This window comes from Balaenoptera musculus, chromosome 20 (assembly GCF_009873245.2).
Source record: "Balaenoptera musculus isolate JJ_BM4_2016_0621 chromosome 20, mBalMus1.pri.v3, whole genome shotgun sequence".
In the NCBI taxonomy this organism is placed as follows: Eukaryota; Metazoa; Chordata; class Mammalia; order Artiodactyla; family Balaenopteridae; genus Balaenoptera; species Balaenoptera musculus.
The window spans coordinates 21900403-21971244 of record NC_045804.1 but is presented as its reverse complement, the minus strand read 5'-3'; the positions used below and the strand labels follow the sequence as shown (position 1 = coordinate 21971244).

At 50.3% G+C, this 70842-nt stretch overlaps 1 protein-coding gene across 6 annotated transcripts; it reads left to right on the top strand.

The window, feature by feature from the left end:
• The first annotated feature begins 46986 nt into the window (after positions 1-46986).
• On the top strand, positions 46987-64631 carry MEOX1 (mesenchyme homeobox 1). Of its 6 annotated transcripts, none has more exons than XM_036838444.1 (4): positions 46987-47074; positions 47560-47887; positions 61857-62029; positions 63198-64631. In XM_036838444.1, exons 2-4 carry the CDS (start codon positions 47764-47766, stop codon positions 63318-63320), a joined length of 420 nt encoding a protein of 139 aa, XP_036694339.1. In that variant the 5' UTR covers positions 46987-47074; positions 47560-47763; the 3' UTR covers positions 63321-64631. The 6 variants fall into 6 exon arrangements, with proteins under 6 accessions (XP_036694339.1, XP_036694338.1, XP_036694335.1 ...); XM_036838443.1 differs by having other exon boundaries at positions 46995-47151; XM_036838441.1 differs by having other exon boundaries at positions 47035-47074; positions 47371-47887.
• Positions 64632-70842: the final 6211 nt, after the last annotated feature.

The following is a 70842-nucleotide window of genomic DNA, read 5'->3' as shown; positions in this document are numbered from 1 at the left end:
CCATCCATGTTGTTGCAAATGGCAGGATTTCTTTCTTTTTATTGCCAAATAGTATTCCATTGTGTATATATGTACCACGTTTTCTTTATCCATTCACCCGGCAATGGACACTTAGGTTGTTTCCATGTCTTGTGAATAACTCTGCAATGAACATGGTGGTACAGATATCTCTTCAAGATAGTGACTTCATTTCCTTCAGATATATACCCAGAAGTAGGATTCCTGGATTATATGGTAGCTCTATGTTTAATTTTTTGAGGAACTTCCATACTGTTTTCTGTCACAGCTGTGCCAATTTACATTCCCACCAACAGTTCACGAGGAAACCCTTCTCTCCACATCCTCACCAACACTTGTTATCTCTTGTCTTTTTGAAGAGCACTTTAAATCTTGAGCCATGCCGATTTGGGGCAGGGGGTGTTCCTCTGACTAAAAAGCTGAGTGTCTGGGATTTTTTACATTTTGCTTATTCTGTTGAAAGGAGCTGGTACGAGCCCAGCCAGCCTCTGCTAAGACCACCTGTCAAGGAGCAGCAGAGATGGTGTGGCCAACAGAGCCTGCAGGGGAGAGGGACGGCTGCCTCTGTCTGCAGAGCAATTTCCGGGCCTTGAAATCACCGAAAATACATCCCCTCTCAAGACTAGCTGCAGCCTGAAATGTCTTTAAGAACAAAAGGTGAAACTTCCTCCTAATAATCAGAGAGAGCAATCACAGAGAGGGCTGAAGGTGTTAACTGCTCTGAGAGAGGAGACACAGTGATCTAAATTTTTTCCCACTAGGGTGTAAATGACTGATAGAAGAGTCTTTCCTAAATGCTAGTTTGGTGAGAAGGTAAAAAGAGCTAGAAGAGAGAACCAAATGCTGGAAGGGAGCTCCATGAGGAGGAAAGAGGCACAGAAAGGAAAGTCTTGAGTTATAAAAAAAACCAAAGTTGGCTCAGGATTTCACCTTTAGTCTGGGGGGTGGGCGGGTGTCTGAGTTGTATTGAGATAAAGGAGCATCAGGCCCCGTCCACCTGAAGCTGACACTGGGACCTCTGAGTTGCAGTTTCAAATAGGAAGAGCAGGCAATACCCACTAGGGGCATCAGAAACAGCTAAATTGGGTGTGTAGATATGTGGTCCGTGGCCTGGGTGAGAAAGCGGGTGATAAAGAGGAGTGTTTGATCCCACACACATTTGCTGTGGACTCACTGTGTGCAGGGAGCTGCGCCAGGCCCAGTACAGAGACTTGTTACAAAGCTTCATCAGAGCCCCGAAGCGCACCAGATTTCTGGAAGTCTGTCAACAATGCTTTAATGTGCAGCACCTTGGGCTCAAAGCTGCTTGCTTTGGGGTAATTAAGGAAGGACCATCTTTTTCTAGAAACTTCTAGGATCTGGGAAAGAATCTCTCCATGTCTTTTCCCTAAAGGTGGTCTCACAAAGGCTTTAAGCTGGGGGTGCAGTCCCCTGTGTGCGGGAGAACACCGTGGCAGGGTGTAGCTTACACGTCCTTCTCAGGGTGGCCTCCCTGAACCCCTTATTTTATTTTATTTTAATTAATTAATTAATTAATTTTATTTTTGGCCACGTTGGGTCTTTGTTGCTGTGCGCAGGCTTTCTCTAGTTGCGGCGAGTGGGGGCTACTCTTCTTTGCGGTACACGTGCCTCTCATTGCGGTGGCTTCTCTTGTTGCGGAGCACGGGCTCTAGGCGCGGGCTTCAGTAGTTGTGGCACGCGGGCTCAGTAGTTGTGGCTCATGGGCTCTAGAGCGCAGGCTCAGTAGTTGTGAAGCACGGGTTTAGCTGCTCCGCGGCATGTGGGATCTTCCCGGACCAGGGATCGAACCAGTGTCCCCTGCATTGGCAGGCGGATTCTTAACCACTGTGCCACCAGGGGAGTCCCGGACCCCTTATTTTAAATTGCAACCCCCAGCATTCCTGATCCCCCTGCCCTGCCTTATTTTTCTCAGCACCACTTACCTCCTTCTGACATATGTTTTACCTGTGTGTTTATTGTCTGCTTCCCCTAGTAGAGTGTTTCTCCATAAGAGCAAGGATTTTTTAAAAATCAACTTAATTGAGGTATCATTTACATGTAATAAATGGCGTCCATTTCAAGTGTACAATTCTGAGTCTTGTTGGATGTCTATACTTGTGAAACCACCATCACTATCGAGACACTAAACATTTTTTATCACCCTCAAAAGTTGCAGTCATCCCCCCATTTCCCACCCCACTGCTGCCCCAGGCAACCACTGATCTGCCTTTTGTCACTAGAGGTTAGTTTAATAGCAGAGATTTTTCATCTGTTTTGTTTATTTCTGTGTCCCTAGCACATAAGATGGTGGCTGGCACATAGTAGGCCCTCAATAAACCCCTGTCGAATGACTGAATGAATGCGTTCTCAGAGATGATTACGATCTCCCCTGTCTAAAGCAGACATAGCCCAGTGGAAGAGACAGGTGGAAACAATAGTTAAAACATGCGCATTGTTTTCCAAACTCCACAGTCCTCCTCAGGAAGATCTGGAGGAATGGCAGAAAGTTCAAGGTCTCTGGCTTCAGAGGGATTTGAGCTCAAGAACCAGCTCTACCTCTCTCAACTTTAAGTTTTCCAGCAAGCCCCTAGACTCCACTGTGCCCCTTTTCTCTTCTGCAAATTCTATATATTGATGAGTAGTTTCCACCATACAGTGCTGTTGAAAGGATGAAATGGGGCAACACCTGGCAAGGGGACAGCACAGTGGCGAGCACACGATCAGTGCTCAGCAAACCTTACCTATTAATATTATTAGCCATTCAAGGAACATGAGCTGAGGGTCTGCCCTGTAATATGATGAGTAAGATGAGATTCTTGATTTTGTGCTGGTAAAGCTGGGGAAGAGAGGCAGAGGTTGGAGAGGTCAAGATCAGCTGCTTTATGCTGCAGTCACACATGATTCCAAGGTCCCAGAGGCCTCAAGCATCACGGTCAAGTTCATTTCTCTCTCACACTTCATGCGTGTCATGAGTCAGTTCCCGGCTCCCTGGACACTTTACTCCAGTGCCAGGCTGGCAGCATGGTTTCTGGCCGGAGCATTGCCAATCCTTTGCAGCAGAGGGAAAAGAGAGCACGGTGAACCATACTTGGCTTTGGAAGCTTCTGGTCCTCACTGACTCATGAGTCCCACTTAACAGGCCAGTGCAAGTCACGTGGCCAAGCCTGAGTGAGGCCAGTGAGTCAGGGAAGTAGTTTCCTTCTCCAGGGAGGAGGACGGAATATCTGTGAACAACGGACAGTGGAGCCCAGGCCAGCAAGCAAATAATTATAGGCTGGGAGAAGTAGCATATACTTCTGCAGAGTGCTAGCAAGGGAAAGGGGCTGACTCTGCCTGCAGGGCAAGGAAAGCTTCCTGGAGGAGGTGACATATGAGTTGGATCTTGAAGAATGTGTAAGAGTTCACCAGACAGAGAAAACAGGAAACAGGCAGAGTGAAAAGGCAAATGACAAGGCATGGAACTGTGAAAAAGACTGGTGTGGTTGGGGGGGCGGGGAGTTTATTGCACAGGTGAACTGGGCCAGGACAGGGGTGCCCTTTGACCATCAGGCTAGGGATTTGGAACTTTTCTCTAAGGTTGATAGAGAGGTACTGAGCAAGGAGATACGATTTTGAACCCTGGGGTGGCTGGATGGAGGGATGCTTGCATCCCAAGTGCAGAGAAGCAGCCAAATAAAAGGCGGCCCTAAATCATGGAGAACCCCCCACCCCCACCCCCGCACCACGAAGAGGCAAGGTTTTCTGCACTGGGGCCCAGGCAAGAACCATCTCCCGGGGTGTCCTTTCCTGCTGCCAGAGATTGGGAACAGCCTCGCTGGCAAATGCTGCAGGGGCGCAGCAGGGACAGAGGTCCCGACCGGGCTGAGCCCCGCGGACCCGCCTGACCCCGCGCCGCCCCCCCCCCATCCCAGCCCCCGCGCTGGGAGAGAAGCCCCTCCCGGCCTCTGGAGGCCTGGCGTGGCGGATATTTGTGTGTGATACGATTGTAATTTGGGCCCCTTTTGGCCGCAGTAAATTGTCCTGTTTGCACAGCGCCAGGCTGAAATAGCCCGGCGCGCGCGCCCCAGGAAATGAGCTCAGGGCCGGGCCGCCGCGGAGAGCGCGCTGCAGCCGCCCCGGCGCTCCCGGCGCCCCCGCCGGCCCCCGTACAGGCGGAGCGGCTATTTTTTCATTTGACCGACTTAAACAGGTAATTTGAATTATGATCATGAACAAGTGGCCCGAGACTCTGTCTGCCGTGGAAAGCTCACAGTAAAGTGGGAGACTCTGCAATGGGGACTTGGGTGGGGTGGCGGGCTACAGCATCTTCCTTTGGGGGCGGGGGTAGGGATGGGGGTGAAGAAAGAAGGGCGGGGAACCACGACTTGGTCTGAGATGGGCTTCTTCGGCCACCTCCCAAGAGGCAATAAAGAAAGCCCGGTGACAAATTACGATTTTACAAAAATGATTTCTCAGTAGGACTCTACATCCACGGAAGAGGACAACTGAAGTACCGTTACATCTACCTTCCCCATCCGCTGTATGCAACACAACAGCTATTTTAATTTCTCTAGCTTGGGGTAAATCTTCATCCCTACACATACACCTGTCAGCGTTGTAATAATCATGGCATGTATACAAGTTTGTGTTCCTTTTTCCACATGCTTTTAGTTTCTAAATACTGTTTCTTGTTGTTACACAATTTTCCAATTTACCATCCTTACTAGTAGCAGAGTATTTCATTGGATGCATGCGCCATCATGTATAGGACCATCCCCCTATGTTGGCTCCAATTTTCCCTATCATAAATAACATTGCAGTAAATGTCTCTATAGATACAGAATTGTTCTCTCTTCCGGATGAATTATTTCCTTAGGCTTAATTCCCAGGAGGAAGATTATTGGGCCAAAGGCTATGAACATTTTTATGTCACTTGGTATTATTGCCAAATTGATTTCCAAAAGGGTTGTGTCTGATGACTTACAGTTTCAAAAGGAGGAGCTTGCCAAATGTGTACCCTGTGCTTTCCTATCCACGCACAGAGGGCATGACTATGGGGGTCAGTGAGCAGGTCCCTGGGGGCAGCTCCAGGTGGGGGTGGGGTAGAGGTACAGGTGAAAAGGGACCTGGATGAGTGGGTGCTGGGCGAGTCCTCACCCCAGTGTTGGTAATTTCTGGAAGGCCAGGCTTCCTGGATTTTGGACCTCCTCTCCTGCCTTTCTGTTCCCTCTGTCAGATGTTCAGACCTGTCACTCCCAAGCCCCCACCTCAGTGTCCACCCTCAGGGTTCCTCCTGCCAGGGCCACCTGGGAACTGGCCCAGCCTAGGCCCTGAAGTAGCACGATTGGCTGAGCCAGCTTTATTATGATACAGGAGCTATTCACACCTTTGGCTTCTTGTCATCTTTTCATTTTCTGTGCTGCAGAGCTAACCCCTCAATGACAGGCAAGGGAGGGGTGCTGGAGTTTGCCGGTAGGAGAAGCCATCTACCTCACAGCCCATGCAGGTCCTTGCCAGGTTCGGTGATGGTGGAATCTTCTGTATTTACAAAGACCAAGACTGGGAGATGAAGACAAAGCATCTGCTGTCCGCACCCCAACTTTCCAATTTGCTGAAGTCATTTCTCCCACAGTCGTTTTTGGTATCACCCCAGCTGACATCCTGGTCTGTTTTGTTACTTTCCCGGCAACACTGTAAGAGGAAAGCACTTGTAGGGGACAATCGGGCAAAGGGAAATCAGACTTGATTTCTTCTCCTCTGTAGTAACCCATGTGTTCTTGGGATAAGCCACTCAGAGAATGTGGGTCCCAACTTTGCTGACAAGACCAAGTTCTGGATGGGTCGGCCACATCATTGCTGCCCCTAAGACCCAAAAGCCCTTGGCAAAGTATTGTTCATGCTCCCACATCTTCCTCCCATGGCTGCCCACCATGGAGAAGTGGACAAAAGGTGGCCCTGGCAAGAGGGACTCTGAGGGGTACACAGTGAGGCGGAGGCTTGGGAGTGACACAGATCTGAACATCTGACAGGGGAGGGAGAGGGCAGGACAGAGATTCAGAAAATTCCTGAGATACACTGTTACCTGCCAAGGAGAGCCCAGACCCAGGTAACACTGTGCTTTGCTCTGACCCCTCAGGTCTACAGCTCCTGTCTTCAGAGCCTGCTTCCGGAGGGACCTCTGGAAAGCCACCGTGCTATCCTGGAGGGTGTCACACTCAGAATCACTCCTCCACCCCAGCTCTCAACTAGGGTCCCAGGATCCAGCTGTGCCTCTGACTCTCAACTAGGGTCCCAGGATCCAGCTGTGCCTCTGACTCTCCATCTTCTCGGTGAAGTTTATGGTCGTTGGCTGCCCTGCCTGAGAGGACAGAGGGAAGCCATTGTTACTCCAGCTGTCTGGAGATCATGGTGTTGGCACCTCATGAGATCCCACCACAGCTCCTTCTCGGACGATCCTCAGCAAAGCAGAAGCCCACAGACAGGGGAACTCCATAGACTGGTAATGGGCGGACCCTTAATCCCTGCTGGGCGAAAATGGGTGTAAATTGCAGGATCTGAGTGCTCACTCTTAGGCTGGTCCTTTCCTGCTCTGGGCTGTGTTTTCCCACAAGCACTGCCTGCTAGCAAGCATCCCTTCCCCTCCACCCCACTCAGCCGTTTTCAGCCCCTTCAGCTCAAGTCCCTCGTGTGGAATATTGTCCCAGTGCCTCCAGGTCTCACGGTCTAATTCATTTTGTACTTTGGGAAGGCACCACCCAATGAGGACTCAACATCCTCTCCTCCAAGGGTCTGCAAGGCCCAATGAAACCCAACTTCACTTCATTGTCTTGTTCGTGGTCTCACACATTGTCTTGTTCAATGTCTCCCCAGGACGTCAGGACCCTTGGGGGCACTGCCCATGTCTTACGCATCACTTGAACATGGTGGTCCCCAGCCCAGGGCCCGCCACTCAGAGCATGCACAGAAACGCATGTCAATCAATTTCAGTTGCGCATCCAACTCCTTCTGCATCTGACCAGCCTCTTGGTTGCAAGTGATAGAAACTGACGCTAGGCTAAGAAGCAGCAAAGGAGTTGACTGCAAGGATATTAGTGAGCACAGGAGTCCACAGGAAGGCTGAGCACCACGATGGACGGGGCAAGGGAGGCCAGGTGTCAGGAAACAAGCCAGCGTCACACCTCAGGAACTTGGGTTAGGAGGATACCGCCCAGGTACCACCCCTACTGGCCACTCCTGTCACCACTATGGAAATCACTGCCAAGTGTGAATTCTGGGCAAGATGGCGGGGGGGGGCATTGGATTGGCCAAGCCTGGGTCACATGTCCAACCCCAGGCAGAAGTGGGAGGATGTGGCCTCCCCAGCTTCTGTGGCAGGATCCCTGACTTCCCCCACCAGGCCTACTCCATGGGAGATTGCACACCCCAATGTGCGATGCTGAGCAGCCCCCCAAATGATGAATGTCTAACAGTTACTGAGAATCTGCCAGGTGTTACCCTGGTGCTAGAATATGGACGTGAGGAAGGCAGGCACCAGCCAGGCAGGGAGGCCGGTGGGACAGCGATCCCAGTTCTGTTTGTCATTTATGGGCACCCAGTCCATGTCCCACTTAATCCTCACTGTGTTCAGAGCTGAACTAAAGGCGCTAAGGGTCAAGGGAGCAGCAGGCCGGCCAAGCTGTTAGGACAGCATCACAGAGAAGCTACCGTCTAGCTGGGTCTGCGAGACAGTAGATGGACTCAAGGGGGTAGAAAAAAGGGAAAGGCATTCCAGGCGGAAGGAACAGCATGTGTAAAAGCATGGAGGCACGACGAAGTCAGAGGGTGCTCAGGCTGTCGTGGCTGCCCGGTGTGGTGGGAATATAGGGCACGCAGGTGGGCTGGAAGCTATTGCAGAGGTCTGTGTCAGAGATGAGGAAGCCTTGAATCATACAACAGTAAAAACAGCTAATATTTCTCAAACACTTAGTAAATGCCAACCCTTATAGGGCACCGTGCACATTTATTATCTCCTTGAATCTTCACAATTGCCGTATAAGGCAAGCACTCTTTTTATTTTGAGGATGAAGAAACTGAGGATCAGAGAAGTTAAGTGACTTGCTCAAGGTCACACAGCTAGTAAATTGGTAGAGCCAGGACTTGAACCAAAGCTCATGTGTCAACCACCGATGGTGCCAGAAGGAGCATGCCATGCCCTGCCCGTGATCCTTATCTTCCCCAAGGATTGCTTCTTCTTGCAGGATTTCCTATCTCCTCCGTCTTCCCGCCACGGAGAATGACCTCCATAGTTCATGGGGTGTGGCTTGTCTTACCTTTTGCTCTATCAGGTCACATCAAGGAGGCCCCAGCAGAACTCACTCCTTTGCACCATGGTATTAAAAAGCCAGTTTCCTATTACCATTTCTCGGTTCTATATTCAGGGGCGAGGAACTGCCCACAGAATCTTTTGTGGGGAGGGGGGATTCTTGAAATGAGAAAATACAGCCTTCTGCTGTGGTTGGGTCCTTTCAAGGCATTTCGAGACAGAGGGACAGATGCAGAGGGCATCTATCATGGTGGTTTCATGCTTGGGTTTGAATCCCAGCCACCTCATTTAATAATAGTGTGACCGTGGGCAAGTGGACCTAACCTCCGTGCCCCAGTTTCCTCACTTATAAAACAGAGAATAACCCCTCACAGGAGCTGGGAGGATTAGAGAAGATGGTTTATAAAGTATCTGGCATTTTTAGTAGTAAATACTAAAAAAAAATGCAGTTCATTAAGGGGAAAAAAGCAGTTTTGTACCATTTAACACACATCCAGTGATTGTCACCTGGATCCACCTCTGTGCAGAGCATGGCCAGAGCCATGAGAGCAAACCCTGTAAGGGCCAGAGGAAGGAGAGCTCTGTCCTGGTTGAGGAATCAGGAAAGCTTCTTTGATAAAGTGGAATTTGGGTCCAGATTTCAAGAACGTGTAAGATTGTAAAACCTTGATGTGGATACATCATTCCCGGTGGAGGAAACAGCAGAGCCCTTTTACACATCAAAACAACCCCTGAACACCTGACATCTTCCTTCTTGATGCTTCCTGACAGCCATGTGTTTCGAGCACGGAAAGATCAGAGAGAAGTTCCCCACGTTGACAGGCTGGTCCTGTGAGTGGGACGAGGGTAGCTGCCTCTCCATCCTGAGGCTTTTTCACCCTGGCTGGGCACCCCAGAGCCAGACATCTGCATGAGACCTCACAGTACAGTACAAGGATGCTGATGTCTGGTCCTGACCTGGAAAAGTCCATATTGGGGGCTGAAGGAAGGAAGCTATTTTCTAGGATCTAAGCTATTTTCCGTGGATCTAAGTCCCAGCTCTGTCACTCACCGTTTGTGTGAACTTAGGCAAGGGGTTTAACAGCTCTGACCCTTGGTTGCCTGGTCTATAAAGTGGGGATGGTAAGAATTCCCCAGCACCCTAATGTGCCCTCACTACTCTTTGTATTTTCTTGAGGAATAGGAAACCCGGGTGCCTGCCCTTTGGGAACTTCTTCTTGCTGCCTCCCCTTGTAGGGCCAAGGGACCTCTACAGCTCAGCCCGGGTCTTGAGTGGGAGCCTGGGATGCAGGAGGCGACTGGAGCTTGCTGCTTCCACTGGGGCACCCAGGAGAACGTGATGAGCACTTCCAGCTCCTGAGGCCTGTGGCACTCACTGGGTCCTGTCTGCTCGGAGCCTCTTTTCCCGCTTTCCTCTCCATTCTCTGAGCTCCCCCTTGCCCTTCCAATAAGTTCCCAGTTTGCTTAAGTCCGCTGGAATTGAGGTGTATTGCTTGCAATCAAAGATCCTTCCAGTACAGCACTTCTATCCAACTCATAGGTTTGTCAGAGAGATAAAAGATGAATGCACATGGCTGGCGCGTCACAAGAGGATCAGGGAGGGTTGTTGTCACCATGATATTCTCAGTTAATCCCCACAATAACCCATGCATGAAGCAGGTGGTATATCCATTTGACAGATGAAGAAACAGAGCCTCAAAGAGACGAAGTGGCCCTCCTGAGTTTCCTCCCTAAATGGCAGAGCAGGGACTCCATCCCAGAGCGTCTGATTGCAATGTCCTTAGGGCATTGAATCCTCAAAATAAAAAGAGTGCTTGCCTTATACGGCAATTGTGAAGATTCAAGGAGATAATAAATGTGCAGGGTGCCCTATAAGGTTGGCATTTACTAGGTGTTTGAGAAATATTAGCTGTTTTTACTATTGTATGATTCAAGGGCTTAGGCCATACTCTGTCCCCCACTGCGCCGGGGTTCCTTCTGTCCTGGTACACCTCGCCAAAGTGTCACCCATCAGCTGAAACCACACTGCCTTTCAGAATGCCTACTGCAGCTCAGGTATTGGCCCCTCAAAGCAGGGCAGGATCCTAGAACATCGCTCTGCATTAGGGGGGCATGGGGGGTGGCCAAGCCCTCCACGTGAGCGTCCTGCAGCCCCGGGCTTGTCCCAGCTGTCTCAGGTAAAACTTTGGAAACCTCAACACCTAATTACCGCCTGGCACAGGGCACCCAGTGGTTTCCGGGTGGCTTGTATTGACTTGCGCAGTCTTCATAGGACATGGGTCTGGGCTAAATTTAAGCACTGTCACAGACAATTTAACAGTTTTCTGTGGAGGGGTAATTTAATGGTAAACCATAATTACTGATACAGCTGATACCTTAATTCCCAAAACAATCTGTGGAGGTGTATGGAATTCAAATCAGTCCAATTAGAATTCCATCTTCTCATAATAAAATACAGCATAATTGCTAATTGCGCCCCTGGCTCACAATATTTTAAGGCAGAAATTTGGGGGTTGTTTTTAATATGGCTTTTATTTTAAAGTATTTGTTTTCAATTTTGGACCATTGCGCACGAGAGGGAAAGGATCCAGGTCTCTGTACTCAGGGCTCCTGTGGGGCCTCAGTGCTTCTCCCTTTGGCAAGAGCAAGAGGCCTAGGGGAGGGCCAGCTGCACACAGGGCTCCACTGATATCAAAGGTCCAGGTCTTAGCAAGGCTGAGAGAAGCTCTGTTGATATAAGCCACTGAGTTTTAGGGCACTTTTGAGTTGACAAAGCATTCTGATGTGCAATAGAGTCACATATGCAGAGGTTTAAAGCCAGACCACAGGATGTGGGGCAAGTTATTCACCCTCTGTATGACTCAGTCTCTTGAGCTGTAAAATGGGTATAATACTTAACCTTCCTCGTGGGGTTGTTGTGAAGATTGACATGGTGCCTGGCACACAGTAAACATTCCAGACATGGTAGCTGTACTGTTATTATCAATTCATTCATTTGTCCACTCGACAAATACATACTGAGCCCTGTAGGTGCCAGGCATGGTTTAGGTGCTAGGGATATAACAGTGAAAGTACCAGGCCAAGCACCCGCCTTTGTGTAACTACTATTCTAGTGGGAAGACAGCTGGTGGTGAGCAAATGAAGATGTAAAATAATCTGATCCCTGCAAGAATGATGGGCTTTGGTTCACGCAGTGTGGTCAGGGAAGACCTCGCTAAGGAGGTGGTATCTGAGTTTATCAACCCTCCCTAGGAAGCTGAGTTTACAGATCAGGAAACTGAGGCTCAAAGGTGAAACCTTGGGTGGCTTGCACATCCCCCCAAAATTTGGGAAAGATGAGATGGGAGGAGCACCCTCAGTGGAAAGGAACTAGGTAGTCAGGCAGTGAAGGCCACAGAGAAGGTGGAGAAGCCGCGAGAGCCCGAGGTGCTAAAATCTCAGCTGGAAGGCGTCCTCAGGATCACCTGGAGGTCACCACAGAGGAGAAAGTGCTCAGGCAGTGGACTTCGAGAGGCATGGCTTCATATCCTGGCCCTGGACCAACTGGCTGTGCAACCCGAGACAACTGCTTCACCTCTCCCAGGCGATATCCCCTCCCCTGTAAACTGAGAACAAGAAGACTGTGTCACAGGGTCATTGGCAAGGGTTTATATGGGATCAGGCATGTCAAGAACATGGTACATACTGGGCATTCAAGAAGTTCCAAGTCTGTCCCCCTACTTTTAAAAACTCAGGCCCAGAGAGGGGAAGTGACTTGCCAAAGGTCACACAGCAAGTTGTGGCAGAGTAGGCAGTTTTGGCTTGGTGTTCTTCTCACCCTTCCAGACAGCCAGGAGGAAGCTAATCTGTGGCCAGGGAGAGGGTCTTTGCAGGGCAGCTGCTGACGGGCAGCAGGCCAGAGAGACAGTTTCAAAAAAGGGAGGATGAGGGTCCAGCCAAGAGGCACCCCAATCTGACACATACCTGAGTTAGTAGAAAATAAGCCATCCCGATTTCGAATTCAGGCATTTGTTGGCTTTCAACTGCTGGGCGTGTTGGAGACACCGTGGAGGAGCAGAGCCGTCTTCTGGGGTTGGGGGAGGTTGGAGGGATGCGGGGGGACTGGTCTGGATTGGAGACATATCGCTCCAGGATGACCCCCTTCTGCTGAGAAGCCCTCTGGCATTCCCAGACAGGGCCTCCCCTCTGCATTTGACAAATCCACTTCCCAGCTGAGATCCAAGGGGCCTCCAAGATTAAAAATCTGGTCACCCACTGGTTATGGGGCAAATGGCTCCTATTACGAGAGGGCTCCAGGGGCCTGGGAACCCAGCAAGGGGTGGACAGGCGCCTGCTGACACCATCTTATCCATGGCCAGGGCCATTCACTGCCCACACAGAGGTGGGGGCCTGGGGGACCCACCTTAGCTCCCCGTGCCTCAGCAGTAATTACCACTTTGGGGCTGGCCACTGCCCAGGCCACCCCATGGATGGGAATCTGGGTCTAGGCTGAACAGGGCTTGGCTTGCTGCTTAGGGGCTCCCCTTCCCACGATTGGGGCCTGGGGGAGGGGGGTTGGGGGACCGATTTGGATTTCTAGCAGCCCACGGGAGAAGCAGCGAGATTCAAGGACAGGGTCCCTAGAAACAGGGGCCGACAGGCTGAGAAGGCTCTGGGGGTTTAATTCATACTTTTAGCCAAGGGACACCCCCCCTCCTCCCACTCCCATGTGCTCAGAGGCTTCTGGATATTATTTTATTTTATTTTTATTCTTAAAATTTTTTTCAGATTTTTTTGACGTGGACCATTTTTAAAGTCTTTATTGAATTTGTTACAATATTGCTTCTGTTTCATGTTTTGGTTTTTTTGGCCACAAGTCACATGGGATCTTAGCTCCCCGACCAGGGATTGAACCCGCACCCCCTGCATTGGAAGGCGAAGTCTTAACCACTGGACTGCCAGGGAAGTCCCCTGGATATAATTTTAGACTCCCAGATTTTCTCATAACTTCTCTGATGGCAGGTGTAAATGGTACATTGAACAAGCACAACTTTATTTTTGTCCCCCACCTTCTTTTAAATTTTCTTCTGTGAGAGAATCTCCCCTGTTTCTGAATGAAAACCCCTGCAGGCCTATGACTTTTCTGTCCCCTCTTACATAAAAGAGAGTTCTGAGGTCACTTTAAGTCACTAACATGGTCTCAGTTCAGACACTGGAGTTTCTGGGTTCTGTGCAATATTACTGTAGCAAGAATGGTCCCTGGGAGTAACAATAACTAAAATAAGACAATGTCTACATTTGTCTTCTGACACAATTCTCATTTACTCACTCATTCTGCAAACTCTGATCCAAGGTCCATATGTGGATGACGCTGGCTGGGAATGCTCCAGAAACACAGAAGACAGCCTTGTCTGGGTGTTCAAAGACCTGCTCTTGGTCATGCATCTCACAATGACCAGAAGTTCAGTGACACCCCGAGTGAGGGAGAACTCATTTCTATCCTGCTGAGGCAACAATCAGGAATAATGGTGCCCTACAGTCTAGAGAATACTTTGAAAGACCACATCTCCTTTAACCTTCAGCAGTACCCATTTTACTGATGGGGAAACTGAGCCTCAGAGAGATTAACTAATGTGCATGATAACGCTCAGTTAGTAAATGGCAAAGTTTAGACTCTAACCAAAGTCTTCTAGTCCCAACTTTGGACCTCTCTGGGCTTCACCACCACCTCTGGAGCATTTAGGGCCATGATCTGACTCTCTCATTTGTTACCTGTGTGGGAGAAGAGCAAGGCAGGGCATCTGCTGTCTGAGAACTAACCAGGGAGGAAGGGCAGGCAGGCTAAATCCTTCCCCACCATCAGCAGAAAGCAAGCAGGATTCAGATCGTCACTGTGGCCAGGGAAGCCGGAAGGTCAAAGTCAGCTTTTAACTCCATAAATTTGAGAAACCACGTAAGCCCTTGAGTGCTGTAATATTATTGGTGAAAGGAAGAAAGTAGGGAAAAATTAAGATTTGGAATTGTTCAAAGGAGTGAAAACTATCCAGAAGTTGAGGGGAACAGTGGCTGTGGGAAGCTCCTGGCTCACATTCATTCTCCCAGGCACCCTGTCGTTAGGAGAGGTTTTCTTTTCCGAAGAGTTCAGAGAGAAGTCCCAGAATAGCTCCTCATTGGCTCTGGTGGGTTATGTGTCCCTCCCTACACCAACCACTATGGCTGGAGGATTTGGTGACCTGATTGGCCAGGCCAGGTCACATGATTTGTCTGAGGCGTGGCCAGGCGGGGTCAGCTCCCGCTGAACTACGGGTAAGGCAAGTAGGGAAAGGGCTATTACCAGAAGAGGGAAAGAGGAAATGGGAAATTAGACAGGAAAGAGGGCTTTGTGTGACAGATTAAGGATTTCTACTTTATAAATTGGCAGTAAGAGCTAATGGATGCTATTACACAGGGAAAAGACATTATCAACTTGGGGTTCTGGGAGGTGAGTCAGGCAGCAGTGAAACTGTTGCTACTCATGACTTTTAACCATTAGGTGTCAATTTTAAAAACATACTATCTATTAATGTAAATTACTTAGCAACATGGCATACTGGCGAAGGGAATAAAACCTGGTTTTGTCACTTACCAATGACCCGGAGGAAGTTAAGTTCTCTATGCCTCAGTTTCCTCATTGGCAAAAGGGGTATAATAACAATAGCTCTCCCTAGGTTTGTTGTGCAGATTAAATGGATTTATACATGAAGCAGAGGAGTGTTTGCTGAAGTTCCCAGGAGCCGGGACACCTCTGGTTCTGGGGGGGACCTCCGGCTTTGGCGGCACAGACCCACCCAGGCTGGCCCAGCAGGAGTAGCCAGCCTGAGCAGTGACCCACTTGCTCACTGCCCTCCGCAGCCTCTCTTGGCTGACAAACAGGAAGGTGGCAGGGCTGCCTGGGTGCCCCAACCCCCCTCACAGCCCTGTGTCTGGCCCCAACCCTCCGCCTCTACCCGACGCTGCGGTGAACTTGGATGGTGCTACTCTCACCACAAGCCGCAGTCCATCACAAATTGCCCTGTGGTGAGTTGCAAGCACATTTATAATTGATGAAGCGGGGTGGTGGGGGGCTCATTGCTGAGGTGTTTAGTAAACAAAACTCTGGGCCCTTGGGTGGGGATGGGGATGCTCGAGAGAAAATGAGGGGACGGAAAAGGGGGGGGCAGCTCTCTCCAAGAGCACTGGAAAGGCTCCATCTTTTGTTTTTATTATTAAACGTATTCTGAAATTGTTCAGCCCTACAGAAAAGGTGCAAGGATGGTATAAACTTCCGAATGCCTGTCACCTAAATTCACCCATTCTTAGCATTTTGCCGTATTTGCTTTAGTTCTTTCTCGCTCTACATATGTATATCTAATATAACAAAATACACACTATTCTTCTTAGTCTTTTATCTTGCTAAACCATTTAAGAGTAAGTCGCAGAGATCATGACCTGCCCCGCTAAATATTTCAAGGACATTTTCCTACATACCTACAGGAAAATGATCAATCTCAGGAAATTGAATAGCAACACAACACTATGATCTAATTTCCAATCCATTTTCTAATTCCACTGACTGTCTAATACCCTTGTTTATAGCAACTTCTTGTTTCAGTCCAGCCCGACAAAGTCTTCAACAGTCAAGGTCCCAGGAAATGGACCCCCTTTGCCCCTCGCCCCATGGCTGGCCAGGACTCTGCAGTCAGATAGGAGGAATGAAGCTGTGATCAGGTCAGAATATAAGGCCAAGCCTGGGATGACAAGTGGAGCCAGACATAAGATCTGGCTAAGCTTGGGGAGCCCTGGAAGCTTCCTCCAGAGGGTCCCAGGGGATGGAGTCCAGGTGAGCAGGGGAAGGGGCACACTGGTTCTCAAAGGTACTGGGAGCCCAAGGGAGACAGGAGGCTCCCACGCCTCCTGTTACAAAAGGCAATTCCTAGACCCAGGTAGGTGGGGGCAGGAGAGCTGTGTCACGGAGATGGGGAGACCACCAACCTTTCAGGCACAGGAGCTGGGAGGAGAGGGACAGCTTTGTCATCTGAACGCTAAGTGGCTAGTTTGTATATTCATTCAACAAACGTTTATTACACCCTTGCAATGTACTGAGAACTATTCTAGATGCTGGGGATAAGGCTGGATAGGGCCCCAGCCCCAGACCTGTAGTGTTTATGTTTGACTGCGAGATGTGATAGTTTGGATTGTGGTATGGAAATAATCACTCGCCCACCCGCCCCCGCCCATCCCCACATCCACATTCACACACCTGTTGTAAGAGGTGTATATTTCCCCACTCTGCTGATATTAGACTTGGCCATGACGCTTCTTGTTTTGTTTTTTTTTAAATGGGTCTTTATTCGAGTATAATTGCTGCACAATACTGTGTTAGTTTCTGTTGTACACCAAAGCGAATCAGCCATATGCATACGTATGTCCCCATATCCCCTCCCTCTTGAGCTTCCCTCCCATCCTCCCTATCCCACCCCTGGAAAACAGTATGGAGGTTCCTCAAAAAACTAAAAATAGAACTACCATATGACCCAGCAGTCCCACTACTGGGCATATACCCTGAGGAAACCATAATTCAAAAACAGACACACGATGCTTCTTTAGCCAGTAGAATGTTAGCGGTGTGTCATGAGCATCCTTAAATGTGCTGCGAGGTTCGGCTTGGCTTTTAAGTTCCTGTCATTCTCCATGGAAAGAATAAGTCCCACTAGTCCAAGGAGAATACAGAAATACTTGGAACAGACCTACACTGAAGCCACTTCCTGGAGCTGCACTGCCTCGGCTCACCCACAAACTCATACATAAGAAAAAGAAATGCTGTTGTTTTAAGCCCCTGAGTACTGGGGTGGTTTGTTACACAGCATTATTTCAGCAATAGCTGACTAAGAAGGGCAGAGACAGAACATAAACAAGCCAACTAGCAAATGCATGATGTCAGGTGGTGAGAGAAACAGGAAGACAAAGAAAGCTGGAGAAGAGGAAGAGAGCGGTGGGTGCCGCTGAGATAGGGCAGCCAGGGAAGGCTGACTGATAAGGGAGCTGAGAGCTGAAGGAAATGAGGAATGAGTCATGTGGTTATCTAGGGGAGGGAATTTCAGGCAGCGGAAACAGCAAGTGCAAAGGTCCCGAGGCAGGAATGAGGCGTCTGGAGGAGCAAGCCTGTGGCTGGAGGAGCGGGAGCCAGTGGAGGGGCAGGGTGGGCGTGACACGAGACGGCTCAGGGAGGGGGCTGGGGCCAGACCCTGTGAGAAGGACGTGGAATTTTATTCGCATCCTCTAGTATAACTTGTTTCCAGCTGTCTGATGAAAGAGCCTGAGAATGTGTGAAAAGGCAGAGGGGGGGTGGGGAGGCCACTGGCCGAGCCCCCTGCTTTGGGATCTGTAAGGAGAGGACCAGTGTCGGGCCAGTGTCCCCGTGCCTTTTTCCAGCTTCATTCTCCTGCTGGCGAGGCTCTCCCCACCCCTTGCCTCAGTGACCCCTCCCTATGCTCACTCCCCTCCCACCTCTCCAACAGCCCCAGTGCCTTCTCTGCTCCCCGAGCCCCTCACTGGGCCTGCCCCACGCTCAGCCTTCAGCTTCCGGCTCCTCTCAGTCAGCCCCGTCTTGGCTCTCAAGGTGGGGACGACTCCCAGCTCTCCAGCCCCACCCTGTCTCTGGGACCCTGGGCATTCCGTCCAGAGCTCCCTGCTTAGCTGTGTCCCCCGGGATGGCCTCTCACACTGGACTTGGCTTAAAGTGAGCCCGTCACCGGGGAGGGGCTCTCAGTGGACTGTCTGAAACCCAGGAGCTCTGGAGACGTCCCTCCCCACCCCCAGAGTCCATTCAAGTTCACAGGTCAGCACCCCTGGGCCGCTGGCTCCATTTTCTTCAAACGCTGATCCCGAAACGTCGCTCCTCAGCCCCTGTGTTGGGTAGCTGCTCTCCCGCTGCGATGGGGGAACCCTTCAGGGCCAGCACTGAAAGGCTTCTCCGGTTGGGTCTCAGCTGGCCTTTGCTCCCGGAGTTGACCCTCCCCTCCAGCCTAGCAGGAACCCCCCTGCACCCCGCCCCCTGCCCCGGCCTCCAGCACACTTTGCACCTAGGTCCACGCCTTGCCTCAGGTATTTACTGAGGGCCTACTGTGCACAAGGCACTGTCCAGAGTGCTGAGGAGCAGAGGGGTACCGGCAGAGCCTACAGCTCCTAGAGCCCCCCAGGGTGCCCCCACCGCCCTCCCTGCCCTCCTTCCCGCCCCTCCCTCCAGGCAGGGCCACTCAGGGCCTCAGTGACCAATGCCTCTCCCGCCACTTGGCCTCTTGGCACTTAAGCATATCTTGCCTTGGGTCTGATTGTTCTTTTAGATGAATATTTCCTTTAAAAAAAAGAAAATTGTATAGCCAGGACATGGAAGCAACCTAAGTGTCCATCGACAGATGAATGGATAAAGAAGATGTGGCACATGTATACAATGGAATATTACTCAGCCATGAAAAGAAACGAAATTGAGTTATTTGTAGTGAGGTGGATGGACCTAGAGTCTGTCATACAGAGTGAAGTAAGTCAGAAAGAGAAAAACAAATACCGTATGCTAACACATATATATGGAATCTAAAAAAAAAAAAAAAAGATCATGAAGAACCTAGGGGCAAGACGGGAATAAAGGCGCAGACCTACTAGAGAATGGACTTGAGGACATGGGGAAGGGGAAGGGTAAGCTGGGACGAAGTGAGAGAGTGGCATGGACATATATACACTACCGAACGTAAAATAGATAGCTAGTGGGAAGCAGCTGCATAGCAGAGGGAGATCAGCTTGGTGCTTTGTGACCAGCTAGAAGGGTGGGATAGGGAGGGTTGGAGGGAGGGAGACGCAAGAGGGAAGAGATATGGGGATATATGTATATGTATATGGATAACTGATTCACTTTGTTATAAAGCAGAAACTAACACACCATTGTAAAGCAATTATACTCCAATAAAAACGTTAAAAAAAATTGTAGAAGTAATGTATGCTCATTGTGGAAATATGGAAGACACAGAAAAGATAGAAGAAAAAAATCGCATAATCTAAGAACAGTTAAGTCTTCCCTTAAAAAAGGTGTCTTCAGCTGCTGGCCTTCCACACCCCTTCTTAGCAGAGAAGGGCAGCGTCAATTTCCCCAGCAGAAGATGGGACCAACACTGGGGACCCCACAGTAATTTGGGCGTGAGCTACGGTACGGTGCAAACGACCAAATCAAATCCTTTTCTGGGAGCGAGAAGAGTTTTCCAGGGGTGGGAAGAGAAAAGAAAGAACGTAAGAAAATTGAGTTCTTAATGGAAAGTTGGGGGGCCCCACAGAGGGGAGACCCAGAGTCCAGGAAGTCCAAGAGAGCATGTTAAAATGGAGAACAGAGCCCAAAAAAACACCAGGAGGACCTGGCTCCTTCCCCACTTACTGACCCTCAGCCTCTCTGAGATGCAGTGTTTCCCTTGAGAATGGGCATCACCACACTTCGTAGGGAACGGCACGTGCCACAAAATCCCTTTGTAAACTGAAATGTCCAGCACAAATGGGAGGTCGTGCTGCTGTCCTGTGCATGTCCAGCTGGTCTGTGTCCCATATTTCAAGGACAAAGACCACATTTATTCATATTTCTCCTCTGTGTGCCTTCGTGCCCAGCACTGGGGAGGACGGGAACACAAACGTTTATTATGCACCTGCTGTGTACTAGACACCTTGCAGGGGTCTCACATGGATGGGTAGAAGGAACCTTGGGGCTCAGATCCACCCTCTGCACAGAAGGCGAAATCAAGGCTCACAGAGGTGACTCGACACTCCCAGGTAGTGACGGAGCCGGCACTCAGACCCTGAGGAATGAGGGAGGGAGGGAGTGAATGGAGTGAAATGAACAAGAGTGGATCCATAGTGAGTCTTAACCTTGCCTTTGCTCAGTGACCATAGCCGTACCGCTGTCTCTCCCGGGTGTGGACTTGCACCAGTGGGCCTTGCCATGGGCTGCCCAGCTTTGTCACCCTGCTCCAGGAGCTCCAGCCTCTCCCTAGGGCGCAGGACACCTCCCCTGGCCGCTCTGGCCCAATTTCTTACAGGCTGCTCTGGGATGGCAGCGTCCCAGCACTGCTATAAACAGCATCTCTCCTGGGCCCCAGACGGCCAGTTGGCAAACACTGTAATTTGCTGAAAAGTTTGGAATGTGTCTAAAAATGAAGAAGGCAAATGAGACCAGCCTTGAGGGGGTGCAACCAGCGTATCCATTTCAGAGACGTGCTGAGCTTCTCTCCTGCTCCTCGCCAACGTCTTTGTGAGGACACTGAAGGCAAGGCTTCGGGGAGAGGGGGCAAATGTGAGTCTAGGAAGTAAATATTATCGTTTCCACCGACAGCGGTCACCTCCTGTATTGGCCTCACCCCTGACCTTCCTGTCTGAGGAGGGAGAGGGGCTGCCACCACTGGAAAGGGGTTGCCATGGCTTAACCCTTTCTTGGACTGTGCGTGCTAAATCGAAGAGGATGTGGTGAGCACGTAAGGATTATGAGAGCCAGAAGGAAACCCCCCAAATAATTTTTTCCAGCTCCCCCAGTTTGCAAATGAAGAAATGATTTGACAAAAGCCAAACAGCAAATTGGAGCAGAACCAGATTTAGGCCGAGGTCTCTGGGATTCCGGTTTGGTGCCGAGTCTTGGACCCATGGCCTCCTGCGAGGGGCCACCTCTCTTAGGGAAGGGGGAGGGATGCAGGGGAAGGGTCCGTGGCTCTCTGATCACACTGAACATTGACGAGTCTTTCTGATGTTCTGGTCGGACCCTCATTGCACTCCTGGAAGGCACAGACACTGTTCTTCTCATGGCCCCGGGGATGGAGATTCATTCTCATCCACAAGCCAGAGAAATGTCAAAGGGGAACTCATCCATCTGTCCTCAAGCCAGGATCAGAGTTTTTCCCAACTCTGGATAGAACTCACTGACTCAAAAGCCATCTTTTATTGTTCTTTGTGCTATCTTCTGGGGTTTTGATTTTCCCCTGAAGGAAGAATCAGAGCATTGAAAGTAGTGGTAGAACAAGAAGCAGGACCTCTGAGCTGGAGCCCCAGATCCAGCACTGTCTCACTGTATCACCTTGGGCAAGTCACTTCGCTTCACAGAGCCTCAGTGAATGCATATATATAATTATAATGACAACAAAAGCTTCCATTGATGGAGGCCATAACCATGTGCTTTACATGCATTCATTCTCTTTCTCCTCATAACAACCATACACACAAGATATATTCTTATCCCATTTTACAGATGAAGAAATTGAGGCAGAGAGAGTATATAACTTGTCCAAGACCACACCATTTATTTAAAAGTTTGAAACCCACTGCACTAGATGTTCTGAGGTCCCTTTCGACCCTCATAATTCTGCTTTTGGTGGCTCTAAACAAAATGGGAACTAGTAATAGCTCAGTTGGTAGCTCCCAGCTCTTGTCTGCTGAGAGGCTTTGTTTGAGGCAGGGGCAGGCCAGGAGTTGGGACAGTTCACATCTGTGGAGAGGCTGTACATAGCGAAGGAACCGGGATACCAAGGCCTTGGTCCTTCAGCAAAGGCCATGTCTCTGCAGGGTCACATAGTGGGAAATTGTGGCTGAAAAGCTACATCTGGTGGCCAGTTTTAGAACTGCACCCCAGCAGAACTCCCTTCTTAATTTCCAGGGCAGTTCTAGAGGATAATGAAGAATGGGGGGGAAATAGTATATTATAAACATTATAGACTAGGATGGTCATCTAAATTCTCTGTAGAGTTTTTAAAACACAGGCTTCAGGGCCTCACCCCAGACCTAGAGAATCAGACCTCAAGATAAGGGAGGGGGGAGTCTGGTTTTTCAGCTCAGGTGATTCTGCTGCAGCCTAGCTGAGAACCCCAAGTATAGAGCTGTTAAGGGGGTGCCAGAGTGCTGGTCAGAAGACCTTCTCAGTTGCAGTGGTCCAACTGGTATTTCACTCCTGTCTGAGCCACTGGAATTTTCTAGGCTGCTGACAAAACTAAATCCATTAGGTATTATTTACAAAAGGAAATCTAGCTGCACCTTAAATGTGACTTGTGCTTTATTAGGAAATAAGATGGCAGCTAATAAAGAAAATGTTCATATGGAAATGGAATCAGTCATTTTAGATCAATTTCAATGAATTTAGTCCATAGGCAGAGGATACAGAAGTCTTTCTTTCTTTCTTTCTTTCTTTCTTTCTTTCTTTCTTTCTTTCTTTCTTTCTTTCTTTCTTTCTTTCTTTCTTTCTTCTTTTTAATGTAGTGGTTCTCAACTGGCAGGGGGTGGCTCGATGAGTCTTTCAAACACTAGCAACAACGGAACTCGCATTGTGGTTTATACTTTTCAAAGCACTTTTCATGTACTTTTCCTAATTGATTCTTCCCAATCATCATGACCTCCCTTTAAACGAATAAGCCTGAGTCTGAGGCTTGGGCAGTTATGACCATCTCGAGCCACAGAGTAAGTTAACAGGAGCATCTGTGCAGTTTTCTCATGTGACCTGCTGCCTCTCGGTTCCTCCCTCACCCCCTACTTGGATTGTCATCCCGCCCTTCCCCTGCTCAGGAAGCTGCTCTGGCTCCCCAGCAATCAAGTCCTAGTGCATAGGCCTGGTCTCGAGGCCCACACAGCCTGGAACGACCTCCTCTCCACCTGTATTTCCTGACTTTCCCCAGCTGGGCTCCTCCCCCCCCTTTGCTGGTATTCAAGCTGTTACGTTGCAGAGCACCCCCCGGAGGGAAAAGGTGACACGGAGAGGAATAGAGGGAGTGCTCTGCGGGGTGGGGTGGGGGGATGCTGGCAGTGGGTCCCCTTCACAACACTCTCCAAACCCCCGTGCATCACTTCTTCAGCCCCTACCGTCCCTCCTCCTCCAGGAAGCCTCCCTGGCCTTGGTTGAATATCCACTGCCCAGCAGGGCATCACAGCTGCTCATGGCCTCCTATCTGCTCTCCCCCACACGCATGTCACACATACACCTGCCATTTGCCCTTTCTGCCCAGCACCTTAATTTTTTTGAGTTACTTCTCTTCGTCCCCTCTGTCACGTGAGGGGGTGGGTGGATAAGAGAGTGCCACCGTCCATGCTGGAACCCACTGTGGGTCCATGAACACAATGGGGGTGACGGACAGGGCCCCTCCCTCCTGCCACCCTGCATGCAGGGCATCGGCAGAAATCACTGCTGGCTACTGTGACCTCTAGGGGCACTGGTCAGCACTACAGAGTGACCCAGGGGTCTGCTCTCTGGCTCTGGTTGTGAAATAATCAGAGCCAGTCTGGGGTCAAGAGGGCCAACTGGGAGTGGGGGGCTGGCATGGGGGAGGGGGCCGAGGGCCGTGGAGCACTTGCCACGTGCCACTCTCATGCCATCCTTGGGGCACAGAGGCAAATATTTTTACCCAGTACAGGTGAGAAAACAGAGGCCAGTGAGGCAGCGCTGAAATTCACAGGCAGCCCTTTCTGCCTTTAACACCTGAGCTTGGCCCTGAGGCCAGTGCTTCTCAGCCCTGGCGGTGCAATAGAATCACCGGGTGCCCTTTAAACACCCCAAGTCCCAGTCTGCACCCAGACCCTCTGTGGGTGGGACCCAGGTGACAACATTTTTCAGGTCCCCAGGGGATTCTGGTGTGCAGCCAAGGGGAGAACAGACACTAAGGGCTGAGATAGCACTTTGCAAACTGTCCCTTCGTGTCACTGTGTGGCTCCTCGTCCACCTGAGCCTCTTCCCTGGTCTGTGAAATGGGGATAATTGCAGTCCCCTGAGTTGATGAGTTGAAGTGCTTCCTTAGTTAACATCACGACCTGCATGCTTGGCTCCCTTTACCCAGCTCTTTTTGCCAAAGCCCTTATCACATGCAAGTATATTGTACTTCATATTTTCCAGATTTATCATGTTCACACACTCAAGATTGACACGCCTCTACCTCTGCTAGGACATGGTCCGCATCAGGGCCGGGATCTTTGTCTTTGCTTTATTTTATCTTTTGCTGGATCCCAATCACCAAGCAACTCACACAGCACTTGGCACATGGTAAGGGCTCAATAAATATTTGTTGAATGAATGAATGAATGAATGAATGAATCACTGTGCCTGGCACCACAGCCAGCCTCTAATAAATGTCACTGGCATCAGTGCTGCTGCCATGGTCGTGGCCACAGCCTTCCAGCCTGAACTGCTCACGTCCCGAGCTGTGTGCAATCCTAAAGCCGCCCAAAGTCAAGCTGACTGTCCCTTCCCCTAGAAACTTGCCTCTGTGCCCTGTTCCTCAGGCCTCTCCTTTCTGGGCACCACCTGGGAGGAGGGACAAAGTTTCAAGATTTCATTTGTAATTCTTCGTAGATGAAATGTCAGAAATATTGGAAAGGCAGAGTCATAAATCTATCCTAATATAGCATAGAGCTTATTAATGAAGAATAAATCACCGAGGGAAACCTCCCCAGAGTACTTTGCCAGGGCCTGCAGGGAGGATGGCATATTTATGTGCGAGTGTATCAGGTCTTTTACTTTCTCAGATATATGGCCAAGGCAGATTTGTTAGGGCAGTAGCCTTAACATCCACCAATTATATTTTTTTTCTAGTAAAAATTAATCTATTCTGTAGAAATCTCCTAAGCATTTATTGGATTAGGACCACATCCAAATGTAGAAAATTAAATATACACACACGGCGCGACATACACCCCTGTAGGATTTTGGCAGGCTTGGAAATAGAACAACTATACGCCCGGCCCCAAGAGGCTCCCCCAGCAAAAAAATCAGGTTGAAGGAGCTGGAAGGGCCCATCCTCACTGCACAGGTGGGGAAACCAAGGCCCAGACAGGGGACTTGCCTTACCCATGGTCACGGTCACCAAGATGGCTAAGGCTGATGTGAGATGAGAAACCCTGGTCCTTATTCCCACCCCCAAAAGATGTCCACATGCTAGGGAATTCCCTGGAGTTCCAGTGGTCAGGACTCTTGAGCTTTCCCTGCCAAGGGAGCGGGCTCCATCCCTGGTCGGGGAACTAAGATCCCACAAGCCACGTGGCACGGCCAAAAAAAAAAACCAAAAACGTTCAAAAGATGTCCACATCTGAATCCTCTCAATTGCCCTAATGTGAATATGTTACTACATGGGAAGAGAGACTTTCCAGGTGTGATTAAACCAAGGATGGGGAGATTATCCTCGATGGGTCTAATATAATCAAAAGGGTCCTTGTAAAGGAAAGAGGGAAGCAGGAGAGTCAGAGAAGAAGTGAGAACAGAATAGAGGCCAGAATAATGTGGTGGCTTCTAGAAGCCAGAAAAGGCAAGGAAGTAGAATCTCTCCTAGGGCCACCAGAAGGAATGCAGCCCAGCTGACACCTTGGTTTTAGGACTGCTGACCTCCAGAACTGTAAGATATTAAATCTGTATTGTTTTAAGCCACTAAACTTGTGATCATCTGTTACAGCAGCAAGAGGAAATTAACATGGTGTTAAAGAGAAGCTCTGTCCCAGGAAACTGCACTGGGCAGTGTCTGCAGACGGTGCTAGAGAGGGACCCCCGTCCCTGAGGGTCACCCCACGTGATCCCCGGCAGCAGGTGGCTCCTCCTGTCCAGAGACCACGGGCCACTGCCTCCCACCTGCTCTCTGTGACACTCTCACCCTTCCATGCTGGGTTGCAATGAGCTCTTCTCCCGTTTGCTTGGTCCCTTGTCTGAAACTTTTCTGCAGCCTGACCCACCTCAATCTTGGGAGAGGAAGCCACTCCCCTCCAAAGGTTATCACTATGCCCGCCCCCCCCCCCCTTTTCTTACATCTGAGAAGCTAAGGAAACAGCAAGATTGTCCAGGGCGTCCTTCCCCCCAACCCCTGCAGCCTCTCCTGTTTCCAGCCACCAGCCCTGCCACCCCTCATGGCCTTGGGAGCCACAGAGCCAGGAGGCCCCTTCTCGATGCCTCTTTGGGGACCTGCTCCAGTCTGGCGATTGCTCTCTCCAACCCTGGGTCCTCAGGGACAGAGTTGCGGCTCAGGGCTCCCAGGGGGAGCACCTGGGGAACAGACCCAAATGGAGGGGAAGAGGGAAAGTGGAAATTTGTGAAAAAGAGGTTGGCAGTGGCTGTGGTAGTCGTTCTCGAAGTCTGGCAGGTGGCCTGCCTAGCCTGGCTGGCGGCTTATTAGAGTGCATATTCCTGGACACCCCTCTTTTTTATTAATTATGGAAAGGGTGTGAGGTCAGCCACTCCGGGCTGAGCCCTCCCAGTGTGGGAAAGTTAGGCAACCTCTCCACGTCCCAGTGCCTCTTCCATAAAGTGGGGGTCCTGATTTGCACATGACAAGAATTATGAGGATTAACATAAATACATAAAGCACAGAGGCAGAGGCTGTGGCTACCCTGCCTATATCCCCCAGGGCCCCATCATCTTGGAGCCCAAAGGACCTAACTTCTGACTGTCTGCGGGCCTGGAAGTGCCACAGAATGAATGCCCCCGGCCCACTCAGCAGGCTCACGCAAGGACAGAATGGACTTGGTATATAAATACCCCAGCTCCCTCTTCCCTCAGGCAGATCACTCTGAGGTGTGGCTCCCACACTGGCTCCCTAAGTCCCCCAGCGAGATTAAGCCCCACTCACTCACAGGGGTAACCTGCCTGGTAACACACCCCTTGTAAGCTGCCTTCCCTTCCCTGCCTCACTTCCCCACGCTCCTGCTGGAGCTGGCTGTGAGCACCTCTCAGATAAACAACTTGCCCTTGATTCCTTGTCTCAGGTTGGCGTCCGGGGAACTCCAGGCTGAGATGAGCCCTAGCACAGTGTCTGGCAGCCAGGAAGCGAACTCTGTTTGGCTCTCAGTGTGGAGATCAGGTTAGTCCAGGTCAGGGGAAGTCACTGCAGGGCCTTAGGTAGTGCTGTGGCCTGGAGGGGGTTGTGCAATCACTGCTGTCCAGGAATCCGCAAGGATGGGCCAACTGGAAGAAAGCCATTGTGGTCCCAGGGAAGCCACTTACCCTTTCCTTTCTTAGATCCCCAGTTTCTGCTAGCCAGAAAGCTGAGCTATATTCCCAACTCCAGTAAGCCCATCTCTCCTGATCCCAAACCCCTCCATCTGGATTCACCCCTAACCACCACCGTCTCTTGCCCCATCTCTTTTCCCAGTTCCTCCAACAAAGCAAACACCCTTCAGAGACACCTTGCCTCTAAATCTTGAAAGCGCCGTGCGAAGCCCCAGCTGCCTGGACCCCCAGCCACATGAATTCTAGTCCCTAGGGGCATTGAAGTCACCTCCCCGAGAAATCCCTATGATTTCATCTTCTATTTAATCTTTATTTCGCCTCATACTTTTTAGAACTTCAAATAATTTCTCATTTGTAGTAACTAGGAAGCCATAAATCGCCCCTTTATGTCTGAAGAAAATCAATTGTTATTTGACATTTTACCTTAATATTCCTGACTTCCTTCAACTGTAATAAAGCTTCCATCTGCCTTTTCTTTTACAGGCAATTAGTAAGTCACCTTTTAAAAATTTCTCCACATTTTCTATCAAATGAATGCCAGGATCGAAAGGCGAGAGCTGTTTTATGGGATTGAACTCACCGAGTAGAAGGGGTTTATCTGTAGCTTTCGAGGTACCAACACTCATTAATGGGTTTTATTGATTCAGGGGCTTTTTAACCCTTAGCAATAATACAGGTGTCACCTGCCTGCGGCACTTGGGAGGGGGCGGGGAGGGTGGGAGGGGCAGGGAGAAGCCCACAGTGTCCAGAGAAACCCTTTGAAATGTGATCACTCCCGGCCCAACTACACTCTCAGAGGTAAATCACAGGCCAGACACCCTCTTTTTCCAAGAGAGAAAGTTTGGGGATTTTTTTTCTCAAATTACCCAGGGGAATGTGACACTGCTGCCCTCCCCCTATGGGATCAAAAGAGGGAGGCCTGTTCCTGGGGTCTGAGGAGCTGGGCGTGTCTCCCTGGGCTGCCTCTTTGAGCCTTGGGCAGGTCACTGAAGGAAACGCTGAGGCTCAGTTTCCCCACCTTCGAAGTGGGGAGAAGACTCTCCTCCCTGCCCCCTCCCAGGGCTGCTGGGGTCTGCCTGCCAGACCACATTGTGAGAAACGCTTGGAAGAGCATGGAAGACGGAAGAAACTATACAAGGAACTAACAAGAACTATGGCCAAGGGTAGAAATCTCAGTCCACAAACTCCAGAATGACACCTTCCTTGCTTTTCTAGAACTCACCCTAATTGGTTCTGCACCTCCATTCCACAGGGCCTTTCCCCAGCATGTTCTCCAGAACCGCCAGCCGCCTTCCCCCTCATCCACAATGCCCTTTCCTGCAGGCCACTGTGTGACCCCAGAACACAGGGGGCCTTTCTTGGTCCAGACAGCAGGGCTGGAATCTTTAGAGAGGTTAGCAAGAGATGATGAAGCAAATATAGGAAATGTTCTTGGTGGCAGGTGTTCAAGTGTGTACTCTAAAATTCTTTCAACGTTGCTAGATGCTTGAGAATTTTGCATTAAAATATTGCAGAGGAAAAAGGGCTCAGTCTGGGGCAAATCTCCCCCAGGTGGAGGGCCTGCCTGTGATGGGAGAAGGGAACTGGTTTGAGCAGAGGAAGAGGAGGGCAAGGGCCTTCTGCATCCAGAGGAATCTGCTTGCGGGAACTGCTGCATTATTTGCGGGCCCAATGCAAAATGAAAATGCAGGGTCCCTTCTTCATACATGACTAAGAATATCAAGATGGCAATAGCAGAGCATGAAACTATAAGTGTGAGGCCCTTTTAAGGCAGGGAGCACCCATGAAGCCCTGTCTGCTTGGATGAAAGGTCTGTTTTGACCAACTCCTTCCCACCCATCTCTCTATGTCTGATCTTAAAAGATCAGTACTCTGAACCTAGCATCTGATGCAAGTGGGTAGGTTGGGGCCTCTTCTAATAATAATAAGAGCTAATACTTATGCAGGCCTTGCTGGGTGCCAGGCACTGTTTCAGCACTTGACATTGTATTAACTCATTTAATCCTCCCAACAACAGATGAGATTGGGCTATTATGACTCCCATTTCACAAATGAGGAAACTGAGGCACAGAGAGGATAAGTCTTGCCTCAGGTCTCAGAGCTGATAAATGGTAGAGACAGGCTGACAGTCTGGCTCCAGAGTCGTGTTTTTAATCACTCCCTTCTGCTGTCTCTCTGAAAAGATAGCCAGGAAAAGCCCGACGGTGACAGCCCTCTGGCTGGAATTTTTGCTTGTCTTCGGAGGGCCACCTTCTCAGCATTTCTAGCTCAGTGCTTCTCAACTACAATGTTACTACACACCATCTTGAAGTATGTCATAGGTGTCATATTCCTAGTTTTAAAGTACCAAAGTCTGTGAAGAACTGAACTTGCTCTGCATGGTCCTTGAGGTAGATTCTCAGGGGAGTAGGGCACCAGCCAATATCATCACAAGGTGTGGCAGGGCAGGAGAAGCAAGAACTGCAGCTCTAACCTCATTAATGCAGGATTGGAGGAGTGCTGAGAGGGAGCCTCTCTCAACACAGCTGCCCTAGGGACACCACTGACACCTGGTGGCCACCAGTGCAATTGCAGGCCTAGTGTCTGGGAGAGACAGGTCAGGTTCATCCTCCGTCTGCTAGCCAGGGAGAGGAGCTATATTCCCAACTCCAATAACCCCATCTCCCTTAATCCAAAATCCCTCAGTCTGAAATTGTCCGCAACCACTACCTTCTCTAACCCCATCCCCCTTTCCTAGTTCCTCAAATAGAAAGAAAATCTGGCCGTTTCCACTCTTCAGAGCCACCTTGCCTCTAAATCTTAAAGCCACCATGCCAAAGGGTAGTCAGTGCAGTCACAGAAGGGAACAGGGTATCAGCTGCGCTTGGGTGAGTCAGGAAGACCCCCCTGGGGATGAGGCCCTTAAGGATGGGTAAGAATTAGCCAGGAAGACAACAGGGGAAGGACACTCCTGGAAGAGGGGACAGAACTGAGCCAGGCTTTGTAACAAAAGGATACAAGGCATGTTTTGTACCAAGATGCACGCTATGATTATTATTTCATTTCACCCTCACAAACAACCTTGCTCACCCTTTAATAGAGGAAATTAAGATTCAGAGAGATAAACTTACCTGCACAAAGTAATCAGATATCTAAGTGGCAGGGCCAGATTGTCTGATGTGAGTTGTGGAGGATTTGAGCTGGTACAGATCAGGAAGAACTCTAGATCACCCAGGAAAAATAATTAACATTCAGGGTGGCTTTCAAGTGCCTTCATAGTCCTTGGTTCTGAAGCCTGCCCGGTCCTCAGAGGCACTGCCAGGACGATGAGGATCCCACCAAGGCAGCTGGCACTGGCTGGGCTGGGCTTCCATGCAGGACAGAGAAGTCTGCAGACATTGAGATTTATGATGGTCGTGGCCTTCATGACTTAATGGTCAGGAGTTGAGCTATTTCATCTCATCACACAGTTTTGCCTAGAAATAGCTGCAAACCTGCATTCCAGGATGGCTTTCAGTCATGAGAGACTGACCTGTGTCTCTCCTAAATCATATTAATGCTCAAGGCAGCAGGCCTGTGCTTCCTTCCCTCTGCAGTATCTTTCGCCTTCCGCCAGCCATATTCTTCTCTGAAGGAAAGTCTCTCTGGACCAGCAATGCTGAGGAACGCAGAGGAGGGGCAGGAAGGCCACTCTGGTATGACCCATCCTTGGGCCATCTGCCCCTAACACACACAGAGACCCAGGCAAACCTTCGAGGAGCAGCAAATTGGCTTGAACTCCCCCAATCTCTCTCTCTGAGGATTAACATAAATCCCCTCCCCCACTTCCCTCCCTCTCTTCTTCCCTCTCCCCCCTCCCCCAGCCTCACCAAGCTTCCCGGACAACCCGGCTCCCGCCCTCCAGGACCTCCCTGGGGTGGGACCACTTGCTGAGCAGTTCAAATGAAGGCATGACCCCTTTCTCCCAGGGGACTCAGTCCTTGAATAAGACCCTCCAGAAGACCCTGTGTGTAAGGGGGTTCCCTGTGTTCCCCTGAGCCCCCCTCCCAAGTACAGCTCCTCTCCACACCTGCCTAGGAGTCCAGGGACTTGCTTTAGGGCTCTAGAGGTCCAGGTAATGGATAGAGAGAGAGCAAACTTCCCATCCTGGGGGCAGACTTGGTGATCCAATGGCAGGCCGCTGGGCACAGACAGTGGGGCCATCTCGGCCGTGGGCATTGGCTGGTGATGACTCTAGTAACCAGTGTCCTTGCTGATCCTTTTCACTGTCCACTCACAAGCACTTCCTGACTCAGGAGGGTGCTTGTGAGCCACTTCCCCAGATCTGTCCCTAAGCCCACCCCCTTGCTTACTCCCCCTCCCCTCATCCTCCCCCGGGGTCCCACTCCACACCCTCTTGGACCTCCACGGAAAAAAAGCTCCTTCACTTTTCTTTCACGATATATCTTGATGGCCCATTAAAAGCCAAAGCCAAATCCAAATCATTAGCAACAGACAGTTGCCCTTCTCTAAAAGCAGGCAGGGCTGGTCTTCAAACCCTCCCTGGGAGGTGAGATGCATTTGTATCCTACCCTGTTGGAGTCATGCCCTTCCTTCACCCTCAACCCCCAGAATAAGCAGTAAATAAAAGGAAGAAAATGAAAACAGACCAGTGTCCATAATGAGACACAGGATGACTCCCCTGGGACCCGTGGGCACATCCCCGCTGATTTCTGGGGGGGTTTGCACCAGGCAAGGCGGGGGTGTAGTTCTAGGATCGGCCAGCAGGGGGAGATGGGAGGCTGTGGCAGCCGGCGGGGCGGCCGTGGGACCAGGAGTCCGCTTTCAGCGCCCAGAGCCGGGTCAACTAGGACCCGCGGCTCCTCTCTCCAAGGCTCCCTGGAGCCAAAATCTATGGGCAGGTAGGGGCCAAACACTGCCAGGGCGTTTCTCTTGCATTGGGAAACTGGGAGTCCCTGGACAACGCCGCCGCCTTCCGGCCGGCTGCGAAAAACGGGAGTTGCCTTTCCAGTGTTGCCTCCTGGGTTCTGGTCCCAGTCGGTGATGGAAAGGCTGAGGATTTCTCGGTGCCTCTGTTGCCCCATCTGTGAAATCTCAGGGTTAGCGCACCAAAGATCCCTGAAGCCCTGAAGGCAGTGTGTGTGGAGGGGAGGGCGCTTGTCCTCAGCTATTTCAGAAACCCAATGGAGGGCGCACATCTACCCTCTAGACGGCTGCCCAGAGTTGCCCAGAGAAACCCAGGTGCCAAGGGCTGACCGCCCTGCAGATACTGGTGCTTTCTGTGATCCCAAACTAGGAAATGTCCCTGATGATCGATACGAGAGATGAAAATAAATGCAAGTACATGCAGCTTCTTTGGTAAATAAGAATATCAACTCACAGAGTCCACAGGAATTGCGGGTTGGTGTTGGTGGCCAGCCTTCCCTTCCAGCTCTCCCAACCCTGCCGGTCTTTCATGCTTTCTCCTCTCTCCCTATGGAGAAATTGTCGCGAGTCTCCTTAGCCTGGACGTTCTGTGTCCTCCCCACTCCCCCTTGCCAAAGCCATCAAACCTCATTACCGGAAGCAGAGCTTTATTCTAAGAGGAATGAAGTGGGGCTGGAGGCTGAGTCCCCACAGGCCCTGTTTCCTCTGGAAAAAGAAGTCGAAGTGCTTGGGACACAGTGGCAAGGGCCCCCGTGGCAGTGACTTTGACCAGCCTCCTCTGGTCGAGGAGGGATTCACGGTGCAAACTCTTCTCCAGGGCAGGGACAGGTGACCCAGGCTTGGAAGAGGCCGCCTGAGTGCACAGCGGTGGGAGCCGGCGGGACTTTGCTGTGGCCTGGGACCTGGGAGCGGTCACCACCATGCCTTCCTTGGCAAGGAAAGAGGCACAATCGTCCTCCCCCCGACCCTGGGGCAGTGTCTGCGTGGCCTGCCTGGGGCCTCAGAGCCTCTCGAAGTGGAGCTGCCTGGGAATCTTGCTCACCCCAGGGCAGCGGCAGCAGCAGCAGGACTCATGACCTTTCACCTTGACCTTTCACTGCAGCCTGACCCCTCTGAGGTGGGAGTGAGTGCAGGGGCACAAGGTGGGGGGGTGTCCATGTCAGAGGAGAAAGGGTTTTTAAGCCAGAGAAGCCGGAGCACTGAAGACAGTGTTAGCAGCCGCCTCCTGGATTTGCGGGCTTACAGGAGTCAGGAGGCTCCAAGACGTCATCAGGCATGACCCTGGTCCCAGAGCCGGTGAGGGGCAAAGCCAGGCCTCGAACCTTCTTTTCTGATTACCAAGTGAAGAAAGAAAAGCAGACGTGTTAGCAGCCAGAGGAGCACCAGGCCATGCCCATCCTCGGGGTGGCAGTGGAGGGAGGGCCTATTCTGCCCTCTGGCCCCTCCCACCTGGGGTTTGACTGCTCTGCAAGTTCAGTGACCTGTTCAGCGACAGTAGGCAAGGCGGGCTGGACTGCCCCCGACAAATACAGGTGTGCCCCGCCCCTGAATTTATGAGACCCCCAGACCTGGGGGGCTTGTGGCAGTAATTCAAGGAGCCATCTGAATCCTGAGGAGCATTCCAGAGACCTGTTGAACCCAGAGCTGCTTCCCCAGGGACCATTAACGGACACAGATGCCTCCTGCAGAGTCCTCAGTGGCCCTGCCTTCCCCTCCCCCTCCTACAGCCTCCTTCCCACTCCAGGTCCTGCCCCTGGCCCACCCTCGGGGCAGCCCCATGCCCTGTGCAAACACTCATCGCCCCCCCCAAACACTCACACACACACACGCATGCACGCACACACACACACACACACACACACACACACACACACACACGACTTCAGCACCTTCCAGTGCCGACTCGTCACCCCGCATTCTCCATTCCCCATTCTGCATTCTGCCTCTCAGCGACCCTTCCAACGTCCTCTCTCCTTGCTTTCCACCAGAACCGTTCCTTCCAGCTTGTTCCTGTTCCCTACTGCCCTGACGGTAGGATGCCCTGCGTGCATTCTTGCTTCGTTCTTTCCCGTCCCTCCTGCCACCCCACCACCACCTCCTGTTCACACACTTTCCTCCCTCCTCTGGGCCTCCTGAGTTCTACCCCTCTTTCCTGTCCTGCTCCAGCCCCAGCCTCCCTGCACCTTCCCAGGCCGGCCTCTCCCCTCGGAACAAGGGTCCCAGCACCCTTTCCTTCACCCCCTTGGCTCCTCTTCCTCAAGAGCTGGCTGGGCCCCCCAAGGACCCCCCGCAGGAGCTGCCAGGCCAGGGCCTCTTCTCTGATCTCCTAGGGAGGTGCTCAGTGCCTGTCTGTGGGTTGACAAGTGTTCTTACATTTACAGTCGTCTTCTCTGAGCAGCGCAGGGAGAATGAGATGGGTTCTCTGAAATTTCCACTCCTGCGTTTTGGAGGGACAAGCCTGCTTGGAAAGTGCATTGCAGGAGAGGCAGGTCAGGCTGCTTCATCCTGAGTGTGGACCCCAGCGCTGTCCTGCTGGGCCATTTGTCCTTCCACAAACCCCACTCTGCTCACCCATTCTCAGCCTCAAGTCCCAGTCTCTATCTGGGGTTAATGGATCTGCCATCTTCCCTTCTCTGGACCGAGAGCTCCTTCTGGGCAAGCCTCCTATCACCACCACAGCACCCGGCCTGTCACTGTAGGCCCCATGGGTGCACCACCTTTGCTCGTGGTGTAGTTACCATGCTGCCTTAAGGTTCAGAGAGGTTTGTGGACTCAGCATGGGTCACCCCGCCGGGAAGGGGCTCAACTGGGGAACAGTGCCTGGCTCAGTAAATACATGTTAAATAAATGATCAAGACACTTTCTATTGTTCCTGAAACGTGGCAGATTTTATTCTCAAAGTGACACTTCCCATCCCCTGCCATCTTTTGCCCAGACTGTGCTCCCTCCTGACTGCCCTCTCCGCTCTCCTCCATGCTGCCATGCCAGGCTCACACCTTCGTGTCCTCCACGATGACTTCTGGGACTACTCCGAGCCCAAATGACCTTCCAGGCCTCCAGTGCCTATGGATGTCACACTGTTTAGTGTGTGTCTTATATGCTTGGGTCTCTTATATCCTTTGTTATTATTCACATGAATATGTCTCATCTCTGAAATCGGACTGTATGACAGACGGAGGAAGGGACTTATCATTTTGAATCACCAAGTGCTCAGGGTGGTACTCAGTCTCTCGCAGTTTCTTCACGGAGAATACCCAGAGCTGCCTTAATTTCCATTTTGGAACAAGATGGGTAGCAATGCGTAGTGGTGTGCCCCTCCTCCCCACCCCCACCCCAGCTATGTCTCTGACTACATTTCGGACCACTCTCCATCTCGCTCACTCTGTTCCAGCCTCCTTGCCATTCCTTGGGGTCTCCAAGTGCTCCTGTGCCTCAGGGCATTTGCACGTGCTGCTCTCTTGGCCCAGACTGTTTTCTGGATATAAGCATGCTCCCTCCATCCCTCATTTCCATCAGGTCTCTGCTCAAATATCACCTTTTTGGAGAGGTCATCCCTGAACTTAGTAAGACAGGAATTCTTTTCTCCATATTAGAGATTCCGCCTGTGGCTGGTACTGTGCCAGGTGATTTGTTGGGCCTGGGCAGGTGAACAAGGCAGATGCAGGCCCTGATAGCATCTGCCTTCCAGCTCTGCCACTGGGTCTCACTGGAAGGGGACACTGCAGGCCTGTAGTGGGGACAGCTCTCCACCCCCCCGGCTTTATCTTCCATTTAAAATCCAGAAAACAGAAGCTGGGGCCGACATAAGCCTGGGGTGCTTTGGAGGGGAGGGGTTCAGTAAACAGCAGGTAGCTCTCTTCCCACCCTCTGTGTGTGCATGCAGCTGTGGGGCCACAGACACCACAGGGGCTTGATACCCCATCCTTCCCCCACCATTCTAGGGTCAAAAGCAGGTCCTCACACTCTGGAAGAAGTCGAAGCTTAGGCCTGGGTTCATTGTAGAATGCACTGCAGTTCTTCTTTTCACCACCAGATGGCGCCACAGGGCCCAGGGCCAGTCCCTAGCTCCAAAATGCTTCAACCTTAAACCCTGAACCGTCTGTCTTACTCTTCCTTTCCTTGTATAATAGGTGGAAGCTCCTCCAGAGATTATAAAGCAGGACCCTTTGACCAGGGTGTGAGATGCTTTGACCAGGGTGTGAGATGCTTTGAAGGTCCAAGAACTGGGACATTAACTGTTTGTGTGCCGAACGTGGGAGCTGGGTTGTGGGTTAAGCTGACAGAGGAGATGAATGCTGTTACTGTTTGAAAATGAAAACTAACCCAAAGGCTGAGGACACGCGTCAGTGTGCGCATGCGAGTGTGTGTGCACATGTGTGTGAGACCAGAGCGCGCATGTACATCGGGGTTTCAGAGCTCATCTCTTGCGTCCAGCTGTCTGAGAGCTTGGACTGATAAAACCGTTCCTTAGAGGGTTGGGGAGGGTGAACATTCATATGTGTAGAGGGAGAGGGATGTGGGGACACTTCCGTCCTGACGTGCCTTCTAGTGTGTCTAGTTGTGTGTGTGTGCGGGTGGGAGTACCTAGATCAAGCATTTGTGGCTGTGCTGTGTGTGTCTGCCCCTGCTTTCGTATTTCTGCCCAGATGACGAGGGCTCTGCCCTAAGGGTGAGTAGGTCACTCAGTAGCTGCTCTGAGAGCATCCGCCATGGACACACATGCGGGTGCTGGTGCGCTGAGCCGCTCTGTATTTGATTTTGCATATGTATGTGCTCTACGTAGGGACTCTCAGGGCCCAGGCAGGAGGTGTGCAGGTGTGTCCGCATGTTGATATGTATGGCATACGCCTTGTGACCTGCCTCTCCTGGGACTCAGGCCAGGCCAGCTAGCTCTCTGGCTATTTTACTTCTCCATGACCCAGTGTCCTCCCAGGCTGCCCCCTCCTCAGTCAACATTGCCCCTGCCTTTCCCCTTGGCCAAGGATACCTTAGGGGAGATTGTTTATTTCTTCAATTAAAAGAAGAAGGGCCCTGGGAGGCTGCACACTCAAAATTACCACATTTTAAAATGCTCTGGGGCTTCCCTGGTGGCGCAGTGGTTGAGAGTCTGCCTGCCGATGCAGGGAACACTGGTTCGAGCCCTGGTCTGGGAGGATCCCACATGCCGCACAGCAACTGGGCCCGTGAGCCACAACTACTGAGCCTGCGCGTCTGGAGCCTGTGCTCCGCAACAAGAGAGGCCGCGATAGTGAAGAGGCCCGCGCACCGCGATGAAGAGTGACCCCCGCTTGCCGCAACTAGAGGAAGCCCTCGCACAGAAACGAAGACCCAACACAGCCAAAAATAAATATAAAAATAAATAAATAAATAAAAAAGATTACTATAAAATGCTCTGACCTTCATGAAACCATAAATCTCACAGGGGTGTCTCAGCTACCCTACCCCCTAACCTGGGTTCCTCCCTGCCCTGAACTAAGGGGTTCACAGCCTCCCCAGACTTGGTTGGGGAGATCTGAGCTTTTCCTCTCTGTGGCCAGAGAGACCCCGTGTGTCTCTGTTTGCACGTGTAATTGTGTGTTAATCTTTCGGTTCCTACAGGTCTTTTCTGCCTCAGTGTGGTATTCCGGAAAGTCTAGAAAGCAGGAAAACCAGATTCCAACACCCCTTCCCTGGCTGTGTGACCTTGGACAAGGCCCCTAACTTCTCTGGGCCTCAGACTCCTCCCTGGTAAAATGAAGCTGATGTACCCTATGATCGGAAACTCCTTCCTGCTCTGACGCTGTGAGATCTGAGATCCTTTAAGTAGAACCTTATACAGTGAGTACAGAAGGAGTCAGCATTATCCCCATTTTACAGATGAAGGGCAGCAAGATCTCTCCTGAGACACTGCTCTTTCCACAAGGCCACCCTGAAACAGGCAAAGATGGAAAGAGCATCAGGAACACAGACACACGCTCACCACTGTGGGCTGCGATCTTTCAGAACACCCCCAAATAACCAGGAGGAAATTGATGAGAACTTGTCTCACAGCCCTACACAGTAATTATTAGTGTCCGTAATGATACCCCAAGGCATTACATTCCCCTGAAATGCCTTCGGAATCATCAAAGAAAGATTAAACCATGCCTAGTATAATTGCTTTTTGAAATATCTTCTATTTTATTCTCTTGCTTGGAAAATTGATAACCTATGGATTTTCAATTAACGTTAAGTTACGAAGAACATTCAGTTTACCCAACTATCCCATCCATTTTCTGTTCCCTTTTAGGAGGGGTTTATTATCCATCTCAGGCTGAATCCCCCAAAGATGACAGTATTTTGGGGCTGGAAAAATCATGGATCGGTCATTGGAGGCCCTAGCTCCAGCCCTTTCTAAGACTGTTGGCCCTGCAAGTCACCTAGCCTCTCCCAGCCTCGGTTTCCCCACCTGTACAAAAATGGAGTAATGCCAGCCCTGCTCCCTCAGGGTCACTGCTAGAATCGAGTAGGTTACGGGTGTGTTTGTGAATGTCATGTCTGTGCCAATGAGAGATACACGGGAAGCACTTGAGAATTGCTTGATAAGACCTCGGGCTCAGCCAACAAAACTGCTAGCTTGGGCAAGGAACACTGGACAGGTTTCCTGGACCCATGGATTTCCCAACAGCAACCTGTGCAGCTCTGGGCAAGTCACTAGGCCTCCCTGGGCCTCGGTTTCGTCATCTGTAAAATGGGGAGCAGGCAGACTTGGAGGAGACCAGAAATTGCAAAGTGGCAGTTCAAGAACCAAACTGTGAGGGACAAAGTGAGAGAGTGGCATGGACATATATACACTACCAAATGTAAAATCGATAGCTAGTGGGAAGCAGCCGCATAGCACAGGGAGATCAGCTCGGTTCTTTGTGACCACCTAAAGGGGTGGGATAGGGAGGGTGGAAGGGAGGGAGACGCCAGAGGGAAGAGATATGGGGATATATGTATATGTATATCTGATTCACTTTGTTATAAAGCAGAAACTAACACACCATTGTAAAGCAATTATACTCCAATAAAGACGTTAAAAAAAAAAAAAGAACCAAATTGTGCCCACAGGCTTTTTTTTTTTTTTTTTTGCCACACTGTACAGCTTACGAGATCTTAGTTCCCCGACAAGGGATTGAACCCGGGCCCTCAGCAGTGAAAACCCTGAGTCCTAACCACTGAACCTCCAGGGAATTCTCGGACTAGCAGTGTTTTAAATTCATTACCAATATTTAAAAACTGAGAGATCGGGGGCTTCACTGGTGGCGCAGTGGTTGAGAATCTGCCTGCTAATGCAGGGGACACGGGTTCAAGCCCTGGTCTGGGAAGATCCCACATGCCGCGGAGCAACTAGGCCCGTGAGCCACAACTACTGAGCCTGCGTGTCTGGAGCCTGTGCTCCGCAACAAAAGAGGCCGCGACAGTGAGAGGCCCGCGCACCGCAATGAAGAGCGGCCCCCACTTGCCGCAACTAGAGAAAGCCCTCGCACAGAAACGAAGACCCAACACACACAAAAATAAATAAATTAATTAATTAAAAAACAAAAAACAAAAAACTGAGAGATCATACAATTACCAGATCAGAAAAAAAAAAAAAAATCACAAGAAAAAAAGCCTGATTAAAAAATCGGCAGAGGATCTGAATAGACATTTTCCCAAAGAAGACATACAGATGGCCAACAGACACATGAAAAGATACTCAACATCATTAATCATCAGGGAAATGCAAATCAAAACCACAATGAGGTACCACCTCACACCTCTCAGAACGACTATCAACAAAAAGACAAAAAATAACAAGCCCTGGTGAGGATGTGGAGAAAAGGGAACACTCGTGCACCGTTGGTGGGATTGTAAATGGGAGCAGCCACTATGGAAAACAGTATGGAGGGTCCTCAAAAAATTAAAAATAGAACTGCCATACAATCCAGCAATTTTACTTCTGGGTATTTACACAAAGGAAATGAAAACACTAATTCAAAAAGATATATGGGGCTTCCCTGGTGGCGCAGTGGTTGAGAATCCACCTGCCGATGCAGGGGACACGGGTTCCAGCCCTGGTCTGGGAAGATCCCACATGCCGCGGAGCAACTAAGCCCGTGCGCTACAACTACTGAGCCTGCGCGTCTGGAGCCTGTGCTCCGCAACGGGAGAGGCCGCGACAGAGAGAGGCCCGCGCACCGCGATGAAGAGTGGTTCCCACTTGCCACAACTAGAGAAAGCCCTCGCACAGAAACGAAGACCCAACACACTCATAAATAAATAAATAAATAAATAAATAAATAAAAGAACGTGAATTTCTTTAAAAAAAAAAAAGATATATGCACCCAATGTTCATTACAGCATTATTTACAATAGCCAAGCTATGGAAGCAACCAAAGTGTCCATTGACAGATGAATGGATAAAGATGTGAAATATATATGTATATATATATGTTATATATATATCATAAAAAAATGAAACCTTGCTGTTTGTGACAACATAGATGGATCTAAACGGTATTATGCTAAGTGAAATAAGTCAGACAAAGACAAAACAAAATCTGTACGATCTCACTTATGTGTAGAATCTAAAAATCAAAACGAACAAACAAAACAAAATGAAAAGAGACTCATAGGACTTCCCTGGTGGCGCAGTGGTTAAGAATCCACCTGCCAAAGCAGGGGACACGGGTTCGAGCCCTGGTCCGGGAAGATCCCACATGCTGTGGAGCAACTAAGCCCGTGTGCCACAGCTACTGAACCTGCACTCTAGAGCCCACAAGCCACAACTACTGAGCCCATGTGCCACAAGTACTGAAGCCCACATGCCTAGAGCCCATGATCACAACAAGAGAAGCCACTGCAATGAGAAGCCTGCGCACCGCAATGAAAAGTAGTCCCCACTCACTGCAACTAGAGAAAGTCCACGCACAGCAACAAAGACCCAACGCAGCCATAAATAAATAAATAAATGTATTAAAAAAAAAAGAGAGAGAGACTCATAGATACAGAGAACAAATGGGTGGTTGCCAGAAATAGGTACAGGAGATTAAGAGGTACAAATCTCCAGTTATAAAATAAATAAGCATAAGGAATATATTCAATAATATTGTAATAACTTTGTATGGGGACAGATGGTTACTAGACTTATCGTGGTGATCATCTCAGAATGTATGCAAATGTCAAATCACTATGTAGTACACCTGAAACTAACATAATATTGTACATCAACTAGATTTCCCTTATAAAATAAATAAATATAAATAAATGAATAAAAATTGAGAGATTACATTAAAAATCTAGAATCATGGTTTTTTAAAAAAAGAAAGAAAGAAAAGAAAAGATCTGGTTAAACCAAGCCAAGTTCTTGCAAGGCAAAATTGGCCAGTGTCAAGCAGCTGTTGGGCCCCCTCTATCTCTCACTCTACCCCTGTGTCTCCCAGCTGGCTCTCCTAGCTTGTGTTTACTTGCCCACCCACCCCTCCCCGGCCCCTGTGGGTTCATGACCCCTAGATCTAGAGGTCTCGAAGCCTTTAGGCCTTGACAGTCACAGTTCCCTCAGGGATGCTGCCCTTTGTCCTAAGGAGAAAGAGTGACACGGGAGCTGCCCAGGGCCACTCTTCTCACCTGGCCCCGGGCTCTGGAAGGGCACATTCCTTTTGCACCTTCCAAGCCGATGCAGAGCAAAGCACCTTTGAGGAAACCCCCACCCCCCCACCCTCCCCAGCCCTCACAGGCCTCGCAGCCAGAGCCAGTAACTCACAGCTGTGGTTACCCGCACGCTGATTTCTGTTTTAAAAAATACTGCTGGATAAACAGTGAGGGAAACCCGAGCTGTTCCCACACCACATAAATCCCCGGTTTGCTGTCCTATCTGGTTAGCTGGTTTTCCCCCAAATAATAGCACTGCTGCCTTGCATCAAGGGCTGGAAAAGTGCGCCCTGGGAAGTGGGCCTGGGAGTCTCCCAGGCTGGCGCCCGGCCCAGGCCTCCCTCCTTCTCTCTTTCAGCACTTCCTGCCCAGGGCACTCACCTTTGTCCTCACTCCCTTCACCTGCATGCCCTTCCTCCTCCCCCTCCTCCTGTCTGCTTTGTCTCACTCCAAAGGCCTCCACGGGAGACCTTCCTGGGGGACCCTGGGCTCCTCTTGCAACCAGAAAGCCCACAGCCAAAGTTAAACCTACCCGACCACCACCCCTCCCCCTGGAATGCCCCCTTGAGAGTTTCCTTCCAGAGCCTTCTGTCAAAGTGCAAATATCCCCGTCTCAGAAAGTAAGGTCAGAGCCTTCTCCATCTTGAAGATTAGTTTTGCCTTAGATTAGGGTTTCCAGACCTAGGGGGGAGAAAAAGACACCCAGTTAAATTTGAATTTCATATAAACAACAAATACTTTTTCAGCTTAAGTGTGTCCCCAGTATTGCATGGAACGTATTTAACTGGGCTCCCTGTATTTTTTCTGGCTGCCCTAACTTAGAGCCTTCCCTTGAGATCAACGTGCCTTTAACTCCTTCAGGCACAGAAGCTCTGGAAGGGGTGCATTTACTGAGCACCTACTGAGTGCATTTACTGAGCACCTACTGCACTTCGTCTATACAGCCAGCTTCCACTTTTCAATTGAGGAAACAGAGATCATGTGACCTCCGGGAGCTGGGGTCCAGATGCAGGCCACTGTGTGCATTATTGTGCTTTCCAGTCATCTGCCCACAATCTCGGTAGCAGACAAGTGACGGTTGCACCAGAGGTTTAAAAAATATGTACACAAGAGAGAAGTTTCATCTGAGGGAACTGTCTCTATTATTAACGCAGTATTTTCTGGGATTTAGGGAAAGACCCTGTAATCGGGTCCCTGGGACATTCCCCTGAAATGTCTTGGAAGCTTCCTGGGAGCATCTGTGACCGTTGTGAGGACTGTATTCCGTGGTTTACTCAACTCCGACCTGTCCATCCAATTGGTTGAGCCTCGCAAAAGTCCTATAGGTGAGTAGTGACCCTTCTGCCTCAAAGTTTTCTGAGACAAAAAGGACATATACATTCCAAATAAATCCCAGGACCAGCAATAAACATTCTGGTCCAAAATGATTTCCGTTATATTTAAAGCTTGTCTGTCTCCCCTCCCATCCCTCGTGGTCTTGCTAGGGATCAGGTGTCTTATCTGATTCACATGTTCTGCTATATGAATGAATGCTAATGACCTCACCTTGTCCCTCTCAGGTGGCCTTCTGGAGTTGTCCTCAAGGCAAAAACCTCAGGTATTTTCATCATCATCATCCAGACGTTACCACTAAACACTGTACACCAGGCTATGGCACAAGATTTCCTACATCACCTCACTCTCTTCTCAGCAACCCAACGGGGAAAGAAGAAAAAATTTATTCCCACTTTACAGATGAAGAAACTGAGGCTCAGAAATTCCCTGGCAGTCCATTGGTTAGGACTCGGTACTTTCACTGCCGGGGCCGGGTTCAATCCTTGGTCAGGGAACAAAGATCACACAAGCCACTCGGCACGGCCAAAAAAGAAAAAGAAAAAAAGAAACTGAGGTTCAAGTGATACAGTTGCCCAAAACCATTCAGTTTATTAGTGGCAGAGGTAGGATTTGAACCCACGCTCTCCTGATTCCCAAGGCTATGATCTTGACCCTCTGTTATGTTACCATAGAAGAAAGTATGGGGTGGGGGGCCACTACGATGGGCTGTCTTCACCCTCCATGGAGCCGTGACCTGCCCCGTAGTCCAGCTGAGTAAGGAAGGGGAAGACATAATAATTCCCCAGGTGCATCGCCCTTTACAGTCAGCCAGCTCTTTTCACAGACATCAGGTCATTTATCCTCATAACAGCCACCGGAGGCCGGTACTGTCATCTCTACCTGGCCAGCGAGAAAACTGAGGCTCAGAAAAGGGGTGTGACTTGCCTGAGGCCACACAGCAGAAGAAGGGCAAGGCCACACCTTGAACCGGAGTCCCTGCCTCCAGGCCCCGGGTTCTCCCCTGACACCCCTGCAAGTCCAGGCACAGGTGGCAGGGGGGCAAGTGCGGAAGCAGGTCTGCAGGCGCCAAGGGCACGCCTGCTTGTCGAGCACAATGGGGGAAATTCCGAAAGTTCCTTGGGATGGCTCAGGTCTGGCCAAGCCCACCATCCTCCTCAGGGACCCTCCTCCTGATGCAGCCTTTTCCTCTTCCTCCCCTGCCTCCCCCAACAACAAACCGAAATGGGGGCCCCTCCCTTCCTGTAAGCCCTGCTCCCCTTGGCTGCGCAGGGATCCTTTCTGCCATGTCCATCCACCTCTGTCTCGCAGGCCTCGGGGCCTTGGCGGGGACACGCTGACTTGGAGGAGGTTAAAGGTGCCGGTGCCCGGCCTTCATCTAACAAATGGGTCGCCGTGAGGGGAGGACCATTGTTGTTCTTTCCTGGCCTCAGAAGAGGGGCCTGTCAGGAAGATGTAGAGGCCGGCAGGCCCCCAGCTGCGCCCCGCAGGGAGGCTGACAGACGGCAGCAGCTGTGCGGGCGCCGGGGTGCCAGGGCCCTGCCTTCTCAGCACAGAGGGCCCCCCGCGCCCCTCCTGACCTCTCAGCGCCCCCCCACCCCCGCCACGACCCAGGGCCCACCCTTCCAGGGGCAAAGGGCCAGGCTCTGGGCCTCCCTGGGATGGGGTCCCTGGCCAGATGCGGGAGGCCAGAACAGGAATCCGGTTACAGCCTGCGGGCCAGGCCCCGGGAAGGCTTTCCTCCCTCCCAGCCCCCTGTGGATTCCTTCCAGAGCCCTCACAGCCTGCAGCCCCTCGAGGGACCTCCCAAGGCTGTTTCTGTAGAATTTCCTCAGTGCCCCTCACAGTCCCACACTCTCCCTTTGGAATCACTGAGGTTAAGGAGAACTAGATGTACTAGGAAGGGAGCCACACGTATCTATTACCTACTTCGCACTTCACATAAACGATTTCATTTCAAATTCTCCAGCGTCTGTGGGGCAGGCATTCTGATGCAGTGGGGCCAGGCTGCCTGTGTTTGAATCCTGGATCCTCCACTTCCCAGCTGTGTGACCTTGTGCAGTTTACGTAGTCTCTCTGTGCTTCAGAATCCTCTTCTGAAAGATGGAGAAGGTGAGGAAAGCTCTTGCCTCCGAGGGCTTCTGTAGGTGTCCACTGGGGAATGTGTGTGAGGTGCTAAGATCAGGGGATGAATGGCAGCTTTAACTACCATCCCAGGTGAGGAAATGGAAGCTCAGAGAGGTGAGGTGACTTGCCCCAGGGCACACAGCTGGGAAGTGGCAAACTCCAGATTTGAACTCAGACTTGTCTAACCCCAAAGTCCGCGCTCCTTCTTCCTCTGCATCAAACTGCTCCAGACTGGACAGCCAGAGACCTAAGGGCAATTCCTGCTTCTGCCATTTCTTAGCTGTGTGATTCTGAGCAGCTCACATCATCTGTCTGAGCCTCGGTTTCTTCATTTGTAAAATGTGGAGCATAATTCTTACTTTATCCATGATAGGAGAGTTGTGAGGTTCAGAGGAGGGATGTGTGTGCAACACGTAAGTCCTGGACAAAGCGGAGAGGTGAGTCTGGTTTGTGGCTATGACCCCATCTCCTCTGCCAGCCAGCAACACCCTGGCCACCTGTTCTGGAAGACAGGATGCCTATTTCATGAAGAACGTGTGTGCAGCCTCCAGTCTGCAGAACTGAGACCTGCGGCCCCTTCTGGGGGAACCCTGGGCATCTTTGCAACAAGCCAGCGGGGACATTGTTCTTCTGGTCCATTCCCATTTCAATCCCAATCCTGCTGCACTGGGCCATGGAAATACGCAGTAGGAGAGGAGCTCTGGCCACATGTGCTTGGAAAGTCATCCTCCAAGAAATTATATTAACCCTCCAGAGAGGCCAGCAAGGTCATGGGGATTGAGTAGACTGATTGCCTAGTTGAAATGGCAATGGGTCCTCCTGTGATGGGCACCAGCCCGGAAGATCATGCAACCGTTTGCCGAAGAGAACTCCTTTGGGAATGAGAATCCCCTAATTCCTATTTCCATGCCCAGATTCCATGGAAACCTTGGCCTCTGGGGGTGGGGAAGGGGAAGCAGGTGGGTGAAGTTTAGGGGACCAGAGAGCAGGTGGGGGAGGCCTGGAGAAACTTCAAGGAACTTATCTAAGTGTCTTTCCTTTGCCGTGGAGAAAAATGACTTGAAACGCCTCTAGAGAAGAGTGTGGCTAATTGGCATGTAAGTTGGGGGTTAAAGAGCGGAAGGAAGAATCTGATTGTTTTTTTAAGTTACTGAGAAAGTGAGAATGTCACTTTGGGCGGAGAGAAATAATTTTTTTCTGGGGTGTGTCTTTCTTTCTACTACAGACCATAGTGGGCCGCTGAGACTTGCAAAAAAAGATTTCTTTTAATCCACCTTCCTTTTTGCAAGCAGCAGTAGAAGGGCCTTTAAATCAAATGCAATCAGCAAACTTGTCTCTTGCGCTTATTCCCCACTTCACTCCCTGGAATTTGGCACTTGATGGATTCTGGATATGACTTAAGTCTTTTTCCAAATCCAAGACTTGGGGAATTTTGTTAACAGTGCAATAAAATAACTTCATAGTGTTACAGGAGAAACATTAAAGAAATTGTGTGTGTGCTGCTCTCTTTCCTTAAAAAAAAAAAAAAAAAAACAGACAATGTTTCTTTAAAAGACTCCATCTGCAAATCCCATTAGATGTGCATATAAGGTTTCTGATGATTAATAGTTGCCTGCTCGGGTTTTGGTTGGAGGGGATCGTGTGTGTGCTGGTTAACCCCTCCCTCTCCTCTCTCACATTTCACTTCAGAAATCTGTCACTCTCTCCCCACCGCAGGATTTAAAAGTGTGTCTCAGCAGCCCTGGACCAACTCTTTGCAGGCATTTGCTGCGGGCTCCAAGACAAGCACTCATCAGCTGGTGCGTCTGGGCTGGGACAGTGAAAATGTTTAGTGTCATCGGCGACAAATACACGTACAGGGGACCCCGCTAGGCAGGTTGGTGTGTCGGAGGGGGGGACCAGGAAGCCAGGAACGAAGTCCAACATAGGTGCGGGCACACGTATGTGTGGCCAGACACGTGTGCGTAACTGTAAGGAACAACTTTAGCTTTGGTTTTTGTTTTGGTTCCTGAGGTGAATTTTCTGTTGAAACTTTTTCCCTCCTGTTAAAAAAAAATTTTTTTTTTTGCATTTTTAACACTTTGAATATAAAAAGTGTAAGACTCCAGCCTTTGAAAGGACTGAGGCGTGCATCAGACAGCAGATGGATCCAGTGGCCAGCAGCTGCATGAGGGGCCCCCATCCCCCGGCCCCGGTCTGGGGATGCCTTCGAAACCCTCACTCAGAAGGCAGTGGGGCCTCAGGCCTCCCCCACTACCCGCCAACCCCGTTCTCCTTCCACCAGAAACCAGACTTCCCAGCGACAGCAACAGCAGCGTACCCTGACTTCTCGGCCTCCTGCTTGGCGGCCACCCCACACAGCCTACCCCGGGAGGAGCGCGGCTTCACTGAGCAGCACCCCGCCTTCCCACAACCCCCCGATTGGCACTTCCCTGTCTCGGAGGCCCGGCATAGGCTCAACCCGGGCCCAGCAGGGGGCTCCAAGGAGATGGGGGCCAGCAGCCCAGGCCTGGTGGACACCACGGGAGGCCCAGGCGAGGACTACGAGGTCCTTGGGAGCACTGCCAATGGGACGGAGAAGAAGTCAACCAGGCGGAAAAAGGAGAGTTCAGGTAAGTGGCTGAGGAACAGTTGACCATTCCTTTGCTGTGTGACCTTGAGGAGGTTGCTTGCCCTCTCTGAGCCTAGGCATCCTGACCATGAATGCGAAACAGTAAGATCTAATCTACCCAAAGGCAGGAGACTTAGAACAGTTACCTTTGGGGTTGCTTCTACTCAGAGTTCTAGGAGTCTCTGGTGACGGGGGCTATGTCTGTGTCCTCAGCTCTCCTGGGTCCCAGGAAGGATGTGCCGGCAAGAGAATGAAACAGGATCCACAAAGATTTGCAGGACACGTGGGACGGAGCCTCTGGGTACAGGCTGGCAAGGGCTGGAGAGGGGCTTTCCTGAACCAGGCTGCCTCTGGGTCACGCTTCTCCCCACCATGCCCCAGCCAGCTCCAAATGGTCCCAGAGCCCCAGGGCTTGCTCCCCAGGGGAGTCAGCTGAGACCAAGGCTCGGAGGGCTAGGACCAAGGCTGGGACCTCGGGCAGTCAAGTAGAACCAGGACTCCGTGTCTCCAGGAATCTAGAGGGAGAGAAGCAGACATAGCACAGGGACCCAAGAGGCAGACACTAAGATTCGGGGCAGACCGCCCATGAGGTATCGCCCTCCGCAGCTGAGCTGTGCCCAGGCCAAGGGGCAGCTCAGCATGCTAAGGTCTGGGTGACCCCCCAAAAGGCCACTCCTCTGAGGAGGTCTCCTGAGGGATCGCCAGTCTTGGAGAAAGTCAGGGAGGCAGGCAGCAAAGGGCAAGCACTGGACCTCAGGATGCAGGTAAAGCCCTGTTCGGCGCTGAAGCAGCAGAGGCCAGATGACGGAGCTGACCTGCTTGTTCAGACCCCAGCTAAAGTCCATCTCCTCCTGGCTGGGGGGACCTGTTGTTTCCTCATTTCCCTGTGGGACCTCCCCCCGCAACAGCCTCTCTCACTGCCTATTCACCTTTTGTCTGGTTCCCTGTCCCCACCTTGCCCGGAACAAGACAGTGCCCTTGCCTCCTGCCCCCACTGCCCCACTACGTCCTCCTGACGGCCACCCTTGGGGCACATCTGTCTGTCTGAACCTACAGAAGACCTTTCATGGGGCTAACAAGGGGCAGGCAGCAAATGAGAGGACCGACTAACCAACGAGAACACTCTCTGCTTTGCTTTACGAAGCACTTTCAAAGTAGCACAGATTTCCCGATCATCTTTTTTTTTTGCCAAGCATTGGCAGAGGTCCTGGGACTTCAGGGATGAATAAGGTGGTCTCACCCCCAAAGAGTTCAGACTGAGAGGGAGGAGAAGCCGGCAGATACCTGTCTGGCAGTGGATGTGCTATGATCTAGGGGGTTCGAGGTGCTGCAGGAAACATACGATAACTCTTTTGAGTCCCACAAGTTTTCGAGTTTGGTACAGCAGGTCTTATCAGTGACTTGATTCTTTACACGTGGAAAAGGAGAGACTGAAAAGTCTGAGGGGATCTCTGCTAGCATGGAGTCAAAACAGAGTGACCCACTCATCTCAATGTACCCAGGACTTTTCTGGTTTTAGCATTGAAAGTCTAGTGTCCCCGGGACAGTTGGTCACCCTAGAAGAAAGCTCAAACCCCAGACTTCAGACCCCGAATCCCACACCCTTCAGTAGATCTCAAGCAGAATCCTCATTGTGAAATATCTGGTCTCCATGCTTGAAGAAGCCCCTCATTGTGTTCACAGTGGATGATAAAAACCGCAGCCTTCCTGGCTGCTAAATAGAAGGGCCCTTTAAATCCCCAGCCAGTTAAACCCGGAACTATTCCTAAGCCTGGATGGAGATCTGCAGAGAATGGGGCACTTTCTGCTTCTCCTCTCCAATGAGCTGTCAGCCACTTGGCTCTGCGCCTAGTTGAAGAGCTCTCCCCTCCTTGGCGCCTGCCACCGTAGCTCCTCCATCTCTGCCCACATCCACCTTGGCTGCATCCAGCCACTTTCCAGGGAACTGTGAGCCAAGAGCGTTGGGAAGGCATGGGCAAAGCCAAGGGCTGGGCTTAGGCAAGCTCATTCCATGTTTCAGCAAGACCCAAATGCACCATCTTTCCTTTTGGCGAGTGGCCCATGGATGGCGCTGCTCACTTGCCAAGCAGCTGGCCACGCCAGAGCACCCTCTTCATAGGGTCAGCCTCTGGTGGGGGGAGGTTCCCCGCCAGGAGGGAGCCTGGGCTCTCCCTCGAGGTCCCCTCAGAAGCAGCAGCAGGAGCAGCAATTGCACAAAACAGGGCACAGCAAGCTGACTCTCATTCATTCTCTGGGGTTCCAGACCCTCTCTGGTCAGCATGGAAAGCTTTATTGCACGGCTGCTTGCATCTTCCTTCAGAACTTAACTGAAGGGGAAGGAGGCAGGAAAGATCAGTTTTGTAAGAGCCTAAAGAAAAGGGAAAGCGATGGGCAAGGCACACAACCAACTCCAGGAGTCTGGAGTTGAGTTCACAAGAGACAAACCCACGAGGACCCCCTCCCCACCCTACCAATCCTGAGCCACTGGTTGGATTCTCTATTTTAAATTTTGACATCCTGCTCATTGTGGATTTTTGTATTAATTTTGATTTTTTAAAACTTTGCGTTAAAATATTCTTTCTCTTGATGACTGAGGTTTTTGGCACCCCTTGCATTTTGCACTCATCGTGTCTCACGCACCCCACCCTGGCCCCTGCTAAGCCATCTCTGGAAGGTTAACCAGCATTGCTCAGAAGTGTGTTTTCCATCATGCTTCACAATCAGGCAGTCAGGTTGCAGGGTCGGCACTGCCACTTTTGGCTGCTTGACTTTGGGAAAGGTCTTAAATTCTTGGAGCCTCTGTTTCCCCAGCTGTAAAATGAGACTCTAACAATATCACTCTCCATATGGAGTCACTGTGAAGGTTAAATTCTGTGATCTGTGAGATTAACACTGTGCCTGGCACATGAGTTCGATAAATAGCAGCTATGAATGGTATTAGGCCCATATTTCCAGAACCAGTCTTCAGCACATAGAATCTGATAAATAGCCCTATGTTATGGGGGACAGTGGAATTGAATATTTCAAATACGCTGTCTCAGAAATTCCCGAGTCTGGGGTATAAGATGTGGGAATTTCTCGCAATCATTGTTGGTCCTGAAATCCAGTTGCCATTAATTAGGAGCCTGGAGCTCAGAGATCTGCCAGAGAGGCTGGGGTAGGGAGGTGAGTCATGCCTGGTAAACGTGTCCCATACTGGCTGGCCTGGCCAGGGGGGTCCGGTAACAGAAAGTTACTGAAAGTTTGTTTCAAAAGGAACGTTCTCTGCTCTCTCCTCTTCTTCCTCTGCCAGCCCCCGCTGCTCCCCCATCACTCCCCATTACTGGAAGTGGAGCTGATTTGCTCAAGGAAATGGTCAGGAAAGCAGGGGTCCTCGGCTCCCACCTTGAGACTTTCTCTTGGTTCACAGCACAAAACTGATTTAGGAGACAGCTGTGATATTAACTCATCCCAACGACTCCCGCCCTGGGGCCAGGGGGTGTTAAAGACCCCTGCTGGCAAGGACAGCTGCAAGGCCACTCTTGTGTGCCCCCAATCTGTCGTTGCTACCGTGGTCGTCTTTAATTTATGGGAATGAAGGATTTCGCGGTGATTTCCTGACGGGGTTCAAGGGAAGGTCACACGTGATCAGCCCGGCTACAGGTGAATCTGATCGCCCGCCTGGGAGAGTCGCGGTGCCCCAGATCAGCGCCACTCGCCAACACTCTGACATACTCACTCTGCCTTCATCAGACTCGCTTTGCCCCATCCTCCTGCAGCTCCAACACGCGTGCCTCCCAGGGCTCCTCCTTCCCCGATTTCTCCCCTGCAAGATCTGATGTCCACCTCCCCCTGCCCAGCTTACGTGCACTCTCAATTTCCCCTGAGGTTGAAAAATCCTCCACAGATTGGCCTCTTTCCCTGCTTATTTCCCCCTACAGGCCACCCCTCCCACCTCCATCTCCACTCACCTTGCCACGAAAACATACCAGTTTACTTGTCTTGCAAAGGCACCCCACTTTTTCTCCCCATGCCCCCGCCCCCCACATTTGCTCAGTTCTTCGCCTTGCCTCAAACACCCTTCTCTTCCCGGGCTCTTCTGCCTACTTCTTTTAACATCCAGCTTGAAAGCCACCTACTCCAAGGACCCTCCCTTTCTTTCCTTCCTCCCTTCCTTCCTTCCTTCCATCCTTCTTTCCTTTATGACTTCACTTGTACCTACCATCATTTCAGCGAAAGTTACAGTTTAGAAGTTTCAAACTATAGTATCGCTAGAACCTGTGCTGATTTTATAAATACAGCTTATAACTTCATAAAGGAGCTCCCCTGAGATTTCTTACCTTTGAACATCTTGCATTCGAAATCTGCTTTTTTAAAAATTGTGGTCAAGAACACATAATGTAAGATTTACCATCATAACCATTTTTGAGTGTGCAGTTCGGAAGCATTAACTATATGCATATTGTTGTGCAACAGATCTCTAGAACTTTTTCATCTTATAAAAGGAAAACTCTATATCCGTTGAAAAACAAGTCCCCTTTACCCTCTCCCCACGGGCCCTGGCAACCAGCATTCTACCCTCCGGTTTCTAAAAATTTGATTACTTTAGATACCTCATGTAAGTGGAATCAAGCAGTATCTGTCTTTTTGTGACTGGTTTAGCTCACTTAGCACGATGTCCTCAAGGCTCATCCACGTTGTAGCATATGATAGGATTTCTTTATTTTTTAAGGCTGAATAATATTCTATTGTATGTGTGTGCACATTTTCTTCATCCATTCATCTGTCAGTGGACACTCGGGTTGCTTCCACCTCTTGGCTATTATGAATAATTCTGCAATGAATATGGGTGTGCAAATATCTCTTTGAGATCCTGCTTTGAATTCTTTTGGATATATAACCAGAAGTAGGACTGCTGGATCAGGTGGTAATTCCATTCTTAATTGTTTGAGGAACCTCTATACTGTTTTCCATAGCAGCTGTACTATTTCACAATCCCACCAACAGTGCACAGAGTTCCAAATTCTCCTTTCTCCACATCCTTGTCAACACTTGTTATTTCCTAGGGTTTTTTTGATAGTAGTCATGCTAGTAGGTATGAGGTGATAACTTCATTGTGGTTTTGATTTGTATTTCCCTAATGACTGGTGATGTTGAGCATCTTTTCATATACTTATTGGCCATTTGTATATCTTCTTTGGAGAAATGTCTATTCAAGTTCTCTGTCCAGGTTTAAATTGGACTGTTTGATTTTTGTTGTTGACTTGTAGGAGTTCTTTATATATTCTGGATATTAATCCCTTATCAGACATATGGCCCACAAATATTTTCTCCCATTCCTTAGGTTGCCTTTTTATTCTGTTGATTGTTTCCTTTGCTACACAGAAATTTTTAAGTTTGACGTAGTTTTGTCTATTTTTGCTTTTGTTGACTATGCTTTTGGTGTCATATCCAAGAAATCATCACCAAATCCAATGTCATGAAGCTTTCCCTCCATGTTTTCTTCTAGGAGTTTTCTAGGTCTTACATTTTTAGGTCTTTAATGCATTTCGAGTTAATTTTTACATATGGTGTAAGGTAAGGATCCAACTTTATTCTTTTGCCTGTGGAGATCCAGTTTTCCCAGCACCATTTGTTGAAGACTGTGCCTTCCCCACTGTGTAGCCTTGGCACCTTTGTTGAAGATCATTTGACCATCTACGTGAGGGCTTACTTCTGGGCTCTCTATTCTGTTCCATTGATCTAAGTGTCTGTTTTTGTGCCAGTACCATAATGATTTGATTACTGTATCTTTGTAATATGTTTTGAAATCAGGAAGCCTGAGGCCTCCAGCTTTGTTTTTCTTTCTCAAGGTTGTTTTGGCTATTCAGGGTTCTTTGAGACCCCATGTGAATTTTTGGATGACTTTTTTTTCTATTCTTGCAAAAAAATGCCATTGGGATTTTGATAGCGATTGCATTGAATCTGAAGATCACTTTGGGTAGTATGGACATTTTAACAATATTAAGTCTTTCAATCCATGAACACAGGATGTCTTTCCATTTATTTGTGCCTTAAATTTCTTTCAGCAATGTTTTGTAATTTTCATTGTACAAGTCTTTTGCCTCCTTAGTTCAGTTTATTCCTACGTATCTTATCCTTTTTGATGCTATTATAAATGGAATTGTTTTCTTAATTTCCCTTTTGGATTGTTCATTGTTCATGTATAGAAACACAGATGATTTGTGCATGCTGATTCTGTAAACTGCAAACTTGCTGAATTTATTTATTAGTTCTAAGAGGCTTTTGTGGAATCTTTAGGGTTTTCCACCTACAAGATTATTTCATCTATAAACAGAGATTACTTTACTTCTTCCTTTCTGATTTAGATGCCTTTTATTTCTTTTTCTTGCCTGAGTGCTCTGGCTAGGACTTCCAGTATTATATTGAATAGAAATGGTGACAGTGGGCATCCTTTCCCTAGTTTCTGATATTAGAGTAAACTATTTCAGTTTTTCACCACTGAGTATGATGTTAGCTATGGGCTTTTCATATATGGCCTTTATTATATTGAGATAATTTCCTTCTACTCTTAGTTTGTTGAGTGTCCAAGAATCCTTTCATGACCTCTCTCCCCTCACACATGGAGCATACCTTGCTGACATCTCCATCTTAGAATCAAACCACAGTTGGCCTGTATCCAGAGTTCTAGATGCATATGGCTGCCTTTTTCCTTAAAATTGAAGTGTCTAGAGGGCTGGAATGCTATCTGATTCACCTGCGCAGTCTCCCTAGCACCTACTGAAACATTTGTACACAGGAGAAGCTCATTCAATGTCTGGCCAATAGCCTCTAGTGCAGCCTGGCATTCACTCATTCATTTTCTCACTTTCTCTCTGAGAGTGGCTCCACCGCCTGACATGAGGGTTTTCACCATGCGTGATGTGCTTCTGTAAAATGCATCAGGATTTTTACAGTCTCACTCACAAAAAAGTGTGCAGAGAGCCAGACTTCAGTCATAAAACCAGCCCAGGGTCAGGGTGAGTGCTGGGTCAGAAAGATGTGTAAATATCCACACGCAGGCTGGACTTGCAGGAATCTGCTACAGGGTACCGGGGTTGCATCCCAAGTACTACCATGGCTGGAGCTGCTGTGGCTGAGCAACAAAGGGGACCCACCATGGCCAGGCAGTTAGGGGGGCTCACGGCTGGGCAACGAGAGGGCCCAGCTGCCACATGGACAAGTGACTGTGCTCTCCAGTCTAGAGGAAATGGCACCTTTGTCTGATTTGCAGAGCCATCCCTATGGCCTTGCATCAGCCTTGCCAAGCACCCCCCAGTGGCCTTGCTCCCTCTCTCTCCTCAGTGATAAGCGCGGCTATGGGGAGTTGGGGGCATCTTAGTTTGCTTGGGCTGCCATAACAAATACCAAAAACTGGGTAGCTTAAACAACAGACATTTATTTTCCCACAGTTCTGGAAGCTGGAAGTCAAAGATCAAGATGCTGGCAGGTTTGGTTTCTGCCGAGGCTTCTCTCTTTGGCTGGCAGACAGCCACCTTTTTGTCGTGTCTTCACGTGGCCTTTCCTCTGTGCGTGCACATCCCTGTGGCTCTCTGTGTGTCCTAATCTCTTCTTATGAAGACACTAGTCAGACTGGATTAGGGCTCACCCTAACTGCCTCATTTTAATTTAATCCCCTCTTGAAAGACCCTATCTCAAAATACAGTCACATTCAGAAGTACCGGGGGTTAGAATTTCAACATATTAATTGGTGGGGGGGACACGGTTCAGCCCATAAACAGAGGGTACAGGGACAAGGTTCTAGCAGTGGGACAAATGCTCCAGTCCCGGGTCCGTTGGCCGCTAGAGTTTGTCCATTCAGACAGAGCGCTGCTTCTGGCCACAGGCAGATCCCCGCATTCTTCTCTTACTCCCATCAAGAGAGAAGAAAAAAAGTGGAGACTGTTTTACGAATGAATCTCTAAAGAAGCAGCCTGTTTGACAGAGGAGGAAGGAAAGGAGGTAATAACAAAATAAATGGACAACCTCAGTGAGTGTCACCTGGGTCACAAACGTGACGCCGAGTATCAGGCTGAGTGATCTCAGATCCACACTCACCCCTTTCTGAGGGGCAGGACTCGAGGCCCCTGCAGACCCCTGGGGCCAGCTTCCCCAGTGCCCACTCCGCTCACGGAATCAGGGTGCCCTGGCCTTTGGCCAGGATTCCTCTCGCAGTCCCCACCCCCTTTCCAGCCTCTTCTATGTCATGTTTTCCTTGAACTCAGTGGAGAAGCGGTGTGAGCAATGGGCCCTGGGTGACAGCTGAGGGTGACATCTGGAACTGATAAACACAAACAAAGCCCAGCGCGGCTCACGCCTGCCCCAACAGTCTCAGAAACTTGCCTGCTGCTCCAGCCTCTCATTTCTACCGCCCCCGTGCCCCCTCCACTTCTCTGCTCCCCTCTTCCATGGCCCCCACACCCCATCTCCTCACCAAGTCCATTCCACTCTCCCTCATCACTGCCCACCCTCGCCCAGCCCCCGCCACCTGGGACTCTCAGCAAAGACGACTCTAGCCCCAGGTATTCCCATCCCTGAATCCCCCAGCCCCACTGCTGGGCTCCTCAAAGAGGCTGGGAGCCTCACCAGGTCTCTTCAGGCCCCCATGGGAGAGAGAAAGGGCCCAGACATTGAGGTGGGTCGGGGCCCAGAGAGAAAGTCAAGACAGTCCCAGGAAGCCAGGGAGGTCTGGATGCAAACGCCCATCTGGTCTTGGGACTGGCTCCGTCCAGGTCTTGTCTATTTTCAGGGCTTTGACTCCTCCCTCTGAAGTTGAAAGTATCAAAACTAATGAGCACATTAAAGGTCTGGTCTGTAGCCCAGGAAGCTGTAGACCCCATTTTCAGAGGATTTGCCAAGGGGAGTCCCAGGGAGGCAGACCTGGACCCAGACCCAGACGCCATCCCTGGAGCGAGCACAGCTCCATACTCATCACCGCTGCAGTGCAGTGACGTAGCCTGAACTGGTCCCAGGGGACTTCTGGCAAGCCATTCAGTCTCTGGGTCTTAATTTCCTCGTCTGTTCCATGGGCTAATGTGTACCTCACCTACCTCACAGGATAATTAAGAGGATCCAGTAGGAAGCAGCCTAACAGTCAGGAAATAGCTTCCTATCAAGGAAATCTGGGTTCTCAGCCCAATTCTGCTGCTAACTTGCTGTGTGTCTTTAGGCAAGTTTCTTACCTTCTCTAGGCTCACCTGTAAGAGGTAAAGGCCACATCAGATCATCTCTAAGTCCCCTTCCAGGTCTACTATTCTATGATTCTGTAGTACAGAGGAAAGCCCAAAAGCAGTTTATCTCTGGGGGAAAGAAATCCACTGTCAATTGTCAATTGCAAAGTGCTACTTGAATGTGGGGCTTGTGGCTGTCTATCTGGTCCTGGATAGAAATTTATGTTAAATGGCTGTGAGAGTTGGGGAGTAGGAATACAGGACTCCAAAAAGGCATGTTCCCCAAGGTCTCTCTGAACCTCCCCGTAGTTCCGATAAAGCTGTCTGCTAACTTTAAGAAGGTCTGCCAAACGTGACAGCTATTTACGAAATAATTTACCTCGGATGGTGTAAAAGCTCATGGTGGAAACCGCAATCACACACACATCCTGTTTGCATTTCTCTGGGCGCTCTGGACCATTCCATCATGGCCCCGCTCCCTCCGAGGGTGTGCAGAGGGTGGGGCGGGGCCGGAGGCTCCTCCTTAACCACAGAGGCAGCCAGCTGAGCACCGGCCTCCTCCCTCTGCAGTCCTGGAAGAGGCACCCGCTGGCCCTGAGGAAGAATCAGGACCAGGAGGGCTGACGTGGATCGTCACACTGATCAGTTCTAGTTACTGTGCCTGGAAGCAATAGAGACACAGATTCAAGTACAGATGTGCAAAAGTAGTGGAGAAGGGAAAACAGTTAAAAGGCCAGACATTGAAAAGGCATCCCTTTCACACAGCTCTGGAGACGTGGCACCTTGAGATGCACTGTGTTTTATCTCCGCCTGTGTCATCTCTCCAACATCATCTCCAGTAGAACCTCTTCTGATGGTTCTCCAAAAAGAGCCTCAGCTGTGTGCCAGGCACTGTGCTAAGTGTTAACACACGTTACCCGTCTCGTTTTACCTTCTCAGAAACCTTCTGATCACAGTGGGTGAGGCTATTCTGTTTTACAAATGGGGAAACTGAAGCTCAGAGAACTTAAGGGACTTGCCCAAGGTCAGAGAGCCCTTTCTTGGAGCCAGCTAAGGCTCAGGCTCTCCAACAGGTCCTCAGAAATCTCTACAAACACAACGCCCTTCCACGCAGCTCCAGGCTTGGGGAGCTGCGCATGTCAGAGGGAGAGAGAAATTCCCCAGCATAGCCCTGATCGCTGGGCTGAGGACCTTGGGAAGGCTGCGGAGGGCCTTGGGACAGAATACACAACACACAGTTCCTTCCTTCTGACTGAAGGGTGTAACCTGGGGCCAAGACAAGAATCTTTGAAACTGGAAGGGACCTCAGATTCCAGGCCGGGGTTTCTCAACAGAAGAGGGAGTAGGGAGAGAAGAGAGTGCCAGGGTGGCGCATTGGAAAAGAACTCTGACAACAGCTCGCCCAGGGAAAGAAGGCCCAGCCCAATCCCATACTTCTACCCGTGGGGAAACTGAGGCCAGAGAGGGGAGGGAGGCTCCCCAACAAAGGGATCAAACCATCTTGGGGATAGTATGCATAGGAACTGTGCATGTGAGCCAGCAGAATGGACACGCCCTGGCCAGAAACGGTATAAAAGTACTTATCATTTTTCTTTGTCTTTTCCTATCTGGATGAAAACGTTACCTTTTTTTATACTATTGCAGAACAAAGAGAACCATAACTTCCACTTTCGTTTTCATAGCTAACTTGCCATACTTCTGGCCCCTTTGTCATTTCTAACAGTGATGAAAATTCTTTCCCCTCTGGGAAGCTGATGAGGGACAAGGGTTCTCCCAGTGCCAGATGCCACCCCCTTTAGTGGGTGTTGCCCCGAGGTTCACACAGGGGCTCAGACACTCAGTTCCCAGCCCAGGCTCCTTTGTCCTATTTCTTCTTTCCCATCCTGAGGCCCCAGTGCCTAAATGAGGATACTAAGAGGTGAGAGAGGAGATGGTCAGCTGCCCCCATAACCAGTCCAAGACCAGCTCCAAAGGGCTCCTCCCTTTATCTCCCCTCTTCTCTCTAGGAAGGATTATGTGCAGGACTCTGTGTGTGTGTGTGGCGGTGGGGGGGTGGGGGTGGTATTTGTGGGGTTTCCATAGGGCACCTGTGCACACCTAAGCAGGCCTGGGAGAAGGGGAGGGTGGGTGTGGGCATCAACCCAGGGCCCCCAGGAGCCCTGGAGGTGGAGACGAGCAGAGCTGCGATGGTCCAGGTCCAGCCGCCAGCCAGCCGACGCAAGATGGAGAACCTGACGCCAGAGTTGATGGCCAAGGCTCTAGTCAGGTGGATCTGGATTTGAATCTCGGTTCTGCCGCCCCAAAGCTGCCTGGCACACTGGGCAAGTTCCCGGGCCTCTCTGAGGCTGCTTCTGCCTCTATCTACTGAGAAGGATTTAGCAAACATTTAGCAAGGACCTCCTAAGTGCCAGGTACAGTAGCAAGTGAGAAAAAGCAGTTACATCCCTGGGGAGAGAGCACTATTAATCAAATTATCACACAAATCCACATGATAAAGCTAAAGGGATAATAATACTACCTACTCCTACGTGTGTTGTATGGGGAGGATTAAAGCAGTGACTGCATCGTACGTAGCACGTGGAAGTCTTTAAGAAACGGTAGCTGCTATTACCCCAGCGCCTCAGATGGCATCTCAAGGAATTGAAGAATCGGAAGAATACTTTATATTTGTCCAGAGCTTTAGAGTTTTAAAAGCATTTTCCACACACAGCAGCTTGTCCAAGCTTCCCAAAACCTCTGGGAGGTAGATTTCTGGATGAGAAGCCCAGAGGGGTTAAGCGACTTCCTCAGAGGCTCCAGCAAGAAGAGCCAGGATTCAAACCTCGGGGCAAGCCCTCTGGGTTTGACACCCCCGATGCTGCGAAAGGGAAGGGCTGGGAAATACTGAGCCCCAGGACAGGAGCGGATGGGAAACAATCCAGGTTTCCCAGCCTCGCTCTGGGCGCGCGGGCGAGGATGTGCTCCGGAATGGGCGTCCCTCCGCGGCGTGACCGTGACCGCCCCTCCCTCCCAAGCTTGCGCCAGCCAAGGCTGAAAACTCCTGGGGGACCCCAGCCAGGCGGCGCGTCCTTCCCCTCCAGCCCCGGCTCCGCTTCCGGAGGGGTCTGGGCAGACAGCCCGGCAGGAGAACTCGCCCCCTTCCTTCCCGCCCCCGGGCGCGCCCGGCAGGCGGCCCACCGGGATCCGGCACGGGCAGCCGAGCATCGGGGCTGCGGGGACCCCCGGCGGCGGCCCCTCCTCCGCCTCCTCTGCTTCCCGGGGGACGCGGGGAGGGGGCGGGCGGTTCCCCCTTCTATCCGGCTCCCGGAGGCGTGGCGCGGGGGCGGAGGACGCGCAGACAGAAATACAAGGGGGACTGCGTGGAAAGCGCTAGAAAGAACCGGCGGGCTGACGTTCCCATCGGGAACGTGGGGTGCACGAGGGGGCTCCACATCCCCATCCCGCTCGGCAATCTGGCTGCTTGGCCGGGTTCCCTGTCTGTACAACAAGGGCAATGAAGTGAGACTTCTAACTTTTAGAGCCCTGCGTAAAACGTGCTTCCTGGAGCCCTTCCCCGGCCACGTGGCACGCTTTGGTAGTTCATTGTGTAGGTGTGTCGGTCTCCTTCCTGTGCACTTCTCCATCCACCACCGGCCCCTTCCCCTGTTCAGATCACGATACAGTCCTTTCTGGGTGCACAGCACTTTACAGTTTGTAAAGTCTTCCTACATATATTTCATTGGAACACTGTGTGAGTCAAACTGCCTGAGTTGGATTCCTGTCCCCACCACTCACTGGCCAGATGAACTGGATGAACTTGGACAACTTGCTTCACTTCTCTGTGCTTAGTTTTCTGGTCTATAAAATGGGTCTCATCCTAGAACTCGCCAGGCTGAATTACTGTGAGGATTAAGTGTCTGATGCATGTAAGGTGCTTGATTCCTGTACCCCTGTTACCAGCTGTGGTTGAGCCCCTGCCCTGTTGAACTCAGAGCCTCCTTCTTAAATGAACTTTCCAGACCTGGCCCCTCCTGGTGTCAAAGGGTTGGGGGAGAGGGGGAGAAACTTAAGGCAGCACTTCTCAATTTACATGTGCACACACCTCCCCTGGGGATCTTGCTGAATTGCGGACTCTGATTCAGTAGGTCTGAGGATGGAGTGAGGTGGAGATCCTGCAAGTCTGACAGCTCCCTGGCCACACTACTGCTGCCACCAGGCACCCGCTGAGTAGCCAGGTCTTAGAGCAGAGGTGTGTAACCTTGACCATGTGTCAGAATCATCTGCAAGGCTTGTTAAAACAGATCGCTGGAAAAAAAAAAAAAAAAAACAGATCTCTGGGCCCCACTCCCGGAGTTTCTGATTCGGCAGGTGTGTGGTGAGGACCAAGGATCTGCATCTCTAACAAGTTCCTAGGTGATGTTTCTGTCGCTGAGGACAGAGAACCTCAGTTTTAGAACATCCTGCCCCACAAACTTATAGCCACTGCTAATGTCAAGCTGGGGGTAGGTGGGGAGTGGGGTGGGGGTAGAGATCATTAAACAGCCAAGGGCAGCTTCTTGTGCTTTGGGAATTAAAAACAGTTGGGGTGGGGGAGGTGCGCCTGAGGTTGATATCCAAAAATCTTTCCAGTTCTCTGGGGTAAAGACGCTAGAATGAATGATAAAGGGACACCGTGGGTTCTTTCTCAGCATCCTTTCAAAATAAGAGCGACAGGGAAAGGCTGCCCCGCTGCTTGAGGACAAAAGAAAGGGAACCAAGGCCCCTGCGGCTCACGTCTTCCTGTTTGGGGCCCTCTCTCCTCAGACAACCAGGAGAACCGAGGGAAGCCGGAGGGCAGCAGCAAGGCCCGCAAGGAGCGGACGGCCTTCACCAAGGAGCAGCTGCGGGAGCTCGAGGCCGAGTTTGCTCATCACAACTACCTGACCCGGCTCCGGAGATACGAGATCGCAGTAAACCTGGACCTCTCCGAGCGGCAGGTGCCCCTCCTTTTCTGGCCATCCCTCCTTTCCTGTGCTCTGTCATACCCCTCTCTTCCCCCGCTTCTCCCAGAACCTTCTTCGTCTTCTCCCTCTGCCCCAGTCCAGTGGTCCTCAACTCTGGCTGTACCTGACAATCACCTGCGGAAATTCTAATAACACCAGTGTCTGGGCTCCACCCCTAGAGATTGTTTTCACTGGTCTGAGGTGAAGTCCAGGCATCAGAATTCATCAAAGGTCCCCGAGGTGATTCTCACATGCAACCAGGGTTGAAACCTCTGATCTGGTTATCCCCAAACTTGAGTGTGCGGTGGAATCATCCAGGCCCTGTTTAAAATGCAGCTTCCGGAGCTCCACAGAGCGATTTTCCAGTAATAATGAGTGGGACCAGGGATCTGCATTTCTAGTAAGTTCTCCAGGTGATTTGGATTTGCAGCTGGTTCCTAGACACACTCTGAGAAAAACTTCCTAGCCCTTTGTTTTGGGCTTTCTCTCAGAGCATTCCACCCATACCCGTGCTCTGACGTGGAATAAAATATTATTATTATTATTATTATTGATTGCAGCTTTCAGTTGAGAAAGCATCTGCCAAAGTGCTGGATTTAGAATCAGAGGACTTAGATTCAGATCCTGCCTCTACCCCTTCGTAGCCCTGGGACCTCTGGGAAATGTCTTCTCCTGACCTCTCTTGGTCTCCATCTGTACAGCAGTGTCATAACCCCACCCTGCAGGTTTACCTGCAGGTAAATGCTGAAGCTCAGATGAGAAAATGTCCAGACCAGATCTATCTAAGCTGAAAAGTGCGTTATAAATGTGCCTAAGGGTGAGGCTGGTGATCCTGTGTTCCCAGATCCTTGGGTAACAGAAGCTAGAGGGAGAGGGTGTTGGCACAGGAGGGGAGGGGCTTGTGAAAGGGGGTGGGCCCAGTGTGACTTTTAGAACTGGTTCTTCTGTCAGGCTTTCTTTATCTGGAGACATAAGACAAGCCTCTGGGCAGATTGGTGGGTCTTCCCTTTCAATTCCTGGAGCCTTTGGAGGCGTGGGGAGGGGGAAGCCGAATTTCGAGCTGGGGGTCCCTGGAGCTGCACCCCAGGTAGCTTGAGCATCAATATGAGGAGGTGGTCACACTTGCCGTGAAGTGACCAGGCTCCTCTGCTTCCTTCATCAGGTCAAAGTGTGGTTCCAGAACCGAAGGATGAAGTGGAAGCGTGTGAAGGGGGGTCAGCCCATCTCCCCCCATGGGCAGGACCCCGAGGATGGGGACTCTGCCGCCTCTCCAAGTTCAGAGTGAAATTCTCCAGGGAGAAAAAAAAGACTGAGGACTGAGCCCCGTACCAACTACCCCCACCCCAATCCTACCTTCACCTTCTCCCACCCACCCAGGGCAGCCTCTCCACACCTCGCAGTGACTCTTGGATAGGAAGCTGCCCAGGGTTCCTGGGAGCCTTGAAGTTTCCCAGAAAGCTCTGTCCAGCATTGCTGTGTCTTAGCGGCCCCTTCCCCAGGGCCTTTGCTTCTCACATTTCTCATGGAGTCAGTCATACAGCAGCCAGAACGGACCCTAGTGAATCCGGGGAATAGCTCCAGGGACACTGTTTCTCGGGGTCTCAGCTGCCACTCATGAACACAGGTGCCCCCAAAGAAAGGAAAGGAGACCCACACACCCTAGACCACCCTTCCTTTCTGGGCTCTATATCTGAGGCTTTGGGGGACCTCACAGGTCCCAAAACCCCAGGGAAAATCAGTGTGAGGAAGTTTGAGGACAGAAACTTAGCTGCTACAAATCAGAAGCCATCCCTGGATCCAAATTTGCTGGTGAAATGGGCAAGTTCATGAGCACTAGCTAGAAGCAGACAGTCAGGAGAACAGCCTGGTGTAGGTCTCTGTGGTCCCCACACAGGCCTTTCACGCTGGCTTGACTGGGTTATGAGAATGGACCCAGGACACCACCTGCTTCTTCAAAATCAATTCAGGGATCAACTTCGGCCAATAGAATGTGAGCAAAATCAACCCAGGACTGTTGAGCAGGACCCCCAGAACACCGGAACAACTATTCCTTTTAAATCTATAATTTCTGGATTGAAAAACCTATCCAGATGCTCACATTATTGAAGTGAGGGCTGGAGAGGGTCCCCTATATTCTAAGAATGAAGCGATTGCTTCATGAAGCGATCATGAAGCAATTGAGGTAAAGGCTGCTGGGTGAGGACCTAGAAATGTGGAACCCTGGCATGAAAGTTTCTCCAGCTGCAATGTCCTGTGCTTTCAAAGAACTCTGACCGCAAATAAGGACCCAAAAAAGTCCCCCTTTCTCCATGGGATGCATCTTTGGCCCTCCAATGTGTTCCACAAATGCTATTATGACTGGAAGAGCTGCCACGTTTATGTGTGTGGACTGCCCAGATGCCCTGGGACTGTTGGCCAAACAAACTGGGGTGACTGACGCCTTGAGAGAGACCCCCTGCCTGCCTCAGTGCTCTGTCCCCCAAAACCAGCTGGTGTTGCAGAGGGAGGTCAGCAAGAGTTTGGAGCTCTTGTATGTAGATGTAATCATTCACGTGTAAAAAAAAAAAAAACCCACCTCCCCATCCCCGAAAGGACAGACGCTGTGGAAAATGATTGCCAAATGGCTGGTTAGAGCATGCGTAATTTTTTCTAAAGCATACTTCATCTGTTTTCTTTAGATTACATCAAGTTAACTGTGTAAGGTCAATTCACTTAGTAAGAAAACTCTTCGAGAAATAAAATCAATAAGAAAAAGCCAGGCTCCTGGCAGAGCTTTTTCCTGGCAGAGCTAAGAACCACAGCTCTGTGCGCAGTCCTCTGATGCTCATGTGATGAAGGGCCAGACAAGGTCTAGAAGCAACGAAGAAATGGAAGAAATCCTCTGGACCAAGGTATCCCTTGGTTCCTCCAAAGGTGGCGGTGCAAGTGTAATTGATATAAAAGAAAAATAAAAATCTTGTCTTCCCTGCAACTGTAGAGTCTGCATTTCCCATTGAAAAATTTTAGCTTTCAGTTTCTCTAACCCATGGTTTATCAAATAGACAATGTTCTGTAAACAAAAGGTGAACTCTTCTGTTAATAAAGGAATCTTGACCATAAACTAACCAACCCTAATTTTTAAATTCAAAGTTTGAAGATTTTTGCTTTTCAGGGTACAACAATATACGCCAACAGTAATAAAAAAATGACACAAGAAAAAATGTCCTCAATTCTGTGTCTTTTTAATTAAAAGAGATTTGTCTCACCAAGATGTCAGCAATGGGCAAAAGAGGACTGGCTAGAGAGGAGGGGAGGGAGGGAACTCGGAGAAGAGACCTGGCCAGCATTTGGCATTGAGGCAGTCTGGGCCTGGTGTGGGCGGTGACCAGAAATGACATCATCAGGAGCTGGCAGAGGAAAGCAGACCCACCAAAATCAAGGTTCCAAAGGGAAGGTTCAGGTTCAAAGCCAAGCAGAGCAGACATCCTCAGGCACTCCAACACTCCCTCCTAACTCAATTCCTGTGGCTTCGGAGGACATCAACCTCTCTTGGTTTTCTTGTGTGTCTAGAATGTTCCTTCTCTGTCTCCCAAGCAGACTTAATCTCCCTTTCGCAATGCTTTTGCCCACACTGCTGGTTCCCAAGTTTTCCACTTTCTGCCCACCACCCTTTTCTCCTTTTCTTGCCCTCCCCAGACAATCCCATCTACCTACATTTTTTTATTGTGGTAAAATATACCCAATATAAAATTTTAACCATTTTTAGGTGTACAGTTCTGTGGCACTAAGTACTTTCACATTGTTGTGCAACCATTGCCACTATCCGTCTCCAGAACTTTTTCATCTTCCCAAACTGAACCGCAGTACCCATTAAATAATATCCCCACCTTCCCTCTTCCTTCCATCCACCTACATTTATAAAGGGTTTACTCTGTGTTGGGCACTGTTCTAAGTGCTTTACATGGACGGACTAAGTTAATTCTCTTAACAATCCAAAGAGGCAGTTCTGCTATTCCTGTCTTACAGATAAGGTAAGCAAAACAGAGAGAAGTTGAGTAAATCCCCAAGGTTTTATAGCCCATTAGTGGTTGTCATAGGTCATATGGTTGGGCCCAATTATTTTCTTTTCTCTCCACTAGATGAATACTGCTCCCTGACCATTGTCATATGCTGTACCTCTGGTGGAAGGAGTGTATGTCCCCACCTGATTGACTTCAGGCTTGTCCACGTGACCTGCTTCGGCCAATAGAATGTGAGCAAAAGCACCGTGTGCCCTGTCTATGCAGAAGTTTTAGAGTCATCTCATGGCTCTGCCATTGCTTTTCCTTCTGCACAAGGCTGGGCTGAGATGGGGGTTCCACCATTACCCTGGGTTCCAGAATGAGAGATGTGGAGCAAAGCCAAAGCTAGCTCCTGATTTTCACCTATGTCAGTGAGAATATAAAAGTTCGCTGTTGTAAGCCACTGGGATTTGGGAGTCATTTGTCACTGCTGCACCACTTCGTGGAAACTGACCACTCCAGTGATGACACTGACATTTGCATCCCGGCATTCTGGCACCAGACCAACGTTCCCCTACCCCTGATGTGGGAGCTTAAAGTTTCCTACTCTGCTGCCTACTGCCCTTTGCCACCTAAATGGCTACAGGCACGTCAAACTCAAAATATCTGAAGGGGAAACCTCCATTCCCCAGCTTAGGCTAGCTCCTCCACCTGCATTCTGAATCATCTATTTTAGTTGGCGACACCACAACCTACCCATTCACTCACGCTAGAAACCTGGGACACATCCTTGATATTACCTTGCTGCTTTGCAGAACCAATCAGTTACCTGGTCCTGTTCATTTCACTTAACTCGTAGATATCTCTCACACCCATGCATGCTTTGTCTTCCAACCACCATTGCCTTTGCTCAGGCTGTCAACATCTCACAGTTGAATTAGAACCTCTAATAGCTCTCAAAGTCCATCCCCTACCACAATCACACACACAAATTCAACCTTGTCACCCCTGATTTAAAACCTATCATTGGCTTCCTATCACCTACAAAATAAAGTTCGAAACCCTTTATATGCCTCCAGGTTCCCCGTGCTCTGGCCCCTGCCTAACTCTACAACCTCGTTACACCACCCCCTGCCACAAAACCCAGCAACACCAAGCCACTGGGCCTTCCATATACACATACCATGTGATTTCTTACCTACATACCCTTGCTCATTCCCTTCTGTTTGGAAAGATCTCCCAGACCTGGACCCGCCCCCCAAGGACTTAGGCATTTTACTGGCACTTAAAGGGACAACTTGAAAGGCACACAGAGGAAGTTTTAATGGGTCCGTATGGCCCAATTTTCAACAGGAGGCTGATGCCTGACATCAGGCAGCAACATTATCCACTTTCTAAAGTCAATAGAAGAAAATCTCTTTCAGTATGAAAATTTTAATTTCTCCAATAATAGTTAATAAATCCATGGAGAAGAGCCTAATAATGAAATTAAAGGTGCACGCACACATCAATCAAGTTTTCTGGTTTCTTTTGAAGACTCCCTGACTCTTCCCAGTCTTCAGTGTTGGCGTTTGATTGAACGATGCTAGGTGAACGGTAGCTGGGACCAACTGCTCCTCAAGTTGGTAAAAATCTTCTGCTTTTTCTCGGGTGCAAAGCTGTACGAGGGAAGCAAGCCCACCCGCTGGCGACTCCCTGGTGGGAACCAGTGACTGTGACCAGAGATGGTGGATTGGTAGGAATCCAAACAGCCAAGAATTCTCCGACAGTAACTTTTCAGTAATGGGTTTCTCCATCCTTCAGAGAGCATCGAGGACAAGCGAGTATGCGGCTGCCCTTTGGAGAGAGGGAGAGAGAAGAAAGTAAGACGAAGTACGCAGAGAATCCTTTCCAAATGAAAGGGCCTGGAAGGACTCAGGGCTTCAGAAGTCTACCCCCTTGCCTGGGCCAAACCCTGTGATGGATGCATTTCTAACAGCTCTTCTATTCAAAGAGGAGAACCAGTGTCAGGCAGGAATCCACTCTTTCTTGTCTGGACCCCCAAAGTGCCACAGCTCCAGTAACCAGGAAAACCCATGGTGGATGGCTTTCTTTCCTTCCATTGAGTAGAAATGTTTTCCACTGAGAGCTATATATTCTTCAGCCAAGTAGAAGGGCCTGTGCCAGGTAATCCCATACAACTACCAACATAGCAACTGCAAGTGGTGTCCTCTCTTAGCCACCATAGCATTAGGCTCTCACCACGTTCCTTCTCTCACTGGTTGTGACTTCTCGGTCCCATTTGCTACAAACCATGAATAAACCTTCAAAAAGTATCTCATATCCATGCCCCTTCTCTGATGCCACAATCAACCCTGGCGACTACTATCCTTTGATCTTTGTCTTCTCACCTTATGTGTGTTCCTTTATGGCTGTCACCACAGTTTATAGTTCTTTTATTTGTTGTTTGCTTATTCATTTGTGGTCTGTGTTCCAAGCTGGAGGGAAGAAAATGAATTATGGTTCTCTGACCATTTTATTCCCAGCTACTAGCATGATGCCTGGAATGTAATAAATGTTCAATAAATAGTTATTGCATGGGTGGACAAATGGATGGATGGATGCAGGGATGGATGGATAGATGGATGGATGGACAGATGGATAGATGGATGGATGATGGATGGAGAGATAGATGGATGGCCAGATGGATGGATGGATGGGGGAATTATTAAATTAGTGGCATCAATTGGCTTCTCAGCTCACAATTGCCCATTGCTGGCCACACAGACCAGATAGGGGAATCTCTGGCCAAGATGCTGGTTAAACTGGCTGGCTTGATGCAGTCCAGGCCTTTACTGCCCACCAAGTTTGGCAGGCCATGCCCTTGCCAAAAAGGAGGGTATTGGACACCCACCCTGCTTCTGTGGCTCAGGGAAACTGTCTCTGATTCTAGCCACAGGACCAAACCAAGATTCTCTGTCACTCCCCAGCTCACAGTCCTGAGCCCTGAGGTCTAAAAAAGCCGCTTCCTTTGACCTGCAGTGGACAAAAAATTAGTGTCCAGGGTCGACCACTGACAACAGCAAGACTCAGAGGTATACCTGATAAAAGCTTTGTGAGATGCTCATTCAAGCCTCTGAGGGTGATGCTTAATAGCTTGAAGGTGACGTCAGGGTCGGTACTAATATGCGACTGAACAGAAAGAGACATGACCTAACTCGTCTCTCACCATGGGTCTGGCTGCGAGAGCTTCTCTTTCTTTATTAATTTCCTAATTGGAGCTGCTGGCTCAGGACTCCAGCCTGTCCCCAGGGCTAGGGCCCACGGCTGGGCTGAACTCCAACGTTACTGGGAAGGGCACAGGCTTAGCCAGGTCTGAGAGCCCCTGTGAAGGGCGTCTACTATCCAGCCTGCGCTCATCTTGGCCAGAGCCCGATGCTTGGTTTTCTCTCCGATCCAGCAGACTTACCATGCTTTGAGAAAATCCAGTAGGGCAATTTTAAATCTCCAAAGAATTCTTGATGGTACCAAAGAAAAAATGGCTGCAGCCTTTCCCAGCACCTGTAAAGGATGGTTTCATTTGTGTTTTTTAAAATGATTTAAAACCAGTTTTCCAGGAACACAAATCCTTTCTAAGGCACCCAGCACACCTGACTAGGGAGCTGCAGGGCTGTGTCTGAGCTGGCCGGCCACCTGTCTGGTGGGGCCAGGCTCTCTTCGGGTTGTTTTCTTCTAATATGCTCTGCATTGCAGGAGGAGAAATCCCTTACTCCTTATAACCTTCCTTCCCCCAGCTCCACCTCCCCTCCCCAACACACACACACACACACACACACACACACACACACACACACACACACACACACACCATGTTCTAGACAGTTTTCTTCTCCTTCTACAGGGAGGCTGCAATGCAGCAACAACAAAAGCACAGAGCAAGAAGGAGGCCTGGGTTTTAGGATCTGCTGTCCTACTCATTTGCTGTGTGACTTTAAGCAAGCCACTTACCCTCTCTGGGCCAATTTCCAGGTGTGAAAAAAAAAAGCAATCTTATACCTTGCTCTGCTTTGAGTATAAACGATACGCAGACACCCTGGGCAGAATGTTTTCAAAGCACCAAGCTGTCCAGATAAGAAGCACTGCTGTGGGGCAGTAGGGGAGAGTGATCAAGGTCAAGGGCTTTCAGGATGCTGGGTCTAGATCTGCTTCTGATACGTTAGTCCAGAACAGAACCCCTGCCCACTGCCACACTATGGCCTCACACCACAGCCCCCAAGAGAACCCCCTATGATAGTGATTCAGTTATTAAAGCTTCCTTACCCCTATACCCCCCCCAACACATACCCTCCACGGGAGGCATCTCTCAGATCTTGACCCAGTGACCTGGCACCTGGGGTGGAGCAGCCTCTTCAGAGGTGTCTCTGGAGGGAGTTAGAAAGTGGATGCCCAGGCCCCTGCGGAACGGTGTTCTCCTGGGAAGTCTTGCGATGGCTCTCGGCCCCATAAGTCCTCTCTCGCCAGCCCACTCTCCCTTCATTCTGTCTTCCTTGGCACTGCCCCCCAGGACCCCACTTTCCCTCCCCAGAATGTCCAACCCATGGAAACTCTAGAGCAGGAAAAACCAGACACAACTGCCTCTTCCCAGCAGCCTGCCTGGCCTTCTCCCCTCCAGAAAGGAGACCAAGGGCTAAGGGCTTTTCTTGTGGGAGAGGGTGGGAGGGCTCCTGTCCCCTTAAAATGCCTTTTCATCCCCAGTCACCACCTCTTCAACGGTTTCCTCACCCATCTCGTCCCTGAAAGGCCTGAGGAGAAGCTACTCCAGAGCCTTGGGGGGCCTGGGAGGACTGG

Excerpts from the sequence above, each read along its gene's own strand:
- MEOX1 (XM_036838440.1), top strand. The coding sequence starts at position 47,419 with ATGGATCCAGTGGCCAGCAGCTGCATGAGGGGCCCCCATCCCCCGGCC. Across the intron at positions 47,888-61,856 it reads GCGGAAAAAGGAGAGTTCAG|ACAACCAGGAGAACCGAGGG; the intron begins GTAAGTGGCTGA and ends CTCTCTCCTCAG. Across the intron at positions 62,030-63,197 it reads TGGACCTCTCCGAGCGGCAG|GTCAAAGTGTGGTTCCAGAA; the intron begins GTGCCCCTCCTT and ends TTCCTTCATCAG.